The 72,089-nt window shown below is 42.5% G+C and overlaps 1 protein-coding gene across 1 annotated transcript; it reads left to right on the forward strand.

Annotated features, from left to right (window-relative positions):
• The first annotated feature begins 26,179 nt into the window (after positions 1 to 26,179).
• gpr37b (G protein-coupled receptor 37b) lies at positions 26,180 to 43,265 on the forward strand. The gene is made up of 2 exons (XM_076722254.1): positions 26,180 to 28,005; positions 38,836 to 43,265. Exons 1-2 carry the CDS (start codon positions 26,944 to 26,946, stop codon positions 39,652 to 39,654), a joined length of 1,881 nt encoding a protein of 626 aa, XP_076578369.1. The 5' UTR covers positions 26,180 to 26,943; the 3' UTR covers positions 39,655 to 43,265.
• Positions 43,266 to 72,089: the final 28,824 nt, after the last annotated feature.

A 72,089-nucleotide genomic window follows, 5' to 3' on the forward strand; every position in this document is an offset into this window, starting at 1 on the left:
ATCAATTCAATTTGCCTGTTCGTGTTTTTCCATCATGCATTCTTCCGTTATTGCGTTTTGCTTTATGCTCTTCCAGCACACCAGAGAATGAGCGCGTTATCTTTTGAACAGACCTGCAGTGTATCAGTCCTAGTTTTTCTCTTGTGGTCTTATTTTGTCGTCATAGTATTCTCTCTCTGTCTTATTCCTGTTTCTGCATCCAAAACCTTTCCTTGAGACGAATGTGAATGTGACAATACACAAGAGAAAACACACACAAAAGCACATGTACACATGCAAAAACTGTCTGCACATACATGCATCATATTGTGTAATTGACTGATGGAGAAGTGAACAGATGACAGACGTGTGCAAATGCATAAGATGTGTATGTATACATCTAATAACATTGCATACAGTAACAATGTGAAGATACACATATGCTTGCAGGAATGTAATGTGCACACATACACATCAAGTCATGCACACACACGGAAACACTCCAGGGACAGATGCAGCCTGATAATTGGCAACAGGTTTCAGCGGACTTATTTTATCTACAAGTGTATTGAATTTCTCTCCTTCCCTTATTAAGACAGGGGATTGAAACCAGCTCACATATCACGGCTGACACAGACTCTCTGATTGTCTCCGCCACTTAATGGGAGCTTCACTCCCTCTTTCTCCTGAAATGATTTTCTCCTTCAGAGAGAGGCGAGAGGTCTGTGGACCAAGGCTGAGCCGGGAACCGGGAGAGACAGGATTATTAAAAATCTGCTTTGCTCATTTTCGTGTGTGTTTACAACCAAAGATTCAGCTTCTTCTTGTTATGGGTGAAAACCCAAAAAACACTCTAATAGTCTTTCTGGTAGTGGAGGCACTTTTACATGACTCTCTGCCACTTGAGGACGAGTTAATCTCCGAGGGGGCTTTAGTCAACAAAATACTGTGGCTATGTAAACAGTGTCCCTTCAGTTTCATGATAAGGATAATAAGAGATGTTTCCAGCTCAGCAGTTGAGAATTAGGTTCCCTTTAAATAAGATTTTTGTGATGTTATTTAAAGTGTCCTCCTGAGGACACGGCTCAAGTAAACAAAAATAATATACATTTCTGAAACTGAGTTAAGGATTTGAAAGGTTTTTCTTTGGAAATACACACAGTAGAAGTATTTGAGGAAACAATTATGATATTGAAATATCAAACAATTCTGGATCAATCTGGACAACTAGGCCTGCATGTGTGTGGGTGTATGTGTGTGTGTGTGTGTATTTTTGTATGCATGGCCCACAGTCACTAATAATATTTCTTGTTCTTCAAATGTCATATGGTCACGAGACTGCAACGTGATAGGATAACACCTTCCTTTCGTCCCAGTCTCACAGGCACATGCACACACGCACACACACACACACACACACACACACACACACACACACACACAGACGCACAGATTCAACAGACACATTGGAAGGCTTAGAAAATCATAATTGAAAACAGTGTGCCACACAACAGATTGCAGTTTTGATACTAATGTCAACACCTCCAATCTCGAAAATCGTGTAATCCAGCATTCATTAATATGCAGTGAAAAATGATAAATGACTCAGAGCGGCCTTTGAACTCTCTGCTAAGAGCTCGAGGCATAACAGGCAAAACAGGCAAGCTAAGCCAGGAACTCAGGGTGGAGGAGACAAGTGGGAAAAATATGACTGGGTCCACCATCAAACGTGTATCTTATATTGAAATGAATAGTTCAAGATTTTGGAAAATACATTCGCTTTCTCTCCTAGAGTTTGAGACGTCTGGAAACTAACTACGAACAGCAGCTGCAGACATGCTAAGCTAACTGGCAGTTAGTTCACGAGACATGACAGTGGTGTCAATCCCCTGATCCTGAACTGTGGGCAAGACAGTGAATAAACATCGTTCCCTAAATACTGAACTTAATTAAACTTAAACTGTGTATAATTCAGCATCCATACACACTAATTTGTAGACTCATCAGTAAACATAAGCCATCTCTAATATAAACACAACCTGAACCCGACATGAATACCAAAATATTAAAAACACTTTGTGAAAGCTTTCCTGCATCAGTATTAGCAGGAATATGTATTCCTACGCACACAAATACACACATACAGACCAATCCCAGCTATTACACAGTTGCACACAAACAGGCTGAAGGTTGCACAAGCTGTCTGATTTATCTAATATTTTAAAAATGACTAATGCAAACGCACAGTGAACTCGGTGTTCAGGAGGAATGCTTCTGGCGGTCAGGCTCCGGCCTCGCCACGGGGGACACTCATAGCCATAAGCAGTAATTACGGTATGCAGCCCGTCACTCTCCCCTATGATCAGGATTTGTCCTCCTGCTGTATTGTATCAACAAGTCCAACATAAAGTGGTCTAAATAGCCTTTAATGTGCACGAGCGACAACCAACAGCAATATAGAGAAACTGAATCTTTTGATGCTACATGTTGTGCTGAAAATCACTGTAATGGAGGTGCGTGCTGTCCGATACACACAGTGATGTGGAGAAAATGGCACACAGCGTAATTACCACTTAGAATTAAACAGACTTTGGCAGGCACACATCCACGCTGCAAATGAGGTTAATACAGCCAATCACACTGAACCTAACCAGGGGTGTGGGACTCGGGGGTACTGTCTATACAGGACCCTCATGTGAGGACCAACCAAATCCAACCAACGAAGGCGACCAATCAGGTAGAGACAGTGTTTGGAGTTACACATTACAAAAATAATTTGTTAGAGTAATAAATTACTCTTTGGAGTAACAAAGTGACACATTACTAATAAGATTTCAGTAACTTTAGTGCAATTTCACGTAAATTATTACCCCCAGTGTTCAGCAGCCTGAGCGATGTCAACCCTCTGATCATATTCAGCATGGGGACAAGAACTCAAAAGCATTCATTCATTCATTCATTCATTCACGAGGTGAGCATGAAGGAATGATTGCATTGCATTTGAAATGTAGCTTGCCCAACTCATGATATTGTGAATGACACTCTGTGGGAAGTTTTACAGGTAGTCTGGATGAAAGCGAGGCTGCACTCAACATGATAATCACTACTTAATTATCATGCAGCTGCTGTACACACACACACACACACACACACACACACACACACACACACACCACACACACGGTGAATGCGTTTAATTTAGTCAATGGTATCGGCCTCGACACTTGTGATATCTACTTGATGAGCCATTACCAGAAAGGACGCAAATGCCACACACAAAGACGGCCGCGTGTCATTTCAATAATGACTCCTCCTTTTTCAGGTAAGAGGCAGAGCTACAGAGAGAGAGAGAGAGAGAGAGAGAGAGAGAGAGAGAGGAAGAGCATTCAGTGTGATGACTACTTCAACCCAATTTGCATACCTGGAACTCATACACAGCCGTACTCTCCGGAGGATTTGAGTCAGTCACCGCTGGCAACACATCCATTGTGGAGCCTCTGTGAAGGGTGACAAATGGTGATGTGTGATAAAAGTCAGACGCTCATTGCGAAGACATTGTTCCAGAGTGTCTGCGGCAGGCAGGGTTAATTGTGAGATGACAAACACCTCTAATGTGCCTAAAGGCAGCAAAGACCCAAACGAGCAATACCCCACTTATCCCTAAACGCCCGACCACGAATCTGACCTTTTCCAAAACCTTTTTTCACAACCGCGAGCAGATGTTACGAGCCACCCTCACATTTTCTCAATGTCTTGTCTCTGTCATTTTGTTTCTCACTCTAATTCCCCTCGTTTCTTGTCTTTATTACCACCTGTGTCCCGTTTGTTGTCTCTGACTCATTCTCTCACGCACGTCCTTCTTGTGTCGCCTCCCGTTCACCTCGTTCTTTTACTCTTTCCTTGCCTTCTTCTTATTTTTGTGGTTTCTCCCTTTCATTCTGGTGCCTCAAGTGCTTCTGTTCATTTCGCTGACATTCAATTGCCAGATGAGGACTTCTTCAAAACGACCCAATTTGACCTTATTTTGGTGTGAGGAGAAAATCGCTTACCCCGCTCCTCCTCTCTTTCTCTCTCCCTTGTTATTCAAACTTCTCCTCTCTGCCATATCTCTCTCAGTGTATGGTCTCCTCATAGGGCAGAGATCTTTAACTTTTCCCGTATTGTTGTCACGCAGAGGTGGCAGAGGACCTCGTGTCCAATTAATCGCATTGTTTGATGTTGACTTTGTTGATCCAGCAAAGTAAAATTCTCCAGTAGTAGTAATAGTCGAGCACAGATCCGAGCACCAATCATGGTGTTCTGTGACACTTCACCATGCAGATGATGATCACTCCTGCTTTAAGACTCCAGTGTGTTAAGATGTTAGCGGTAAAGATATAATCTTTCTGTGCCGTAGCCAAGAAAATGAGTGATGCTACGCAGCATTTTGCACGTGCCAAACTTACATGGTAAAGGGTCCAGAGGGTCCGACGGTGGACCTTAGTCGTCTCACTGTTAATGTAAAATGTTGTAGTTTGCGTAGCTTTATGCACCAAAACTTCTTGGTTAGATTTAGGCAACAACAGATTGTCTTAAAATAAGTACGTTACTATTAGGTACATGATGTATTAGTGCCCTTAAGTTACCCGACTTCCTGCTTTTCTCCCATCATAATTACTCCAGCCACTAGAGGTCGCCACCTAACATTAACTCTAAATATGGGTTGTAATAACATATTTGCACAGTCGACCTTTACGTCATTTTTCTGTTTGGGACGTGCTCAAAATACTAATTGTTCTGTGGTCACGCTGTGCAACAGACTGCATTTGCGGCTATGCTTTGGTTTAAACAAAAGCCTTTCATGAATTTTTCATCTTTCACTTCATGCCCACACAGTTATGCTCTCCACTAAATGTACTTTACACACCCTCTTCTTTCCTCCTCCTTCTCTTTTAATCGCTCTGTGCAAATGCATGGTCAGATATCTTGAAACCTCTCACCCCTTTGTCTCCCTTTCATTGCTGCTCTATCTTTGGCTTGACACCAAAGCCCGACCTTTGATCCATTTCAGACGATTGTTCTGTTAAAGCTACAAAGCCTCCACCTCGACCCCCTCCCTTTTTCCGTTTTTCATCTCCTGACCCCTCAAGCCTGACCTCTGCGATGTATGAAATATATGTTGTTAACATTCTGTAGCCATGAAAGCTCTGCTCTCTCCTCTCCTTCCTCCTCTTCTTCTCTGGTTTGAAGATGCTCTTTTCGCATTCAGACCTGCAAGCGTGACCTCTACTCCATTTTAAACGTACACTGTATGTTCACAATTTGTCTTAATTAAAGTTTTTGACTTCCCTCTCCCCTCTCTCTCATCCTTTCACTCCATACCTTCGACTCCTCTTCATCTCACACTGTATTTCTTCATGTATCTCTCCCCCTTCTGTCTTTTTTCAGTCCACTTTTTATATTTCCTGGCCTAGAATCTGACCCCGGTATTTTCTGTCTGTCAAGGCTCCACACCTCTGCTTCTACACTGTTTATCTCAAAAAAATAACTTCTCGCTGTGCCGAGATGCACACACACACACACACACACACACACACACACACACACACACACACACACACAAAAATGTTCTTTCTCCAACAGCCTCTGCAATGCAGTAACAGATGTTTCTCAGAGGAGTGAAGGTTACCTCCAGCTGAAGCACATTCATTTATTCAGACGATTGTGTGTGTGTGTGTGTGTGTGTGTGTGTGTGTGTGTGTGTTTGGGCAGGGGGGCATCGGTTGGGGTGGGCATTAACAAAATGACTAAGTGCTCAGTGTCTCGTCTTACTAAATATTTGAACAGCAGCACAGCCTTTTCCTCTATACTGTTTTTTGGGGACATTTTAAGAATGTGACTCATTTCTTCTCTTTTGTTTTTCGTGTTCTCAAAGACTTCTATTCTTACTTTTCTACTTCTTAATCCCTCTTGTCTGTTTGCCTTTTTTGTAGTTTTCTTCCTTGTTATCTCTTCCTATTGGTCTCATTTATTGTGTGTTTCCATATTTTTGGGATGCTAGTGGTATTGCTCAGTGGATGGCAGTGTTGATCTCTCTGTCGGTATTATTTGAACAGATGTTCGTGGTTCCCAGATGATGTATCCTGATGACTTTTGCTATAGTGCCACCAAGAGGTTAACATTTGTACTACTGTATTCAATGCGCTGCCATGAAATTTGGTGCAGACATTCATCACCTCTGGATAATCAAAACTTTCACCCCATTCCAGCTGATGCTGAGCTGAGGGCAGTGTGAAGCCATAGTGACCCAACGTTAGCTAAGCCACAACCGCCAGAGGTTTAATACATTCGTTGAGCTTTATAAAAAAAAAGGTGTTTTTCAGAAATAGTCAAAGATAAAATCAAAGGTTATTATAGCCAGATATCACAAAGCATGTCCAAGGGCTGCACATGCAATAAAAACAGCAATGAGCAACACCAGAAAAACACACAAAAACATAATGAAGGGAGGAAGGTGTGTACTGTAGTATGTCGCAGGCAGTTAGACAAGCGAGATGATCCGGACGATGAAAGAATAATGATTATAACAATACACTTTATATATATAGCACCTTCCATTTAAAAAAATGCAGCTCAAAGTGCAAAGAAATCACACGCACCAAGGGCTTCACATAAAAAAGACATAGAATGGACATAAAAGCAGGGATAGAAACTAAGTAAAATAAGATGGAGAGTAAAACCCACTTGATAATAATATGGGAAAAGGAATGGAAATAAAGACTATGCATAACATAAGATGGAAAATAAAACCACTGAATGATACTCATAAAACCCCTTTTCCAGAAAAGTTGGGACACCGTTTTAACATTATTCTTAAATTGTTGCACTATTGGTCAGTGCAGTGTCACAGAGCAGTGAACTCATTTCAATTCAAAAAACAGTGAAACAGTTTCAGCATTCGATGTGTTGTCTTTGTGCTATTTTGTCATTAAATATGAGGTTTCAGTGTTTTGCAAAGCATCACATTCTGTTTTTATTTCGGTTTTACACAGCGTCTCAACCTTTATGGAAACAGGGTTATCACATAAAGTTAAAAATAGAGAACATAGAATGCATAAAATCAGGGAAAACACAACAATTTAAAAGAAGTGTAGCAATGCAGAAGTGTGAGGAAAACCACAAAAGTCAGGTTTTCAGCTGTCTTTTAAAATTATTTAGCGAGCTGGCTTCCCTGATGTCTGCAGGTACTGGCTTCCAGAACTTTGAGGTGTTATTGACGAAGGCTGTGTCCTTGATTTTCTTTCAGCTGTTGCTGGTTTTCTACATTTTTTTTTCCCACCATTTCAAGTTTGACTGGCACTCATTTCAAATGAAAATGAAAATCTGGCTACTGGCAGCCATGAAAAAGCCCAATTTGACTTAATAGTCACAGGATTTATAAGCCTCGAGATGTAAAATTCTGTTTGGACTTTATTACGAGCATTTTGATGTAAAAGAGGAACCATGACTTATTTCATAGTTCTCCTGTCTGCTGTTATTATACAATGATCTGTAGTTGTTGTTCTGGCTTTAAGATATTGACGCTTGTGTCTTAAAACCCTCCGATGGTTTGATTTTCAAACAATTTTCCTTTTCAAGAAAGAAAAGGTTTTATGACTGAATAAGCAACGAAAGATAGACATGTGCAGCAGACGTTTCTTGGCAGACAGCGTGTGAAATAGTAGAAGATAAAGCAGCAGCAGTGCTGGGATCTGTTTGGATATGGTTGAAAAAAAAAAAAAAAAACGACAGTATTTTGTCTGCGAGTCTCACGAGGCAACATCTCCTCCGTTTCTCCAACTTTGAAAACTGCCAAAAGAGCATAAAATCATCTGGAGGGATGTTGACAGGTTAGAGCTGTGTTTGTGCGAGTTAACAACCTGCAATGAGCATTTTGTTGCAGATAATTGGGCTTTCACCCTGGGAATTTGGATGTCATTATATCTTTTGAATTCTTGTCATCGCCTGTTTGCTTGCGCTGTATGTTTTCGTGTGTGTTTTTAAAAGCGTGCCTTTGTCGGTCTATGCAGATGCTTGTGTACGTCGCGCATTGGCGCTTTTAGGCTTCGTGTGTGTCATCTTAGAATGCTCTTAACGCTTGTGTGAGGTGTTTAATCTCCGCTCTGTTGCCACTTTTGCCCGTGAACAAGAAAAAAATATTTGTTCGCCCATCACATTTATGCTGACGTGTGTGTGTGTGTGCGTGCTTTTATATAATGTTAGCATGTCTGACCTTGTTTATGTGTTTATTCCTGTTTGAAAGACTTTCCTTTTTCACTTGTTTGTGAATGTTTCTGTGCATTTGTGTACATCAAGAATGCCTTCAGTGACTTGCTTGCCCGGCTCTAATGCGTTGACTCCTACGTTGCGTCCTGTCCTCTTTTGTCTGTTTCATGCCAAGCGGAGACGGTGATTTGTCTCTTTCATGTGGCTGTTTTTTCCGCTGTCTTCCTACCTCATTCCATTCAAACACTTTGACAAATTCAATCATTCCTCAGAGCTGTGTGTTGACGTGTCAGACGGCGGCAAAAAAAATTGCTTTCTTACTGTGTCGCTCAGAAGGGCTCTGTTGTGACAGATCTGACAGTCTGACTGAACAGCTGAGTGGTTCGCTGACTGTTTGTCTGTCATTTGACTAGGTGACTGACTGACTGATTTGTGGACAGTTGAATGACTGGCTAGTTTCCAGAGTGGGTGACTGACTGATTGGCTGTCTGCTTTCTTGACTGCATGTAAATCTGACTGTCTGTATGTACGTCATTGACCAGCAGGCAAAGTGACTGGGTACTTTGTTCATTTCTTCAAAGGCTGGCCCGTTGGTTCTGTCACCCTACTGGTTTGACTGGTGCTGGACACTGTGGCCATGTGATGAGGCTGCTGACTTACTATTTTTTTTGTCAGTTTGGTGGTCAGATCACACACTGACTGACTTGAAGTGGCAGACTGATGCCAAGCTGTTAAGGCTCATAGAGGTCATGTTTGGGTCATGTTGCATTCGGAGGCTTTCTGTTATCCAGACAGACGCAGCATTTTCTATCTTCTTATCCCAGCAATAGCTGCTCCTCTCCGGCTTTCGAACTGAGCCTCGCCCACTTCACACCAATGAAAAGAGCACAGAGCAAACCGATCATTTCTGTCAAATAACTAAACTTGTTCCAGCATTGGCAAAAAAAAAAGTGTGTCCATGTATCACCTATCACTTATAATAACAAGCTGACAGAGGAAAAAAAAGTTTTAGTGCCTTTAAATGTGTTGTTCGGGCTGAATCTGCTGTTTGTGGCATGTGTGTTTGCCCAGGTCAAAGCGGAGGAAGCGATAATTTCACTTAAGCCAAAGAAAGATAGAAATCAACTTCATCATCTCCTCTCACCTCTGCAGTCAGAGTCAAGGTGCTTCCCCAGCATCCCATCTCTTTATCCCTCCCCCATCTGCTCCCATTCTCCTCTGCTTTTGCCCTTAAAAGCCCCATCTTCTGGACTCTCTTTCCAGTATTCCCTCTCGCTATCCCCCCATTTATTTTTGGCTTCACTCTGCCTTCTTTTAGCCTGCTGTATCTTTTATTCACACATTAGTCCTCGCTTTTTCTTATTTCGGTCTTTCCTCCTCACTCTCTCGCATTTACACACTCATTTCTTCATCTCTTCCTGTTGGTTTTAGCAGAGAAGTGGGAGAGGTAGAAAAAGGTCACTTTTAGAGATGAATGGAGCTGGTATCAGTCTGGCATCTCCTCCCCTCCAGATTAGTTTCCTCCTGCCCTCCAGTCCCACCGATGCATAATTTATCTCTCCCTCTCTCGTTGTCGTTAATTGTCGATTTTTGTTGTCCCCTTTCCTCTTTCTCCATCCTTTCATCGCTCTCTTTTTGCTGTCTCTGCTTCCTTTTCTTCTCACGGTCCCCTCTCTCCATTTCTGGTTTTCCCTCTTTGTCTTCTTTCCTTTCTTTTCATGTTTTGCTCTCCCATCACTTCCTGTCTCTCTCTTGACTTCCTTTCCCCCATTTTTCATGTTCTGTTTTTCTCTGTTTCTCTGTCAGGTTGTTCAGCGGCAGATAACAAGTGAGGCTCAGAAATGTGTAAGCAAAGCTGTTGGAAAGAGAAGGTGTATGGAGGTTAAAAAGGTAAGTGTGTGTGTGTGTGTGTGTGTGTGTGTGTGTGTGTGTGTGTGTGTTTGTGTGTTCATGTCTGTTGGAATCTTGTGTGGTTCAAAGTGAAATGAATCGATGAATAGAGATGCCCTTAGTTTTCATACAGTGTTACCATCAGGGTGCAACTTTAATCTGTCCAACATTTGGTTTGTCACTTAACATCTGCTGAACTAATGGCTTTGTGTTTAGTGCTAATAAGCAAATATTAGCATGCTAAGATGGTGAACATGGTCAAGTCCGTTTTATTCATGTAACCCAATATCACATCAGCATGTTAGCATTGTCATTCTAGACATGTTTGCATGCTGATGTTAGCATTTGGCTAAAAGTGCTGCTGTGCCTGAGTACAGCACAGGCATGTATTAGCCTTACAGTCTGACCCAGTGGCCAATCCCAGCACTGCAATAAAAAAAATCCCCCACACTCCAAAAAACATTTCCCCCATCGACCACCGTTCTAATAATCATAAAAGAGATGTTTACAGACACCTTGAATGGATCATGGAACCACTGTTGTTCTATTCGATAAAACTTCTGCTGATATTTTTAAGTGTTTGACATCATCCCACTGTGGACCAAGCAGAACTGAGTCTGCGGCATCAGAGAGAGAAATACTAATGTGTGTGTGCAGTGTAGGCCACAAAACATGGAAGCAATCCAGGAAGCTCCAAGCTATACTTTTCATAAGTACACTTTATTACTGTAAAAGTGTTTGTGATTTAGTACCCTTTTTCACAAGTACACTTAAGTACAATTTATAATGCACTTACTAAAGTATTGCAGAATTAGTATATTCATTTTTAATACATTTAAGTAGAACTTAATGACATGTATTTAGAGGTACGCTTTTAAAAGTATATGTCAAAAATACTTTAAATTAAGCACAAAGAGTAGAAGCCCTCACAGAAAAACCACATGAATTTCACATGTGATTTTGCACATGTTAAACATGGGAAACATGTGGTTTTGGAACATTTTTCCTGGTGTATTGTGTGAAACCCATGTGGTACCACATGTTACAACATGGTACCCATGATACCACTTGTGATCACATGGGTTTCACACATTACACCATGAAAAATGTTCCAAAACCACGTTTCCCATGTTTAACATGTGCAAAATCACATGTGAAATTCATGTGGTTTTTCTGTGTGGGAGTGCACTTGAAGTAATGACTTTTCTACACTTAAATTATATTTCTAATACATTAAAATATACTACTTTTTGACCTGGGGTCCAGAATCCACTTCATTGTGTCCAGTTGTTATAATACATCCATGGTACAGGTTCACTAGTGTGGCTATAGACTGTCTTTTTTTCTGCTGTCTGTCCGTGTGTGTGTGTGTGTGTGTGTGTGTGTGTGTGTGTGTCTGTTGGAATCTTTTGTGGTTCAAAGTGAAATGAATCGATGAATAGAGATGCCCTTCATTTTCATACAGTGTTACCATCAGGGTGCAACTTTAATCTGTCCAACATTTGGTTTGTCACTTGACATCTGCTGAACTAATGGCTTTGTGTTTAGTGCTAATAAGCAAATATTAGCATGCTAAGATGGTGAACATGGCAAGTCAGTTTTATTCATGTAGCCCAATATCACATCAGCATGTTAGCATTGTCATTCTGAGCATGTTTGCATGCTGATGTTAGCATTTGGCTAAAAGTGCTGCTGTGCCTGAGTACAGCACAGTCATGTATTAGCCTTACAGTCTGACCCAGTGGCCAATCCCAGCACTGCAATAAAAAAATCCCCCACACTCCAAAAAACATTTCCCCCATCGACCACCATTCTAATAATCATAAAAGAGATGTTTACAGACACCTTGAATGGATCATGGAACCACTGTGGTTCTATTCCAAAAAACTTTAAGTGTTTGACATCATCCCACTGTGGACCAAGCAGAACTGAGTCTGCGGCGTCAGAGAGAGAAATACTAATGTGTGTGTGCAGTGTAGGCCACAAAACATGGAAGCAATCCAGGAAGCTCCAAGCTATACTTTTCATAAGTACACTTTATTACTGTAAAAGTATTTGTGATTTAGTACCCTTTTTCACAAGTACACTTAAGTACAATTTATAATGCACTTACTAAAGTATTGCAGAATTAGTATATTCATTTTTAATACATTTAAGTAGAACTTAATGACATTAGTATTTAGAGGTACACGTTTAAAAGTATATGTCAAAAATACTTTAAATTAAGCACAAAGAGTAGAAGCCCTCACAGAAAAATCACATGAATTTCACATGTGATTTTGCACATGTTAAACATGGGAAACATGTGGTTTTGGAACATTGTTCCTGGTGTATTGTGTGAAACCCATGTGGTACCACATGTTACAACATGGTACCCATGATACCACTTGTGATCACATGGGTTTCACACATTACACCATGAAAAATGTTCCAAAAGCACATGTTTCCCATGTTTAACATGTGCAAAATCACATGTGAAATTCATGTGGTTTTTCTGTATGGGAGTGCACTTGAAATAATGACTTTTCTACACTTAGATTATATTTCTAATACACTAAAATATACTACTTTTTGACCTGGGGTCCAGAATCCAGTTCATTGTGTCCAGTTGTTATACTACATCCATGGTACAGGTTCACTAGTGTGGCTATAGACTGTCTTTTTTTCTGCTGTCTGTCCGTGTGTGTGTGTGTGTGTGTGTGTGTGTGTCTGTTGGAATCTTTTGTGGTTCAAAGTGAAATGAATAGATGAATAGAGATGCCCTTAATTTTCATACAGTGTTACCATCAGGGTGCAACTTTAATCTGTCCAACATTTGGTTTGTCACTTAACATCTGCTGAACTAATGGCTTTGTGTTTAGTGCTAATAAGCAAATATTAGCATGCTAAGATGGTGAACATGGTCAAGTCAGTTTTATTCATATAACCCAATATCACATCAGCATGTTAGCATTGTCATTCTGAGCATGTTTGCATGCTGATGTTAGCATTTGGCTAAAAGTGCTGCTGTGCCTGAGTTCAGCACAGGCATGTATTAGCCTTACAGTCTGACCCAGTGGCCAATCCCAGCACTGCAATAAAAAAATCCCCCACACTCCAAAAAACATTTCCCCCATCGACCACCATTCTATTAATCATAAAAGAGATGTTTACAGACACCTTGAATGGATCATGGAACCACTGTGGTTCTATTCGATAAAACTTCTGCTGATATTTTTAAGTGTTTGACATCATCCCACTGTGGACCAAGCAGAACTGAGTCTGCGGCGTCAGAGAGAGAAATACTAATGTGTGTGTGCAGTGTAGGCCACAAAACATGGAAGCAATCCAGGAAGCTCCAAGCTATACTTTTCATAAGTACACTTTATTACTGTAAAAGTATTTGTGATTTAGTACCCTTTTTCACAAGTACACTTAAGTACAATTTATAATGCACTTACTAAAGTATTGCAGAATTAGTATATTCATTTTTAATACATTTAAGTAGAACTTGATGACATGTATTTAGAGGTACACGTTTAAAAGTATATGTCAAAAATACTTTAAATTAAGCACAAAGAGTAGAAACCCTCACAGAAAAACCACATGAATGTGATTTTGCACGTTAAACATGGGAAACATGTGGTTTTGGAACATTGTTCCTGGTGTAATGTGTGAAACCCATGTGGTACCACATGTTACAACATGGTACCCATGATACCACTTGTGATCACATGGGTTTCACACATTACACCATGAAAAATGTTCCAAAAGCACGTTTCCCATGTTTAACATGTGCAAAATCACATGTGAAATTCATGTGGTTTTTCTGTATGGGAGTGCACTTGAAGTAATGACTTTTCTACACTTAAATTATATTTCTAATACACTAAAATATACTACTTTTTGACCTGGGGTCCAGTATCCACTTCATTGTGTCCAGTTGTTATACTACATCCATGGTATAGGTTCACTAGTGTGGCTATAGACTGTCTTTTTTTCTGCTGTGTGTGTGTGTGTGTGTGTGTGTGTGTGTGTGTGTGTGTGTGTGTGTGTGTGTGTGTGTGTGTGTGTGTGTGTGTGTGTGTGTGTGTGTGGCCTGTCTCCTGATTTATTCCCTGTTGCAGCATCATCATTACTCTCATTCACTGTTAGCGCTCTAATTTGGAGCTGGACCTAATGTTTGGTTTTGTCATAAAAACTGACACATTTTTTATGACAAAACACAACAAAGCACTTTCCCATCTGCAGAGGAAACTGTCCCTGTAGTTGTGCAGCACGCTACACACTTGACACACACACACACACACACATACACACACACACAGAGACTACACAGCTAAGTGTTTCACCTCCTGAATTGCTCCTAACAAATGAGTGTAAATAAGGCCGTTTAGGTGTAAGTGTGGTGCTTCATCATTTTTCTGCAGCAATAATTATTGGACTCTTGTTTTTTTGCTCATTTCCACTCAATGCGGAACCGGCTGGCTGGTTGAATTATGCATGTTTGTTTGTTGGTTTCATTACAGAAGCAGATGTCTCAGCTGGAATAATGGAGGATTTTAGAGTGTTATTATGTTGTTGGGTTTTTTTTTTTCGCCCTCATCCTCTCTGGTTGGAGAGATGATGAACACTTCGGGGTCTTTCGGCTCCGTATGAATGAAATCTTCAGACAACGCTGAGTATATTTGATTATAGTTCTCAAATCTACCAAACAGCAGTGGAGGGGTCAGGAATGGGTTTGTTGTTGTGCTGCCAATATGAATCCAGCCTCATTTCTGTGTGTCTCTGTCATATCATCCATGAGCTTTCAGCCTTAACGTTGTTTCATTCAGAATTTAATATCTGAATTGTGGTCCTCATTTCTCCACGCTAATACATAATTTAACAATGTGATGAAGGCTGAAACACAGATAAAACACAGCCAGTGTACGCCATGCATCTCTGAATCACACAAACTATTTCCTGTCACCCACAGACATTATGAGAACAAACACACGCACCTCTACACTCTGCAGAAATGAACACCAACGCACTCTTTTACAAACCAGTGTTCTAGTAACGTCATTTACATGATGCTTTACGTTCCCTGTGGGCCTTTTTCCCCACTTCTATCAAACTGATGCAACAAGGCCTTTGTGACCTTTTCGACTCTGTTCTTACTCCTTCAATCCCTGTAAAGCTGTAATTGTCATCATACCCATGCTATGAGGTAATTTGTATGGTAAAGTACAAATAATGTAACAAATGGTTGCTACACTGAATGTGCTGAATCTGTCTTGTTTATGTTGGAGCAAAGCATTAAAAAAGTCCTCCTCTAACGTCTCCGTCTGTACTTCCTGTTTCTACTCCTCCTCTAAGTCGCCCCGAGGCTTAAAAGCCCTTTTCCAGCCGTCTCCTTGAGCATCATAACTCCCCTCAGGTCAAGCTGAAGCCTGATGATGTTGCAAGACACGTAAGACATATGCTTAAAGATTACTCCAACAGGGAATGGTTTGCTTTAGGTGGTGCCATTGCAGATACCTGACTGAAGTACAATGTCTGATTTCTGGGAGATACACAAAGTAGGTGCACTTTCACTTTGAATATAAAAGCAAATGATCCTCTAAACTGGACTGAAAGGATGTTTTATGGAAGAAGAATCTCTGACATCTGCTTTGTTGTCTAATCATTACAACCACAAGCAGTTCCTGGCTCAGTCCCAACAGACGAAAATAAGGATCCTAGAACCAGCTCCGGGTTTTTTTTTTTGAAAAGGAAAACAATTACTCAAAATGTCTGCTTTCATATCTGACTCACGTCTCATTTTGAACAAACTCTTGAAAAGTACAGTATCAGAATCTCCGCCTGTGGTCACCTTCTCCTCTCCTCACAGCCGGGTCAGTTCCCATTCCAACACTTGTCATCTTAATAAGTGTCTGCTTTGAAATGACATCTGGCCTGAGGTGAGCGTAATCCTCACAGACAGCACAGATGTTGAATGGGCAGACAGTCCACATAACTTCTGCGAAGTACAAAAACAATGACTTTCAACAGGTTTTGTGTGATGTAGTTTAGTATTAAACTATATTCTGCCACCAGCCATGCTTATATAAAACTTTACCATTAGACAAGGTAGTCAACTGTCTGGGCCTGAGCATTTAATTTCTTCTTATTATGTTTAAATATATGACATATAAATGTATATATATTACAAAATAACTTACAAAATGCTCCCAAAGTGCTTCAATGTCCCTCCCCAGTTACGAGCTACAAGTACTTGAATATTTCTATTTCATGTGCTATACACTTACTCCAGGATGCAGCTGAGGGAGTCAGTCTCAGGAGGGAGTCAGGTTGCTTTGTCGATTCAGACGTAACATTATTATATGAATGTATACCTGTAAATTAAAGTAAAAGTATAGCTCAGATTAGCATCATCCATTTAAGTAGATCTTACTGACGTGTTTAGAAGTACACTTTTTAAAAATATAAGTCAAACATACATTCAATGAAGCACAAAAAGTACACTTATTATTAATTAAATTACATTTCTAATACACTAAAGTATACTACTTTCTGACCTTAGTTTCTACTCAAATGCAAGACTTTTAATGGAGTGTCTTTACAGTGCTGTATTAATAATAGTTTTACTTAAATAAATGACCTGAAAGGGTGAAAATAAGGCACAACAGAGGCCCACTTACTGAATACTTACTCCAGACAAAATCTGCCCATGGTCATATGGGTTTTAATATACTGAATAGTTTATCCTATTTGTTATTTGTATGTATCCTGAAGCTTTATTGTAATGCAAGATGAGGCAGACGACTGCATGAGCAAAATCTAATATCATAAAAGCTATTACTGCTGCTAGTTAAACACGCTGAAAACCTATCGCTGCACTCGCTGTGTCATTCAATAAAGCTGCAGTGTGCGAGTAATATTCAAAATGTACGATAACTAGCCTTTAAAGCCATTCCTACATGAAGACAAAGTGTGGGAGAAATGCAGGGTTAGCTGTTTGCTGCTGTCAGGCAGTAGACAGTGTGCCCAGCGGGACCCTGGCCAGAGTTGGCTTTTCCATCCCAGCGTCTTTATTCATGTCTGGGTCATGGACTTCTCCTCCTGCTCGCTAGTTGGAAGCCGCAGGAATCCCTGGTGGTCTGTAATGAGCTGTGCAGTCAGCACCTACAAAACACAAACACACAGAAAAGCATACAGACATGAATCCATGTCTCGGCACACCTTGCAGAAGCAGAACAAAACGTGTAGGTATTATGCCGAAGAAAGGGACCATACATGGATGTCTTCACCTATAAAAACAGCATGCTGGCGTGCTGTGTGTGCGATTGCTTGCACACACACACTTGTGAAGGAAGAGCAGCCCTTTGGAGGCAGGATTAATGAAGCAGCAAACAAGGCCACGCTGAGCCACAGTCTCCTCAAGCTCCTCTGCTTTCCTTCCTCTGTCTCCTCATTTGTTCGACTATCTACCCTGTGTCCCACCAGCTCTCCTTTTCTCTGCTTCTCTGTCTCTCCAGAGCCTCTAACACTTTTTTTTTTTTTTTTTAATGTCTGCGACTTAGCTTGTTTCACCCTCTGCTAGAGCACTTGTTAAGAAGAGGGACTGTTACAAGCTCATCATACAAAAGCACCTCAGAGTTTACAGTGTTATGGAATCTGTTGTGTGTTTCCAGTAACAGATGTGCCATTTTACATCTCTCTCACTCTCAAAAACTGCTTTAAATAGATCGCCACCTCAATAGATAGCTAACTTGCAAAGCATACTATCTTGGTAGGTAGTTGTGTCTCATTTCTCTCTGCCTTTCTTTCTTTTTCTCACACACATACACAGTACAGTACGGAAGAGTCCTAGTTATGAGTGTGATTAGCAGATCCACTATGGCCAAGCTGAAACTCACAGATATTGCGTTTCCTTCCTCTAACTCTCTGTAGAGAGACACACACAGAGACACACACACACAGTCATTGGAGAATACGGATGAGCACATGCAGAGAAACAGACAAGACTAATATTTAAAAGCCTGCAAATAGCAGAGCCAAATCCAGAGAAGTCGTAACACTTAATTGATTTCCTCTCTGCAGTCATGGCTGCATTTTCTGTCTCTGTGCAGGGAGGGCAGTAAATGGAGCCATCAACAATATCATTAAGAGAATACATGTCAGTGTAGGCTACACATCCTGATCGGCCACATTTAGCAATGATTATGCAGAAAACGGATGACCAAGCTGCTGAAAATATGCACCACGCTGAATGTTTTAAATCCAAAATCCTCCTATCCGCCTCCTCTCTCTCTGCCTCTCTCTTTCTGTGGCACAGTGACACCTGCTGAGCGACAGAGGAACTACATAATGGTAGTTAACAAATATCATCACAGCAGGCAGTAATCCAGCAGGTTCCCACTCACATGGTACACACTCAAGCACAATCTCATGCAAATGTGTTTACACGCACACACACACTAACACTGCACACTTCATTTAAAAGACAAAAACAAATCTTTGCTGTGACTTCCAGGAAAAAAAATATGCTGAAGCTAAAAAATATGGTTGCATTTGGCACTTCTGTTTACCTTCTCCGCCTGAGCAGGAAATGGTATCCCCTCTGTGTTTAAACAGGCAGCGTATGAGATCTCCACCATCTGTGCTTTGTTGATTTATAACAGAAACTGTGCTGTGATCCTTCAGCGTCAGGCAGACCTGCGGGTGACAGAGCAGGGAGGGTGAGAAGACAAAGGAAGAGCGGCAGGTGGGTGGCACGGGGCCCCGGTGACCTGACGTGCACGAAATGTCACCTCGGAAAAACTTCAATGCCTGGAAAAATATTGGAGTTCGTGTAAGGCTGGCATCAGATGGCAGTCAGAGAGACATATGTTTGATCTCTTCAATCATTTTTTCAGCTTCATCGCTGTCATCATGGCAGGAAGAGTCTGAGATCAAAATAACAATATTGTTGGGGCTTTAATTTGAACACTACATACTAACACACACTTACATACACACATGTTGAAAAAGCATTACCATGATCTAACCAACAGGGGGTGCTGTCGCTCTCACATTCTATTATTCTACTGTAGAAAGTAAATCTGTGCTGATGTACCGTCTGGGATACTGTTCATGTCTGTTTCTCTACATTTCTCTTGTGATTGCTTCAATACAGCTATAAAGTGTGTGTGTGTGTGTGTATGTGTATAAACCTCAGGAGGATCTCGTCTCGCCTCTCAGAGCCAACCAAACCACCTCATGCACGTATTGTTTCTGTGTGTGTGTGTATCTGTGTGTGTGTGTGTGTGTGTGTGTGTGTGTGTGTGTGTGTGTGTGCATGGCTTGCTGTCATGCATGCAGCCAAGTGCACTGACAAAGCATTCAGCACACTCAGGATTCTCACGGCGCACTCCAAGCCTTCTAGCTCAAGGCTTTTTACACTCTTTGAATAAAGGTCTGTGTACACACTCGAGCACAGGTGTCCAAATAAATCCTTTTGCACATATCTGTCTGCTCTCATTAAGTAACGATCATCATAAGGCTGCTGAATACCGTACAAATACTCCATAACCACGCAATGAACCCTGAACTGCTCCAGCGACAATGACAAAATACATGACTGTGGATGCTCTGGGTAGCTTCCAGATGTGTACAAAGGATATGCAGAAAGGTACAACTTAATGATTAGATACACAGAACATAGTGCATATCATAAATGTATTAAATAGAGATAATAAAGTGGACATCTGCAAAAACAACTAATCATCTAATTAAAAGTTGTTTTCAGCATAATTTCACCAACTCCTGGAAACCCTCCAGTTCACTCACAAGAGAACAAAAGAGGCATAGATGATGCAGTGTGCTCACTTATACAACATTTTCTATGAAAGACCATTTTTCATTGATTTCTGCTCTGCTTTCAATGCCATCCGGTGCGATCAGATGACTATGAAGCCCCTTTAAAGTAGCACACGTCAAGCAGTGATGATAACACATTAACAACCACCAAAGCCACTCTCATTACCTGGACTGTGTGCTCAGCCCATTTCTTTCTACTCTCTATACAAAAGACTGACAGAACTCATCACCTGTTACACCTAACACTCCGCTCACGCAGTGACGCCGACCGACAGTCAATATCTCACTTCACAAAAGACGAAATTTTAGTGTTTCCAAATCGCCTCCTCCATCGGTGTGGCGCAGATCTATACTTAACGATACAAAGCTCAGCAAAAATTCAATCACAGACAACTTTATTGCTTCTTCTCTCTTCCCCCTGTTATGCACTGAGCTTAAAAAATGCCGTCAACCCAGTCACCACACAACAGAGAGAAAGCTATCACTCCTCACTCTTACCCAGATGGCAGCCAGTCACTAAAAAGCATTCCCCTTATCAACCCAATCAGACGCAGCTTCTGTCCCCTCATGCTGATGCCAGCACCCGTCCTCCACCCTCCTGCTGGCACCAACATCACAACCAGCCAGTGATTTGTTGATTTTTAACAGGGGGATGGCCCTGACCCTGATCTGTTTGTAAAAACTATATCTGCCGTGACGCCTCTACTCTGCAGGTTATATATGCTGCAGCAAAGGATGTTATTAAATATTCCTAGGATATAATTTAGAGAATATTATAGATCCAAGACGAAACTGACAGAAGGCACAATTAATAATCCACCTGCTACTTCAGCACCACGGACAGCGCCATGGATTTATCAATACACAGCACAGCTAGGCTGCTGATATTTCAGAGCCATGGTCGGGAGCACCGATTCGAACTTGAACACAAGCCTCAGTCAGATAAACGATCAATGATGCAGGCAGACGAGACCAACATATTCAACTAAACAAGCCCTCTGCCCCTGCACACTCTGTGCTACCAGGAGATGGAGAGGCAGGTTAACAAGGGGGATGCAAATATGCGTTTTATGCAGAGTCAGACGAGGACATCCACGATCTGTGACTGAACCTGATAACAAAATACATAAAACAGCCCCCAATTTCATAAGAAAGACTGATCTACAGCTAACAAGATGAGCCACATTAGGCTGAACATGCTGTACTTTGACCCTACGTATCGCTTTGCTGGAAACACACAGATGAAATAGAAATTAAAGTTCCTCTCCAGGTATTGATTAAACCCCTAACTACGTATCTCTGTTCATCAAAATTGCACATGTAGAAGTTTTCCATGGCAAAAATCCCTTTGCCTTCATGTAATATGCATTGATCTAAGTACTCCCCCACCTCTGTCTCCACCCACCCCTCCGCAAACCTCATCAGCAGTTTAGCCATCTGAAAAACTTTTTTCATCAACACCCTCAGCCCTGGCTGTCTGGATCCATGTTACCAGCCCACTGCAGTTCCAAGGAGGAAATCCTCAGCCATCACACTGACTGCTTACTTCACTCATGATATGTCTTGTAGCATATTAAAAAAAAAAAAAAAAAAAACATATGGACATGCTAACAAGGTTAAACAGTTGAGTTTCCATGCAGGGGATCATTAGAAAGAGGTTCTTGTCCTTTTCACCTCCAATTTCACAGACCATACTTCAACAGCCGCAGCATGCAAAGCACTTACAATTGCACTTGACCCTGCATGATCTGTCTATCTGTAATCATGTATGCCACCCATTATTACATGTGTGCCTCCTTCAGGATCCTGCTGTAAACGTGTTGTTAGTTAATTAAATGTCAAGTTCAAGAAGTCAAGTGTTTCGGTGTCTCCACTCTCCATGAGACTCATTTGTGCACTTAAAGCATATCAGGATCAGGAGCAGTGAGATGAAACAGTTTGCTGTAATTGTATCTCCATAAGGGTCATTTACTGCGTCGTATAGCAGAGTCTTTAGCTAATGTCATGATCTCTGCAAACACTGGACACCCTGCAGTTACCTGCTGTCTAAAGAAAGCAGTGTCTCCCCCATCTCACCCATTTACCTCTTTAAACTTCTTGTGGCCTCTTTTGTTTTTTAAGTGTGAGGTGTTTCATTTGGGAACATTCAAAGCCATCTCTCCCTCTGCTTCATCTCCTTTTCCTGGCAAAACATCACTGTGAATGCTAAATAAGACCTTTCGACCTTTAATGGAAGAATAATTACGCTCTTAATCATAGGTGGGATGAGATAGAGGCTGCAACAGGAGAGTAATAAAAAAAAAAGGTGAAAGGGAGGATGAAGTGAAAGCCAGTAATAAATAGAAATGACAGACATTTTGGAAAATGGCAGATGACTGAATCTGTGTGCTCTTGCGAAAAGATGTGTGCAGGAGATAAAGAGGCAGAGGCAAAAATAACCAGTGAGGGAGGGAGGCTCTTAGGGAAAGGTGTTGACAAAAAAATCCAAAAAGAGAAAATGAGGAGTATTAAAAAGAAGCCAAAATGAAAATATAGGGAGGCTGAGATAGGACATGACTGATGGTTTGTGAGACCAAGAGAGGAAAAGATGAACAGTAAAAAAAAGGATGGGGGAGGTCAGAAAGTATCAGGAAGCAGCTGTGTTTCTATATTTTCCTAAGTTTAAGTAACTTGCTTTTATTTATTTACATATTAGTGGGTGAAGGTCAGGTGATTATACCTCAAAACATACAGAGCACAGGAGGTTGCAACTTCTTCAAATGCCACTAGATGGCAGCATTGGGCCACACATAGGCCTGTGTTATAATACTTATGGCCTATCATCACAGAGCCTCCTGGAGATGTGCTGACACTATTGGAAGACAATGGCATTCCTCATAAAGGGATGAAGCTTAAAGAAAACAATGACATTGGTGAGAAGCAGCCAGAACAAACAGCTCATTGTGTTCGACTGTAAGCGCCGTGATGAAAGCCGCACAATGCCCCGCAGCAAATGAAATCAATACTGGACAGAGAGAAGAGGAACTACAGCAGGAGCATAAATCTAGAAGTCTGGCTGATACGCCTGCAATGTCAAATGCTGAAAAAAGCAGCTTAGTGGCGATGAAATCAGACCCCGCTCTGACGGCAAGACTCTTAACTCTCTTACTCATACCTGCAGTTTATGAAGACGGCTCTTGGAAACTGCAGCTCCAGGCTAGCTGATTAATAACAATGTCCATCCTTCTGTTGATTTATTCAGATAAATAAATAATTCTGATGAGTAAAAGTAAACAAACTGTTTCCCTCTTGAGCTTCCTGGCGCTGTAATCATATTGAATTATTGAGGCCCCTGTGCGCTGTTGCGTTAGTGTGTGTGTGGGCCTGTTGTCTGTTCTGTTCAGCCTGTGTGAACTGTAATTTATTGCGGCACACATACAGTGAAATCTGTGACATCTTCATGGTTCAAGCATGTTCTTCTTGCAGCCTGCATGCCCTACTAACCTCAAGCCTCTTCAGTGTGTGTGTGCGCGTGCGTGCCCAGCTGCGCATGTGTGTACTTACTCCCTTATTTGTGTTGCATGTGTGTACACGCATGGTGTGTGCCCTTGATGTCCCTCTGTGTCTGAACCGTTGAGTGTTTCCATGCATGAGTACATCTGTGAGAGAACCTCTCCTCTTTATCTCCACCCACACACGCCAACTGGCAGAGTCTCCATGGACCACACACACACACACACACACACACACACACACACACACACACACATACACATACACACACACACACAGAAGACATGATAATTACACGTGAAGCGTTGCCCCGTGCCTTCCAGACGATTAAAATGGTGCCATAAGTTGCTGTGTTGGTATTTTCAAGGTCAGATGCACAGTGTAGTTTGAAGGATTTAACCTGTGAAGCCCAGTGGATGCTGAATATGTCAGGATTGGCTCACACTTAAAGGATTTTGATACGAAAGGGAAAAATCTAATGTTTCCCATTATTTCAAATATAGCCATGTATGACTCATTGGACACGTGCACTCTGCAAAGCACAGTTAATATGCAAAAAGTGAATCAGAACTACTTTCTCCTCCTCCAGCAGCTACAGTAATGTCTTTGAGCAAAGCATGTGACTTCCCATTGCTCTGATACTGCGTATTATTCAACTCACTTTTGCCACAAGGATCATTAAACTTACACTGAATCCAATATGCTCAAGGCACTCTGTGAATTTTCTGGGTGCAACTTTAAATGTGGAACTTCTTTCTTTTAAGTCGATTCCAGGTCAGATGAAGATATTGGCAGGAGCAACGCGAGTCATCTATCTTCAGTACTCACCCCCCTAGTGAAACTTGGCTGTGTGGGAATGTGTGTGTGTATGTGTGTGCGTGTGTATGTGTGTGCGTATGTATGTGTGTGCGTGTGTGCTTCCCTGGTTGGAATTGGCTCCACTCACCTATTTGATGTAGAAGGTCACCAGCTAGATGTCCGCTGTGTCTGCCAATTCACTCTCCCTCCCTCTTTCTCCGTCTCTCAATACCTGCATAGGTTTTATGGAAAAAGTACATACAAATACACAAGTTAATATGACTGCAAATATGGAAGTATTTGCATGTTTCTTACCACATACTTGTGTTTTTACATTACTTGTGCTCATACTTCCATTTCTAAAAATGTCCCAGTGTGCATTTTTGCATACTCAGACGTGTGTGCATGTTGTGTGTGCACACATTCTTCATTCTTATGCGTCTGGATGCATTGTGTAGCTTCTCTTTTCCCCACATGGTTACAATTGCAGTACATGCTCAGACTCCTGCAATGTGAAGGTCCACTGACAGTAGTTTGAGCACTTGAGACATGATGCTCATTTTGTTTACTCCTAAGAGTCTCTTGAATTATTGACTGAGCTACGGTACTTAGTCACAGGTTGTGGGTTGTGTTTGTGTGTACGTAATCACTACAGCCACACATCTTTGAATATTCTATAGCAGTGGTTCCCCACCTTTTTAGTCAGGAAAACACAGACATTTAGCAATTATTAAAAAAAAAAAAAAAAATTTAAAGCAGTTATGTTGAAAATTATCTATTAGCTAATGTAAGCCGTATATTTATCTGTCAATTTCAGCTTAAGCTTCAACTTCTCTACTCACTTACTAAAGTGGTGCTCAGGTGTTAGAGCTGACCCAATATACAGTACATATATACCTATACAGTACATATGTATATACATGTGCATATACATATAATGTTTTACACAGTATGTGTTATTAGATAGATAGATAGATAGATAGATAGATAGATAGATAATTTATTACTAAAATTCAAATCCGAATTTCTATTTTTTTCTAATTAATTGAGCAAACTTCACCTCTGGGGAACAAGTACAGTATCTCTGGTTGGGCATCAGTTTAGTTTAAGTGCAGTATCACACCAAGGGGTCACAACACACTTTACAATGACACTTCAACCCACCTACACATTTTTCCTCTCAGTTACAAAAGTTCAACCTCCAATAAAGCCTACAACGTTTAGGTTACAGTCAAATGTCTGCTGGATTGGCCTATTAAATGACTGCAAGTGATCTTTTTGTGAAAGAGCAAATTTTATGGAGATATGGTGCAGTTATTGATGCATGCAGCTGTAGAACAAGCTGCAATCAATGTCCATATCCCCAACAGTTAGGCTGGATCAATCCAGAAAGCAGATGAAGATCACTTTCAGAAATGGTGGCGCTTCCAGTCAGGCACAGTGAGGATGCTGGGGGTCGAATAAGGAGGATTCAGGGGGCCCATTCATTGATGGGGAAAGCTGGGACATGACAGAGATGATCAATATATCTGTTACTGTTGTTGGTGAGATGTTTTCAGGGGGCCCAAAGATTTCTTGACATAACTTTGTGCTGGTTAAATCCTAAATACCATGAATAATGAATCTATATGAAGTATCTTGGGTCTAGTGATTGGTCTATGGGGAAAATGTGTGCGTTTATGCAGAGTCCCCGTCAGTTAAAGTGGCCAGATCACATTAAGATAAGCCTGATTATCTGAGATGAAAGAGTTTCCTTTCACGAGTTGCTTTTCATTTGAAACAAGTGCAACTACTCCTCCTCCTCCCGGCAAATCCATTCCCATTTGCTTTTAAGCGAGATTAAACGGCATCTGCTTAAATGCTCTCCAAGTGCATCGATATCACAGCGCCGCCTGTGCGTAAAAATTAAAAGCTGGCTAATATATTTATTAGCACGTCCGTCTGTCGGGCGTGGCTGGCTTGTCTGCCGGGGGGGAGCTGCAGCCGTAGTCTGCTCCGGGGCTGCTGGATGCTCCGTGATGGATGAGGAGTGACAGATCGGGGTTAGCCGCCAGGGGAGTCCATTTTCTTCCAGCGCACAGTCTTCCCGAGGAGAAAGCTGAGGTGAGACGCTGGACGCAGAGGAGGAAGGGACGAGAATCAGACCGATTGCTACCCCTCCTTCTTCCCCTCTCTGTCCCCCTCTCCCCTCTCTCTACTCCTGTGCATCACAACCTAGTGGGCTTTACCCGGACTGCACCGCATTGACGCTGCTGCCAGTCGACCCAACCCACTAAACTAACGCACTGACAGAGAGAAACAGAGAATCGGTCTTTTTGGATGCTATTGCCCACAGTTGGAAACTGGACGCTGTGCGGATTGCATGCGAGGACATGCAGCATTCCCCTCTCTCCCCCTCTTTGCTTCTTCCCCTGTGGATCCGGACCCTGATTCGCTGTCCTGCTCGGTAATGTCAAGACTTTGGAAGCGGGAGTGACTAGCGGAGGAGGCGGCGGTTTGGAGATTGCTGCAGAGCGCACGACAAGAAATTGGAATATAACTTGCAAGTTTGCAGAGCTCACATCACCGATGTGGCTGTCCACTTGAAGCCGCGAGCTCCCCCGCGTGCTGTGCCCAACATGGGTGTTGACTGAAGCGAACAGTGTCCCCGCGCTGCCACAGAGGTATGAGGATGCACTTGTGAGGATTTAAACCGCGCTCAAGAATTCCTGGACCATGCAGATTCTGCCGCCTAGGACGTTATTTGTGTTATTAGCCCATGCACATGTATTACTATGTCTCAGAAATAATGGAGAAGTACGAACTAAAGAGGACAGCAACACCAGTGCATACTCTGCCAGGACTTTCCATGGCTCACTCCGGGAGAGTCATCAAAATAAAGCCAGGGACTATGCGCTCTCGCCGGGGTACGCCACAGGTGCGTCCTCGGCGGAACTGCAGGCACAGCGGGCAATTATGAGAGGGACCCTTAACTCCACTCATCCCTGGAAAAGGGTAATTGCAGAAGAAACGTGGCGAATTGGACACAACAAGCGCGACTTCAGCAGGACTGTGACACCCATGGAGGACCCCAACGCTGTCTCACACAGGGGCTCGACGCGCCACCATAATAAGCGGATAAAGTTGAATGGCGGTCTTAGTAGTACGGGGACGCCAGCAGGTGGACACCACAATGCGGCTAAGCCCTCTTCAATGGGCCGGGGAGACGGAGGAGGGGGACCCGAGGAGGGCGACAGGCACAAGAGAGGCACAAAAGACGAGCAGAAGAAAGCGTCGAGGAGGGGGAGAAACCGCCTGAACAAAAGCTCAGTGGCTCTGGCTCAGCCTCACGAGTCGCCGTGGGAACCCATCCCCAAGCCGGTGGCCCTCACCTCCACCGACCTGCCCTTTGACCTCTTCACCAGGAGGCCCGAGTTCTTCACCTTCAGAGAGGAGAACCCCTGGGACGCCACGCCGATCACCCCTCCCAGCTCGCAGGATTTCGGGGATGAGATCAAGAACCCCTTTTACCCGGTCACGAGCGAGACTTACGGCGCTTATGCGATCACGTGCGTCTCCGGGGTCATCTTCCTGGTCGGGATAGCGGGCAACATCGCCATCCTGTGCATCGTGTGCCAGAACTACTACATGAAGAGCATCTCAAACTCACTGCTGGCCAATTTGGCTGTCTGGGACTTTGTGCTCATCTTCTTCTGCCTGCCCATGGTGGTTTTTCATGAGCTGACAAAGTCCTGGCTGCTGGGCGAATTCACCTGCAAAGTGGTGCCCTATGTGGAGGTAAATTTATTCAGTTCTGTCTTGTAGTTTTATCCTGCTCTCAATGTGTCAGGGACAATTACTTGCTATTGTAGGGGACTTATGAAGCCTACAGGCAGCATTGCTTTCTGCAGAGATGGCAGATGGTAAATGGGGCTCATCGCGTGTCATTTACATATCATCCATCCATGTCTGAATGTGATCACACCTCTGGAGTGACAATAGACATAATCTGTTGGATTTTGGGGTGTGAAAATGAAGTTTCACACTCTCCTCTCAGAGTAAATAGACTTAAAGGGGGCGAGTTTCAGTTTTTTAAGCCCTGACTGGCCAGAAAGTGCTCAGACAGGGCTATAGGATGTCACTTCAGCCAATAACAAGGAGGCTCTGTTTGTCTCTTGTACACCTGCTACTGGAGAGAGAGGGAGCCTCACCTAGCCCTCAAGGCATGTAGACAGGACACACACACACACACACACACACACACACACACACACACACACACACACACACAAATACACATCAGGATGTAAGATAATCGCTCACTATCTCCCATTCACTGACTTACACATAACACGCGTTCTTCTGTTGCTGTCAGGACACGTACAGCTGATAAACACATTTACAGGTGATCTGCCCAAACACAGTCAGCTGCCTTGCTTTCCTGTTTGTCTACCTGTGTTCATGTGCAGTAGATGGATGCTTGACAGGTTGTTGACACCATGCTGATACCTTCCCTTTGTATGCTCACTGCAATTACACCAGTGTCAGATTCACCCACAAGGTGGATGTCTTTTGTGTAAAAACAGGGGTTTCCAGCTCAGGGGTCTTAAGCTTTTTCTGAATGGCCATTGTCACCACCTGGCTTAAGGAAGGACAAAGAGGGGAGGGAGCACTTATGGTTTTAAAGGTCTATCTTGACCCAAATACATCACAATGTCAACATCTAGCCAAATTGGTAGCAGTGGACTGAGGGGTGATGCCTGAGGCGCCTGAGTAAAGTTAGAGATGTGCTGTGTGGTGCAGCAAAGACTGACTCTCTTCAGCTTCTGTAGCCAGAACAGGTGAGCAGAATTCCACTCAGAATCTCCACCCTCCAGACCCTGCAGACTGCGAGGGCTGTCAAACCGTCAAGTGATAATATGAGCAGGTGAACAGTGTGTTATTATCCTCCCATTACCCTCATGAATGACAATCAACTTGGATGTCGGGATTTCCGTACCTGAGAAGACATTTTAGACATCTAATTGCAGATTTGAGGCCCAGTTTCTGGAGCTGCGTCATGTGAGTTAATATTTACAGTGTCAAATAGACTTTGATGGGTCTTTTCATAAAGCTTTTCTCTGGTCTTTTGAAAGGCAGGTGTTTTGTGTTGCCTTTCAGTTGAAAAATGATGCCACAAATAGCTCTGCAAGGATCACAACTAAAGATATTTGAATATACAAGCCTGATGAAATCAGAGCATATTCACCTAAAATCGCAGGACAGTTTGAGCAGATCCAGGTTGCACATGCATACATTCATTTGCATCAGACTATATGATTCCAGATGACTTGACAGGTGGGGATTGCTTGCATCATCTCCTCTTTTCTGCTATCTTACTTGCCAGCCTTTGTCCTCACTGACCACATACTGTAATATATGTACTCTATCTCATTTGATTTGCAAACACCTTGTGAGTGCACATGGTATTAATTATGGGGGGATCAGAGGGAGACAGAGCCCCTCCCTATGTTATGGCATATGAGCTGCCCAAGAACCACAGGATATTGTTTAATAACTTTAATAACATGCATCGACCAAATGGCTATTGTGTGTGTGTGTGTGTGTGTGTGTGTGTGTGTGTGTGTGTGTGAGAGAGAGAGATATTTATTTGTCTCTGTGCATTTATTATTGCACGTGAATATGCGTTTTATAGTGCATATCTATCAGGACGTGTATTTGGGCTTTCACTGTGTAGCAGTGCCCTCAATGGGTGTGTGTGTGTGCGTGCATTTGTCAAAACAGGCTGTGAGTAAGTTAGCCTGGGGCCCACTCTCTCCCTGTGGAACATTCAATGAAACACACACACACACACACACACACACACACACACACACACACACACACACAGCTTCACCCTATAGAGTAACTTTATTCTTCACTTAACCCAAATTCAGTCACAGGGGATGTCAGCATTTGGCCTGAAATAAAGACACATATACTCACTCACACATGCTTGAATCTGCACACAGCTCTCACACACATGGGAACGTTCACGCAAACATGAAACCCAACTTCACGTGTGCATGCATGCATAATCAGAAGGTGGTATAGATAATGTATCACAGTCCCCTGAGCTAGACGCCTCCCGTGGTGCCGCCTTCAGTAAACCTTGTTTTACCCAGTGTTTTGTAGAGCGTGGAATTTTCCAAACCTCAAAGAGAAAGCAATTTTAGGTGTGAGATGTGAGAAAACACGACAGGAAAATTGCAAGAATGCTGCACAAAATAAAGACGTGGGTTGCAGCCAGCCTGCATTATTTCAGACACGCTCCTGTTTCATGCTGCTGTCGCTGCAGACGACCGCTCCAGGTCGCTGCACAGAGCAGCAAATTCAGGCAAAACTAATGGGCAGTAATTGGGTGTTTGCACCTTGCAGTTGATTAGGATAAGACCTGAAAGTAGGGTAAAATAACAAATACGCAATACAGTGAGCATTTTATAAGCCTGGGGGGGTAATGAGACAAAATTTTTTGTCTCATTACCCCTAAATACAGAGACTATATTTATCGAGAAAGGATGGAATGGTGAAATCTAAGAGTAATAAGAACACCGTTTTCATGCAACCTTGCTTTCTATTGGTGGATATCAATTGGCTGAGTTTGTTGTTTAGCAGTTGTTCACAAGATTATAATAATGATGATAGCGAGACAGATAGCGCACATCGTTTTGTTGAATATTTTGCTCCAGAAAACATCTAAACTTAAGTCCTTAAGTCTTTAGGCTATATGTAAGCCAACTTTATAATGCAGTATATGGATGCAAATGGGGATGAATTTATGCTTTAGTCTGACTTGTAAAATCCTGTATCAGGCATCTCTCACATGTGCAACAGCCTAATGACCAGTCCCAGTGGTTGACGGAAATTACTGCATTCACACATTCTTTTGAAACCTGATTTGCAGTTAATAGCCAGGAAATCTAGCAACTCCCTAAAGACTCATTCTCTCCTTTGTGGTACATTGGCAGTTCCACTAACAGTCCTGCTACATCACTGTTACCATATGCTATAGTTTGGCCCATAATGGCTTGTAATGATGGATAGTACATGTCCAAAAATGTGTTTTTCTAATTTTGAAATAGAATTTGGTGATAATACATGTCCCTGTATATGTGATCACATACATCTGTCATTGAGTCCTTAAAGCCTACAAGAATGCACTGAAGCTCCAAGTAACATTTCACTCAATTCCCTCTTTTGCACTGTTCTCCTCTGTAATATTTTGCCCTCAACTGTGTGGTGAATCCTTTAGCTTGTGTGCCTCATCTCTGCATCTGGCTTCTACTGTGCTGCACAATACCCTGTAGTCAGTAACTGTAGGCTGTCTTTGCTATGGTACAGTGGGCTTCAGCAGACACAGAGAGAGAGAAACAGACTATTGATGGCGAGCAAGCAAGAGGCCGAGGGAAGGGAGAGAGCGATAGATTGGGAAAGAGGGAGAGAGGGCCAGAGGTAGACCCATGCATTGTTCTGAAATTGGCGGTAATGGCGGGACATACATCAGCTTGACACATTCACATTAACTGTTCCAACTCACACATGCACAGGCACACTTTCAACTGCCTAAATCAGACTTACAAATTCGGTTTCTCTGCACAGCTGTGTGATGTACAAGAACATGTGGCCATTACGCAGGACCAGGGGAGCCCACGTCCGAACACCTTTCCTTCGAGATTTCCTCCACCTTTCCAGAAAGCCAATGATTTTCATCCATCTCTATGTCTATCTGTCTGTCTATCTAGCCTGCACACACACACACACACACACACACACACACACACACACACACACACACACACACACACACACAGAGTCAGTAGGGTGTGCTGATCCTCCAGATGGGTGGGATGGCCTTCTCTCCACTGATCACTGCCCACGGCTGTTCTCCCTCTCTCTACCCCTCTCTCTCTCTGCATCAGCTATCTGTGATTAGAAACAAGCCTCAGGGGGGAAGTCACACGCACACGCACACGCACACACACACACACACACACACACACACTTACATAAAGTATGAAAGCATTTGGTCACACACACACACACACACACACACACACACTTGTGCCTATATGCTGAATGCACATACAGTTGCAGTAGACACTGTAGCAACACACAAACATAAATTAAGAACACAAACACACACCACAGCTCCTGCCCTCTCCGTCTCTCACCCCTGTCTATTAGGCACGCGAATGATGGTTAATTGGAAGATGTGTAAATTATTCAGGGTATATAATTAGTCGCACTACATAATGCATGATGGTGAGTCCACTCAGTCAGCTTTTTGTCCGTGGATGACTAGATATTGTGTTTTTTGTATGATGAGACAAGACCACACAACAGCATGAAGCACAGATTAGACTTGCTGCTGGATGCAATTAAACAAATTGATAATTATCCATGTAAAAATGAAATATTCATCGGATTGCTAACACGCAGAATGTTGGTGAAAACAGCGTATCAGTTTCAGATCAGCATAGAACAGGCCGGCGTGGAGCCAGACTTCATAGAACAGAGGAGAAGAGAATATTGCATTTTGTATGTCCTCCAACACTCTTAGACAGAGATCAGTGATCTGGAACTGGACTCCTTCAGCAGCGACTGTACACTGAGAGCAGAATAATTTTTTTTAATGTCCAGGGGAAATCTGCCACAAGTCAGGATGTAATTTAATGGAGGAGAAGTTTATTGTGCAGAAGAAACCCCCTCAGACACACTGTAAAAACGCAGAAAGCAACAGCATAGACAGCAATACTGTATTGGTCTGTTGCTACTGAAAGAAAGCAGCAAGAAAGATGAAAACTTGTGAGTGCTCATCATCCTACTTATTCATGGATTCTATGGATCTCTGCTCTGGCTGGTAGAGACTGTTCCTTTTGTTCATTGAACAGAATAGAATAGAAAAGGCTGGAAGTTCCTTCAGCAGACAATCTTAGCACAAGGTCCATTCTGGATCTTTCGATCACATTAATCTCCCTCAGCTGGTAGCCTGGCAACCTCACAGTGACGACAAGCCTCCAGGAAGTTAATGCACCGGGCCAAGAACGGTCTGCCACATAACCCCCCCGTAAAACCACAGCTTGCCATTTTTTTTGTACAAATTAAGCTGATAGAACTTGTTAATTGGTGGGTTTAAGAGGTTCTAGTAGGTGGATTTTGGGACCTCTGGACAGAACCAGGCTAACTGTTTCCCCCTGTTTTCAGTCTTTGTGCTCAGCTAAGCTAACTGGCTGCAATATCCAACATGTCCAACATGTGCAATTCCATGACAACTCCATCTGCTGAGGAAGATCACGTGATGTGATTGAAAGCTCCAGAACAGCTACCGAATAGAAAAGTTGAGCCTTGGAAACATGAGCTGAGAATGTATTTATCAAGCTAGAATACAACAGAATGCAGCATCATACAACGCATGCTGTAACAAAGAGATATGGAGCTATGGCCTGTTAAAGTTGTGTGCTCTCACTTGTGAAGAAAATGTGTCAGCCCACAAGGCTGGATTTAGCTATGTATGTCTGTCTGCCATAATCCCACACACACACACACACACACACACACACACACACACACACACACACACTGTATGTATGCACCATCCACACCTACAGTGAGCTAAAAATTTAAAGAATTCTGCATAAATGCGGACGTGCACACTCACACACATACGCATAAATGGACCTGCATGCTCACACGCCTCAGTTTTCTGTCTCCCAGACACACAGCCCAGCTGTCAGACGGATGGTGGCTGTCAGTGGCAGGATCTCTGTGGTTAGAGTTATGGTCTGCTGCAGCCTGCACTGGGTCACGCACTCAGCCTGGAAGAAGGACTGCAGCTGGAATAACCCTTTGTGTCCCTGGCTCATTACTACAAGACAGTATGTGTGTGTGTTGTTGTTATGTCTCCACATCAGCCCATTCATCACCTGATAACACCCATTACCCCTGACAGTGGCTGTAGTCACAGTATGGCTGCACAGGCTCCACCAGTTCTTGTCAAGACCCAATTAATAACACAAGGCCTTTGTGCCACCAGCTTGCAGGACCTTTAATCAGGAAGTTAATGGGCCGTTATTAAAAACAGCACCGGGGGAAAATGTCTTTCTCACCTGCTGCGCGAATAGATGGCCAGAACCTGAAAAACATGTGTTGAGGATGAAAGGCCTTTTAATGTGCTTTTTTTTTCTTTGAGTCCTATCTTATCTCAGCATGTAGACAGGAGGAAAACGTTAGCCTAGCTCTGTCCAAAGCACTTTATGGTTTTACGAGGGACGATGTGACAGACTATTTCTCAGCCGGGCACCTAAGGACCCATAAAACTGCCAGATTGCTCTGAAGTATAGTTAGTTAACTGAACGTCGTGGCAATTTTGGTAATTAGCAATGTAATGTATTGGATTACAAAAATTATGATATAATCTGAATACTTTTGAATTAATTCAAAATCACACATTGAAACTATTGCACCTTTTTGTTAAAAAAAAAATAAATCTTCAATGCAAATTCAGCATAATGTTGTATTTTCATCATGATTCAGCGTGATCATGAGTTAACAGCATTTGGTTATCATGAAAAACAGTGGTAGCATTTTATGTTTGCCCCATTTTATAAATAAAGTGAAAAATGCAGTTAAACTATCGTTGAAAATCTTACCATAATCTAGTTGTGCATTTTTTCAAGTGTAATCTGGACTCTTACACACTTTATAGTTACTCCCTTTTTGTAATGTGATTCCATAATCCAATCCATTACTATCCAACCCTGAAAATCCCAATTCGAAAACAAGATAGCATGCTAATAGGTTAGCTCCTGCTAAGATAAGATAAAGTGGTATCTATCTTCTCATCTAAGCCTCGCCAGGAAAGCATATTTCCCAAAATGTCAAACAAAAGAGAGTTCAGGTGCATAGAAAACACACACACACACACACACACACACACACACACACACAAAGAAAAAAAAAAAAACCACAGTCATTCAGACATCACTGTTACAATCAAATGATAGTATTTCAGGAGCACCATTTCCAGCCCTGAGGCGAGCAGGCCTGTCATCTTGCCAACAGCTAAACTGAACATGACAGGGTCAAGGCTGTTCCTCTGGAAGCAATGCTGTATTAACATTATTAATCATTCCGAAGATGTCGTGGCTTATTTCTCCCTTCCTGTCACTTTGGACTCTCTCCAGCTCACTGATGTGTCCGCCTGCTATTGTCTCCTGTTCACGCTCTCATTTCTTTCTTAGTTTCTCCCACTCTTTCTCCCTTTTCCATTCTTCTGCCCCTGATTCTCACTGTCTCATTTGCATAACCCCCTTCCACAAACACACACAGCTTCATCACCCCACCAGGCCTGACTCTTGGACTCTCTCTTTCTCATCTCCTCTCTTGCACAAAGCTATGCTTGTTCATCCTGCCCTTGCTCTCCACCCCAACACGCTGATCAAAGCTGGGTTTCCTGGTCCTCCATGACAGCCTTTAAAGCCGCTCCAGCCCTGTTGTTCCAGCCATGAAATATTCACCATGTGCATGCACCTGTCCATGTGTACTGGATGGGTTTGCGTCTGCTTAAAGCCACCACATATGGGAATACAGATGTGCTTGGTGTGCATGTTGATGGAGGAAGAAGTGGGTCATAAGTAGCTCTATTATAATAAAGAGAAAAAACAGCTTATGTTCGAGGGATGTAGGGCCAATCTACAGGGGCCATTTTTAACCGTTTATACTGCTGAGATAAGACCTGAACTAGCAGCTGTCAAAAACACTTCATTGTTCTCCATTGACACGCTAAAATATATTCCTACCACGCAGCATTATAGCGTGTAAACTGTGGAGTGGGATGGAGAATTAAATAGCACGGAGCAATTTCACTGACTGTTATCCACACTGACGGGTGAGTCAGAGAATGAGGTGAGCAGAGTTGCTGTGTGTCTGTATCAGCAACCTGTTGCATGTGAAATGCTCCATTTCTTCTTTTTTTTAAATTTGTATTTTGTTCAAAGTGAGGAGAAGCTGTCAAGATCCTGTTCACACTTTAGCATCATAACAGCTCCAGACTGATCTTTTGATGGATATTACACAAAAACATGCCTGGACACAATAAAACATTGTTTTCTAAAGTATTGGATTAGATCTGTCTCCCCTGCTGCCATCAGTTTAAAGGGCCATTTTAAACTCTCTCTGCAGCACGTTGTAAACAATTCACTTTGTTTACGACATGTCAGCTAGTGTTAAAAAAAAGTGTTTAATATAATCCCGACATGCATTAATGCTTGCATTAAAATATGATTTGCTGCTCAGTTACAGTACAAGTGATCAAATACACATTTTAACTGAGCATTAAGCTGTTTTTTTGGACAGTTTTCACAACCTGTCTTCCTGCAATGCAAGATTTTTGTATCCAGCACACAAAACAAATGCAAATCATGTCCCTGCAACTTTACGTGAGCATGACTGACTTTCCTGAGCTCTTTATAGTTTACCTTTCCTGTTGTTTATACCAGTTAGCATCACCTGTAGTCACAGACGAAAATAAGCTTAGCTCGAGAGTGCTGCGCGGTCTCCTGCATTTATATGAGTTTTGGTGCCTGGCTTTCCAGGCACGGGTAATTAACTTACAAGATGACAACATCTGCCAAGTGCACTCCAATCCTGACACCTGCCCAAATCATCTAAAGGATTAATCTGTCCAGAGGGTGAAGAAACCACTCACATCAACAGGCTTAACTCTAGTCCAAGTTAAATACACTTAAATACCTAATGACTAATTATTGTTCTGCTTTGGCTACATTTCAGAACAGTTCACTACAATTACAGTTACAAGATTGTGGCGTCCCTGCAGGTGATAAACTGTCCAAAACGCAGTCACACTGATCGCACTTAGTGTTCAGAGGGCTGATGCTTTGTCTGCCCCACTTACCCCTCGCTGTTTCATATGGTCACCCTTCATTAGTCTGGTTGGGACGTCTATGTGTGTTAGAGGGTCAGTGTGTGTGTAGATGTGTATTACTCACATTGTGGGGACTCATCTTCCTTAAGGGGACAAAATGCAAGTCCACGTAACAATCTTTAAATTTTAGGGTGAAGACATGGGTTAGGGTTAGGCAAGTAGTGGTTATGGTTAGTCTGGTTAGGAAATAAATACAAGTTTATGTATTGTCCCAAAACGTGTGTGTGTGTGTGTGTGTGTGTGTGTGTGTGTGTGTGTGTGTGTGTCTCAGGGCAAGACACGCAGAACATCTTGCAGTGTGTGTACATCTATATCTGTCCAAGAAGTATGTGTTTAGAGCACTAAAGCCATGGCTCACTGGGGCCATCTGGGAAGCTGGCTGTTGTAATTAAATTTGATATGAGGGGAGGAATGGAGAGAGGAAAGGAAGGAGGTGTTTAAAGGGGAACAGAGGCTGAGGAGAGTCAAAAAAAAAAGGGGGGGGGGGATAAGTGAAAGTCGGGGAGAAAAGGTAGGCAAGGTGAGACAGGATGGAGGATGGGGAGGATCAGTGGCTGCACTGGCAGCTTTGGTGCTGGAGGCGAAATCGTGGAGGGAACTGGTTCATGTAGGGATAGAAGTGCAGACACACACATACACACGCACACACTCCAGCTGCAGAGGGATGTTTTGCAGGGTGCCCACTCTGCCAAAATGACTGTTAATCCAACAGATGCTTTCACATGCTGGGGAAATTTGTGAACTCTCTGACAATTTAGATCAAGAAGGTGGAGCCGATGCCAGGCAATTAGCTGCTACAAGAAGGTTTCGAGTTAAACATCAGCGGGAAAACAGTGGAACAGTTTCTTAATGAGCACGGGTATCATTGAACAGGCAGCGTGAAAACACATTTGAACGAATGAATGCAGTGACGACAGCTTTGGATCCACCTCGTCGCTTGCTAGCTGTTTTGTGTGCTTGTGTGTCACTCTATTTTAGTCTGTGACTTCTCTCTTACACACACACACACACATTCAGGGATGCTACACAGCGTTGAGAGCAGTTTACAGCCTTCTTTTGTGCTACTGTCGGTCCTCTGCTTGTAATTGCACCCATGTCAGGCCAATAGCATTACTGTGTCCTGCTGTTTATTTATGTGGTGGTGGCCGACTTGTCAACCGGTAGCAAGGCCTCTGTTTGTGAAGCAAGGGAATCTACATGTTGACTTTCCAGGCAGCCCTTCTTTAAGTTTCTGCAGGATATGTCTGCAAGACGTTTTCTGCACTGGATATGATTTTGTCAGCTCTTTGTTGGTCTTTTATTCATTAAAGAGTGCGAACCTGACAAGCTTGACTACAACTTGCACAAGTGTCAGTGTTGTATTGTACGCAGCTCAGCCCAGCTGTCATCTGAAATGACTGTAGATTATCACTAGCGCAAAGCTACTGTTAGCATAGCTCTGAGGCTCACTTTTCTCTCTATTATTCTCCCCTACAGTCATGTGCTGTTTTAAGTTTTAAGATGTAAATAGCATTCTTGAGGCACCATTATTGAAGCAAGTGAAGCCTCTGCAAGCCCGATTCCTGCATGTTGATTGTACATAACGACTGAAAAGAGTTTGATTGTGATGAACGACGTTGTAAGGATTTCTCTGTCTGTTTCCTCAGGTGGCGTCTCTCGGTGTGACCACCTTCACCCTGTGCGCTCTCTGCATTGACCGCTTCCGTGCGGCCACCAATGTCCAGATGTACTACGAGATGATCGAGAACTGCACCTCCACTACTGCTAAGCTAGCTGTCATCTGGATCGGTGCGCTCCTATTGGCCCTCCCAGAGCTCCTCATCAGACAGCTGGTGTCAGAGGACACAGGAATGCCGGACGAGCCTCCTGTCGAACGCTGCATTATCAGGATATCCACCTCACTTCCTGACATGCTCTACGTGCTGGGCTTGACCTATGAGGGCGCTCGGCTGTGGTGGTGCTTCGGCTGCTACTTTTGCCTCCCCACACTCTTCACCATTGGTTGCTCATTGGTTACGGCGCGCAAGATCCGGCGTGCAGAGCAGGCCAGCGTGCGCAGCAACAAGAAGCAGATCCGGCTGGAGAGTCAGATGAACTGCACTGTCGTGGCGCTGGCAATCGTCTACGGTGCATGCGTGGTGCCCGAGAACATCTGCAACATCGTTTCTGCGTACATGGCGGCCGGCGTGCCTGAGCACACCATGTCTGTCCTCCATCTTCTCTCCCAGCTGCTGCTCTTCTGTCGGGCCGCCGTGACGCCGGCGCTGCTGCTTCTCCTGTGTCGCCCTCTGGGCAGGGCCTTCCTGGACTGCTGCTGTTGCTGCTGCTGCTGTAACCACGCTCCGTCCTCGGCCACGGCCAGTGACGATAACGAACACGAGTGCACCACCGAGCTTGAGCTGTCGCCGTTCAGCACCATCCGCAGGGAGCTGAGTAACTACACACCTGCCGGCTCCAACTGCTAAGCTGACATTCCTCATCAGGGATGTAGATTTCACTAGCCTGCTACTGTTTCAGCCTTTGGCTAGTGTTTCTCACACGCGGCTAGGAGACAGTTGCCTTACCTAGCCTAGTCACATTTTTAAATGAACGCATGAATAAAGTCGGACACTGAATAATCACATTCTGCCGGTGCCCTACATCCTCAACTTTCATTTCTTCCAATAATAATGTACATTTACAGTAACTGTATAACCCTAATTTTCCAGGAAAATTAACGAAAGGCTAAATCTTCTTTTAACTCACTCCTGCGGTGCTCTTTAAACAGGGTCAGTACATATTTTTAGCAGTCCTGCCTAAAACCTTTAAAACTTACAAACCTCCCTGTTGTAGACCTTGTATGCCTAAATATCTTTGGACAGTTGGCCTCTTCATCTGTCTGACTGATGTCTGGTTTGAATCAGGTTCACTTCTTTAAACTACACCACAGAAAAACCTTCCCACAGGCCATGTGCTATCAGTGACAGGGAAAGGTAATAATATTTATACTGTACAATGTACATAGGGAAATGATTGTACAGAATATGTCACAATGTGTTCTGTTAAAATGAAAAAACAGCTTAGGATGATAAATGTATTTGGCCTCAGTAAATAATATCTATGTATGGGAAACTGTATATCTTAAGGGAGAAATAATCATTTCCAGTCACCTTCCAAATGTGTCACTATTGAAATTATAGGACTAATCAATCATAGAGTGCCACCTTGTATAGTAACTGAAATACAGCATCCAGCTAAACATATGGGCTGACACTGCCTATAGAAATACAGGACTCAGTTTACAGGAGACATCAGCTGTAAATGTACCGTTCATGCAGTGCTGCACACACGGGAACAAGGCTTATGATAATTAAACTAGTGCAGGGCGTCTCTGCAGTAATGACAGTTTGCAAGAGGAAAACACAGAGAGGAGAGTGGACTGGAAAATCCAAATGTACACAAGATTTACACCGTCTGTTGAAAAATATCCAGTTGACTCAAACATAACTGGGCTGGTCTCAGAGATACACAAACACGGACGTGAGCGGAATGAAAATGTCTGGAATGGACTAATTGGGATCTAATCGGCGTCGAATGAAGTGGAATGGAATTGAATTAAACACTACAGATTCAATTGAATGGAGTGAATATGAATAGAGTGGAAATAATGGAACATAACACCATGGAATATATTGAAAGGGATGGACTCCGCGTGGACCGGACTGAAAACAAATATCTGCACTACACTGTTGTATCATGTTACGCCTTACACTTTGGGCTGTATATATACTGTACACTTTCTTTGGTGCTCTTATGATGAATGCGCTGTAAACAACAAATCCATCGGTTCAACTTAGAATCGCAAGTAATTGAGCTGCGCACTATGTTTGTGGTCAAGAAGACAGATTGCAGTTATATGTGACTGTGGAACACATGAACAATAGTGAGGGAGGACAAAAAATCAATGTAGAGTTTCATTGACCTGAAATCACCTAAATGTTGAATAGAAATGCTTATTCTGTTAAGTGACACCAGTATAGCACTTTATTTTACAGTACAGTAATTACTCACTGTTTACTAGGTCACTGGTAAAGACTGATAAGTGAAAGCTAATTTCTTGTAATTAACATTGTAGAGACTTCAATAGATGCAATAATGAACTGCATATTTTTATTGTCGCATTGGTACAGAAATACTGTATAACTACTGGTAGTTAGTTCTGTGAAAAACAGGTAATTTAGAACAAACAAAGTGCCATAATGCATTGCATAACTACATTGTAAATACAATGGTGTCCTGTAATTACAAGGGAAAAGGTATATTTGTACCAATAATCATTGCAAAGTTTATAGTAAATGCAAAGTAGCCGTTTCATTTTGTACAAGTTATTTATGATTGTAATTCCTGAACTTTAAAATGAAGTGCTACCACAAGTGTGTAAATTAGCTTGAAGGCAAGACAACAATTGACCGTTTGCTAAACCCCTCCCCTGAAAAGTGTCCCTCCAACCGTAACTAGGCAGGTCTGTCAAGCTTGTCAAGCCATGAGCGGGCTCAAGCAAGAGTGATACTTGGCATTTAAGTAGTGTGGAGGGTGGTGTCTTTTTCTCTGGCCCTCCCACCTCCAGGGAGTGTTGGGTAATGTTGGAAAGTTTTCACTCCAGCAACCCCAGTTATAGGTTGTTTGAACATGACATCACAATGGTCGCCAGCTAAAAATGGGACTGTTTGAGTGTACTAGAAAGGTTGACGAGTGTAGCTACAGTGACTCAATAAGCTATGAGTGACCACCTGCAGATTCATTACTTGAGTTTTTAAGGAGAACCAATGAAATGTTTTTCAGTGTAGAAATTTACAAGTGTAGGCTATTGTACTGTAAATCTGTTTTCTTAATCCTACCAATCAAACCTGGGTCAAAACAAGGTTCAAACCACCATTACAAATTATAATGCAGGTAATCTGAAACTGAACAGCCCAAACATTTGGTACATATAGTACTATAGTGGAGGTGTGTAGAGGGGCGTCTGCAGGTGACCAAAATTACTCTTGAAAGTCTTAGTTTGTTAGATTTAATTTAAAAAATCAAATATTTCTAAGATTAGTGGTGGTGAGCTCTGTCATGACCCAGGTGTGATGTTCATTGGTATACTGTATATTGCAATGAATCTTTTGCATATGATTCTGCACTGCCAAACACCTTCTCTCTTGTCTGTCTCTTGTGCTCTTGTGGTAGTAGCACACTATCTCTGGGTGTCTCTCTTAGCGTGGAGGTCAGTTTGTCCTCAGCTCCATCAATACAGGAAGAAGAAAACAGAAATCACAAAAGCTTTGACAGCACCTAAGGCCAGTCATAGTCAGAATATACTCATTCAGCGTGGTGAGAATCTGTGGATAAAGGGTGGGGTTTTTCCTTTTTCCTACCCTTTGGCTGTAATGAACTCAAGTTTATGAGCTCCAAGAGATCCAGGTGGATGTAGCCTCTGGTTCGCACTGCGTGCACTTCTTCAAGTTAATAGAGGAAATGGGCAGCTGCGTAGCAGCACTGCAACACAATGCCCTGCAGACTGTTTGACAACTCTTTTTATTACCACCACTATCAGGGTATTGTGGGCCAGTGTGTAAGGCTGTCCAGGGAGTTAATGCACCCTTGCACCAGCCCATTTTCTACCATTAAATCACTTCAAGAACTTGGGAAGGGGTTTTTGTATTTAGCTCAGTGACTCTGGATTTAACGCCTGTTTTTTGATGGGATTTAAGCGTAAACTGACCTCCTGAATGATTCTCTTTTTCTGCATATTTCTGGGAGTATAGCTCATTCTAAATGGCTCAGTGTGTAGTAACGTGGTTCAAACTATTGATGAAGTGATTCTTGTAAATCAGTCAGTGAGACGTTTATTCTGGGTTTTGTGAGTTTCCTCTTCACTCTGAGCAAATTGTGTCTGTATTTGATACCTGAAAATGTAAGCACACGACCACTATTGTCTCTAAGTCTAGTCACTGGTTTCTAAATAGCTTTTTATATAGCCAAAAAAACTGTCCCTTTGTTTATCAAAGAACTTTATCTTGAAAACTGTATATTAAAAGCCTAAATGTATGAATACTGTTGACTTGATTTACTGTGGGTATTAAGGTCATTTGCTGCTCATGTGTGATGGGAGCATTGAGTTTTAGAGTGCCATCATCTTTAATCTTTTGATTGTTTCCCTTGACTAAGAGAACTCTTTCTAATCCGAAGATCTCCTCCAGCATATTCAAACCAAAGAAATAATCCAACATCTTGCCTCCTGTTATCATGGAGATAATTGATGCTACAGGGCTACTCCATCAATTTAATATAGCTGTTCCATAAAGTTGGGGGACTTGGGAGAGACAGATTAAAAAAAGAATGTTCAAAATCAATCAATCAATCAAAATACAGCCAGCCAACTGGAATATGAAGCCAAAACTAACTGGATCAAATGTAGCAGTGTGACAAAAACATGAACCTTGGTTTGGACTTCCAGGTGTGAAAGCACTTTTAAAGACATGTATGTATAATCATTCTGATTCTGACATCATTTTGTGGTTCATCATGCATCTTAGACCAGATAGCAAAGCAACGGCCAACTCACATGAGGTCACCCACCACCGGGAGCGCTGTGTTTCTCTGGTCATGTAGCACCAATTTCAAAGATATTTGAGTCTTGCCTCTGCACACAGAGCCCAGTTTTCCATGTTTCCAGCAGTGGAGTACCCCTTTAAGTGCAGGCTCAAATATGTAAAACAGAATGCGATCACTCTATAATGTATGAAAGGCGTGTGCCGTTTCATCGTGCAATAAATGCACAAGCTTAATAACAGGAATTAAAGTGAAATTTTCTTCTGCAACACGGGGAACAACATACTAGACTGTGTTGTGTTCCTCCTTGGGAATAAGTCTGAGAGCGTGTCCTCATGTCCTGATTTCCTTAACATCCTCCTGTGTCTTCATTTTTCTTCCTCTCCACATAACAGAGGACCCTTTAAAATATTCATCAGCAATGTATCACTGTGCTCTGTTCTCCCAACACATCCTACACACACCCTCTCTCTCTCTGTTGGCTTTTCTTTGTCTGTTGCATCCAAAGTGTTATACAACGATGACGATAGCAGCCGACGTCCTGGGTCTGTGTTCGCGATAAGAACGCTGAGCAGAACTGTTTATACCTCCCGTAACGGAATTAGCTGTCGTGCTGGAACACTGAGCAGACGCCAGAAAGCTTCCGCAACCACCAAAGACGTCTTGCTCGGTTCCCCGGAGGACGCCGCTCACTCCCACTGTTGTGAGGAGGTGGTCTCTTTCATTTTCCCTCTGTTTCTACTAAGTCAAGACAGAAAATTGACGGTAGGAGAGATGTGGGGAAAGACGAGGGACAGAAACAGAGTGGGGGGGGGGGGGGGATCTTAGAGTCTTAGTCTGTCTCTAAAAACATCACTTTCTTTGTTGTGACTTTAAATGACATTCAGAGGAAAGGCTGCAGAGAAAAGCATCACTCACCCTCACAGATCTGATTACAGTATTTCAAAACACAGATGCTCTACTTGAGGTGAACATCGCGTCTTTAACAGCCTGAGAGCTTCAACTGGGCGTACACAAATTTGCAAAGTCTCATTTTTAGTCCATTATTGTCAAATCAAATGCTCATTTTGCACTCTGAATCAAATCCTCCAACTATCTGTCATCTATCTCTCAGATGGAAAATGAGGAAGCCCAATCATGAAACGTCTAATGAAAACTGAGGAATTGTTCACTTTGAAATGCACCACAATCCAGGCTTTTATCTGTTCTTTCCCCTATCTCCTCCCTCCTGTCACAGAAGAAGCACGCCGCGTGTGTGTTTGTGCGTGCACGTGTGTGTGTGTCTGTGTGTGTGTGTGTGTGTTATGGGGCATCTCGTCCCAAAAGAAGCTGACAGGCAATGTGCCACTCATCTTCGCAATTTCCCCAAAACAGCTGGCCTCCTGCCAGTGCACTCGCTTACGCTCAATCAGCCTCAATCAGCAACATACTTGCTAAAGTGTCTGCAGCCACAACTGTGTATGTGTGTGTGCGCAGCTGTTTATCTGCTTTTTTGTTGTTTCATTATGTGATTGTCTTCAAAAGCCTTTTTCCCCCGATTCGGCTTCCCGTCGTAGCAAAATTTTTTCATGATCAAACGCTGAGAAGTTCTGATCCACTTTTTTCCACTGTCACTTTTTAATCTCTTTCATTGCGCTTCTATTTTTGGCCTCTGAAGGACCAGTTGTAGTTCTACAACAATGCACAGCAGTGCGGTTGCATTGTTCTCAATGCTGGGACAGATGTGGCACATAGAAATGTTTGATGGACACCTGCTTTCTATGAGAGGTCAAACTCTTGAAGATCAACTGTATTGTTTTACTGATTCCTTTGTGGTTAGATTATGAAGAAAATGCAAACTTATTTAGATAATGGGAAAGTACGTTTCCCTTTTTCTTTGTTGTTTTCTGTCTTTCTTGCCAGCGCACATACATCAATCGATTGTTGTCTTATCTAACAGTGATGAAAGTCGTCGGCAGATAAGGTTTAAGTAACGTCAGCTCCTCCCGAGCAAAGCGGGGATGAAGAGCGGATAGAGTTACTTCAATGACGTGGCAGGTGACGACATGTCTTTTTTCTCTAACTGACCACTTTTCTTCCAGTCAGTGAAACACGCAGTTTAATTTTGGCTGTGGAAATCACCTGATCTGAGTATTGAACCCATCAAGCTACACTGTGGATACACTGGGATAAACTGTGCTGAGAAAAACAGACTGAGGATGGAGAGATGGCTTCAGCTGTTGCTGTTCAAAGGTGCATATAGTATTTTTGGTTGTACACAATATCAAAACAGAACCATTTTGTTTTCCCCTAGTCCCATCGAACATCTCTATCTATCATGTGTAATCTGGTACATGTTTGTTGTTGTCTTTCAATCCATGGAGGGAGAAGCACATAAAGGCGATTTTGATGTTGCTGTTCAGAGATTCTTCCTCTCGCTGCAGGTTTTAGTGTTTGTTCAGACACGCTCCCACCTTTCTGTTTTTCCCAAGCGTATCTGGGCATTCATTAAAAATAGGAAGTTCCAGCCAAGCAATCTGGCCGGGCGAAGGTTTTTCTGGCTGTGCTTTATGAATGGTTGCTAGGTAACCAGCGAGTTAAGTTACCATCTCTCTAACTTTCTCCTATTTTCCCTTTTCTGTTGTCCATCTCGCATTGAAAAAGAGCAGCCAGTCAGGAACCATGCATTAGTAAGCCGTGTGTAAAAGGAATGCTAGCTTTTAGAATATGAGAGGTGCAAGCTCCCAGTCGCAGTGACACTGCTCAGCGGTCTTCTAATATTAAAGCTGCACCAATCAACACTTTCACATCAACAGCAGGATGAATGAATATGTGCCGTGTTGCTCCCAGTGACAAACCCACAGAAAATGATCGGCCAATTCTGCAGTTTCCCTCACCTCTAAGGAGTGTTTTAGCCTCTTTCAGCTCATTGTTTTGGTTTTTGTTAGCTGTCAGCCCTCGAACTTAGTGGAACATTTAGCTGCTAAAGAGTGGGCTACTTCCCTCTGGAGTTGGTGGTGACAAAAGCAGAGCTAAAAGGAGATTGATTATTGGATTTACATCTGTAAGGGGGCAGAAATATGACTGCGGATGAATGCTGATGTTGCACTGAGTCTGCTGGATGTGTAAATAGTTAACTGACGTGATCAGATCAGATCAGATGAGGTGAAACATTATTGATCCCACACTGGGGAAATTAAGTTGTTAGAGCAGTTCAGGAGTCAAAAAGCAAAGGAAAAAAGTGATTGAGTGATGAAAAATGAATGAAAGAAGAGAAAAACAAGAGTAAATAAAATGAAATAAATATAATAAAAATATATATACATCTTGCACTGATGCAGATATGGTGGATAAGTGCAAAGGTTAATTGGACTCATAAATGTAGTACAGTGCAGCATTATACTAGAAAGTCTAAAAAGATATAAATCCATTGGAAAAATTAGATTAGGTTGTGCAGGATACAAGCAGGAATTGCACAGGACAGTTGCACAATAAAAATCTAGAAGATATATACAAGGATATGTTTGCAGATAACTGGTGGTGGGCGTTGGGAACAGAGACAACTGTGCACTTGCACTGTGTTTGTCACAGTCTGCTACTGAAGGAGCTGCTAGGGGCCTCACAGTGTCATGCAGGGGGTGAGAGGTGTTGTCCATGATTGACGTCAGCTTTTCTAACGCCTCCAATGCCTCTATGGAATCTAGAGGGCAGTCGTTGGCTAACATCTACGCCATAACAACTTTCCAAGATGATAATGCGTCAGGGTCATGTAGCAAGGCTACAGGGTGGCAGCGTCCTCCTTTCATGTCAACCACTCGCTCAACAAAGCACTTGCAGACATGCATTCAAATGACAAGCAGATAAAACACATGCCAACACATGTAGACAGTTAACCAGAGCACATATCCAGTGCACATATGTGTGCACACGGACACACACGCACAAACCAATATCACATTTTGGTATTTACTTTGTGAGACTTTCATTTTGAAGACTGCATTATATTGCACAGATATATTGAGAATGTCTCTGGGGAACTGCTCAATAGCATCCTTCATTCCCTGTTTCTGTCTCATCCTCGCTCTCTTTCTATACCTTTCTCTGTCCTGTCTCTCCATCAATTCATGTCTCCTCTTCTCTTAGCTCCATCCTGCCCTCTCATACATTTTAATGGCAGCGGTTTGATCCGGCTGGTCAAAAAAAAAAAAAAAAAACATTCAAATGCGTCCGCTTGTGTTGAATAAATGCATAATTTAGCAACACAAGTCAACTGCTGTTCAGTGTTGTGGAAAAGACGAGATAAATATTTCACTTTCTGAAGAGTGGGAAGAATGGGATTTACAGCAGTCAGAGATGAGATGCTGAGTTGTGTGTGGCTGCCGACTCTAATAACTGTTTCTGTTAGACTCTTTATTGAGTCTTGGCCTTTCTAAAAGACCAGTGTTGGGTGGCAGTTCATCATGGGTGTCATGCTTACAATTCTAACTGGCAGATGCAAGAAAAACGTTTTGAAAAGTAAAAAATGTAGGATGGTATGGTGAATGAAAATGATGCCATTCCGTCAGTAACTGTGCCATCAAGATGTCTCCCGATCAGATAACCAAGTTCTTGTCCAAGTTCTTTCGAGGTATCAGATAAGATAAGGGAGGACTTTATTGATCCCACACTGGGGAAATTTAGTCGTTACAGCCAGCAGGTTACAAAAAGCAAGCACAGTGGCATAAAGAGGTCAAAGTAAAAATATAAAAGTATGCAAAGATACAGAATAGAAAAGACAACTATGTATATGTACATTTGTACAGATTATTAAAAAAAATAGTAAATGCCAAAGAATCCTACTGCCATAAAAGAGCACTGTTGCTCATAGTCCTATGAGAAAACTACTAACATGACATGTATTGAATTGCACTTGAGCAATACTAGGTCTATGTATATGCACAATATATAGAGTTTATCAGCTCCTCACCTTCAACTGAAGATGGACCCAGCGCATAAAATGCACATAACAATACAGCAAACATGGCGATTGTGAGCATGTTAATGTGCTGATATTAGCGTTTAGCTCCAAGCACACAAAGCCTAAGCATAGCCTGACAGACCTGATGGCACTGCTCTACAAATGTAGAGATCCATCATGTTTCCTAACATGCTTGGTCTAAAGCAGGTTGCTATAACTCTGCTCAGTAGAAAAGCACTGTGTGTGTGTGTGTGTGTGTGTGTGTGTTCACGCTAAAGTTGATTAGTTTTATGTGCAATGACAACACTGCATTTCAAATATGGATACTGTATATTTGCTGGACATCTCACATTGCAAAAAAAAAAGTCACAGCATTAACTTGCACATCCGCGCATTAATTCTCAATTTATGAAACACGTCATGCAAAAACAAGCATTCAAGACACCTTGAAGACCTTCATTCTTAAGTGTGCAGCGCGGCAGCACCCTTACACAGATGAGCACACGCACAAAGGCACAAGGGATTAGGTCACACACGCTTGCTGCTGATCATGTTTATGTAGAAGACAGGACCAGTCGAGATGTGACTCAGTGGGTCGAAACCTCATCTCCTGCTCATTTCCAGTCTCTGTGAGTCGACATGTCAGCTGGATGTAAGTTAACGCAGGCGAGAGCGAGGGCGCGCCGTGTCACTCTGCGCAGGGTGTCTTTTGATTGTCTCCTTTGTTCCGCCAAAGACAATCTTCCTGTGCTTCCAAAATGGTCCTGAACTGAAAAATGCACTTCAAAGTGTGATATTAGACCCTCTTCTTTACATTTGTTGTGTTAGTCATTTGCCATTTAAAACTGCTAAAGCATTTCTTATCACTTTTATGTGCATTTTCAGATGGATGGTTTTTAGAGGGGGAGGAAAAATGTTGTATTTTGAACCTTTAAGATATTCATAGTTCATTTTTATGAATTTTAGCCTTGATCCGTGAATGCTTTGGCAGTGAATAGACTCAGACTGTCATGTCAGAAGAGCACCAGCTGAAAAGCCTCTGCTACAGTCATTAATACAAAATAGCATAGATGGTCAAAATCACCACACTTTCTTGTGCACAGCCACCTACTCTCCCAGCGCACCTGATTACTCTTGTTGCTATGGATACCATTCAGCACTATAACTACCTCATCTCATGACAATTAAGGATATATTCAAGTTACCTTGAGTCAAAGCAGGCTGCATGGCGATTCAATATCTGCTGTGGTGCTTTTCAAAGGTTCCCAAGAGGCGAAGGTACAAAAACCTAACGCTGTAGGTGGGTAGGTTACGTTTGATTGTTTATTCCTCTTTGTTTGATATATGTACGGAAGAAAAACTTTGATATGGATGAAAATGTCCATTCAATCCTTGTTGTTTGCTGAGCTACATGGCATTTTTTTTTCCAAGGATTCAAAGTTTATCCGTCACATACACAAGTAATATCTGCATGTGTGCAAAAGGTAAGACATACATAGGCCACACACGTCAGGTCGTGCAAAGGTTTGCTGAAGACAATGTGCTGGAGCAGGTCAGGGGACAGAAATCATCATCTGATGCCTGAGGAGAGAAGCTTTTTCTTCGTCTCTCTGTGTGGGACTTGTGGATATACAGAAAGTGTTTGTCTGGGCATGGAAGCTGGAGAGTCTACTGCTGGATGGTATGCATGCTCTATAATCCTACTAGCTCTGGCTCTGTGCCTTCCGGTGTGTGTCCAGCACAGTGGGACCTACAGATCCGTCAGTAAGCTCAGCCAAGCGACCCACTCGCTGTTGGGCTCTATGGTCCTGAGGAGAGCGGTTCCCATACTATTACATGGTGACGCCTCCTCTCAGGATGCTTTCCACAGCACCAGAGTAAAAGGTCTTTGGCACCCCCAGAGAAACTCTGAGTCCCTTAAACTGTCCGACTCCTTGGCTTTCCTGACATTTAGTAAGCAGTTGTTGGCTGCACACCTGGATGACAGGTGCATCAGAGTGCAGTAGAACAGGTAAAAAATAACAATAAGACGAATAAGAAACAGCTCCTGTGCACTTTCTTGCTCACTGGTTGTTTATTTCACATTTTTTTCAGGCATGCAGTATCATCTGCTGACCCTCAGTGGAGGTTATTTCGACCAAAACACTGAATAAAATGTATATGAAATAACCCAGTGTGCAGGGTTAGAATGAGGTTACATCATTCAGCATACTTTTGCCCTCCTCAGGAAGCACACACTGCAGCTTTTAACCTCTATAAACAGATATCTGTATATGAATGCAGAATCTGTCAGCAAGGGACAAGAGTTTGAATTTTCTGGTTTCTGTTTGCAGTCCCAGTCGTTTTGACCAATCACATTTGAGCAAGCTTTCGTTGCATGCAGGTTAACAGTCCATATGGAGAGCTAAGAAGGTGGACCACGCTGGCTGAAAGCCCCTATCATATGATGACAATTAAGCTTTTTATGAGCTTTTTTAAATAATCTCTGTTTATAGAGATTAGCCAAAAGGTCAAGTTGTTGTTGAGTTTGACAGTCAAGTTGCTAATTGGACTCTAAACAATTAATGGTGCACTAAGGAGGAAGACTTGGCCCGGATGTGCGTTATCCAGATATCAGCTGGCTACACCAGGAACCTGCAAAAATTGGTCATGGCCACTGGGTCCCAAGATAGCAAAGCTTTAAACTCTTCCATGTTCAAGCACCAGAGGATTTTAAATAGAACCGAAATCACTGCATTGCTAATGTTTTCTTTTCGACCGACATGTCCTCAATGGCTTCCATGAGACATGCAGCCTTTTCGCTGTTGTCAGTGTGAAAATACTATTGCTGACTATTTTTCTCAGACTACAAAGACTCATTGCTTGATGACAGAATTCGTGAACCTTAGGGAAAGCAGTGGGTTATTGTAGCTTCTGCTTGCCTTGTCATTCATTTCTAGGTCACTGGGAGAACTGAATGCTTGGCTGAGCTTGAGACGTGCTCAATGAAGGATCTCCGCATCACCATTCCCGTGTGTGTGCGTGTGTGTGGATGTATGTGCATGCATGTGTGAGCGCAGTGAAGCAAAGCACCTCCACCCCAAACCCAAAAGGCACATACAAAAATCTCTCCAACACACATTTGACTCGTCAGCTTTCGTGTCTCAGGCTCAATGCACACATGCCCACACACACCGCCTATCAGCCTTCAGTGCAACAAAACGTGGTCTTTCTTTGCCTGCCATCTCTTTCTATTGCAGAGCTTAGAGCTTAACTTTGTTTAAGCACTGAGGCTGACAGGGATCTGTTTCACTTCAAAGGTCTTTTCCCTCCTCCACCTGGGCCGAGGCTGAACTGCAGGTCAGCACATCAGGTGGGGCCTGTTAGAGAAAGAGCATGATGGACGGTGACTGAGAGTCAAATGAAATCTAAGGATTGACTTGCATCATTTGTCACTGCTTATACACTGAAAAGATACATGTTCATCTTGGCTGGTGTAAATCATCTCTATTCATTGCTGTGGTTTTCACGGTCTGATCATTTTCTGTCAACACAACTGGATCCATGATAGAGAGGCAGCTAATGCTAGCTAGCCCCCTTCCTGTGTGTAATACAGGAAGAGTGCAGCACTGAGTGTGTACTATAGTGACAGGTTCCTATTCCAGGGAGTCATTCTTATCATTGCTGGTGGTCCGGCACCGCTGTGTCATCAGCAAACTTGCCAATTCATTATTGCATCCTTTTCTGCTGAGTTTCTGTGTCGTCATACATTCATTATGTATGCAGTAGATTGCACCAACTTTACTCATGTGAATCTCAAAATCCTATTTTCCTGAAGCAAGAAAGTGCTTAAGACTTTCAAACAAGTAAAAACATAATTTTACAAAATGTTGTGATTCATTATTTATAGAATGAACATTTGCCTACTTCAGTTTAAGATGTCTAAACATGCCTCAGTCCTCCAGCAAGGCACAATAGCACATTTAAATTCCAATGATGGAGGGCCAGTAAGTAAGCAAGTTAAGCATGCAACCCTTCAGCATACAATAATGACTTGGCTCACAGTAAAGACACTTTGAGATATTTGAATTCCTGCTCAGCCGAGATTTGATTGATTGTGTGACTTGTATATTTATGTTTAAGGCTTGTTGCTTTTGGTTAAACACCCAGAGAATCTGGATTACATCGGATTATAACTGATTTTCACCTTCATTTTACGTCTTTCCAAATAAAATAGCATCTCCTCCTGCCAGAGCACAATGTTCACTTCACGATGTTTAAATAAGATCCTCCTGTGACAAGAGCAGTTCAGAAAATTCTTCCAATTATAGAAAGTGAAGAGGAAAATGCAAATGAGCTGCTGATTATTCACCAGAGTTGCTCAAAATAAGTCAAAGTATAAAAATGAGTGAAAGTTGTACTGCCAATATTTAAACACCTGCAATTTTGACTATCAGTTTGTTCCCTGTTCCGCTTTTTTTCCACAGGATTTAAAAAAATCATTAATTAAAAACAATAATTTTGTGCAAGCAGAATTAAAAAAAAAACTGCCTTGAAATCTTCATTCCTTCAGCAGATTATCCTTGTTTGGCTCAGAGGGTATGCACTATGAGAGCTTTGTCTGGTTTAGCTCCAATTAGGTTGTCCTATTTGAGATTAAGAGATCAGAGGAGAAACTCCTCCCAGTATCCCCAGGTTTTATGTTACAGGCTCACCAGGTTGTGCACGAAGCCTCTCAAGACAAAAGTGGAAGATTCTCAAAAGCCTCTTACGTAAGTGTCAGTCAAGACTGCAGAAACCCTGAATCAACAATTTCTGCTCATGTCTGTTGGTCTCAATATATGCTAATGTTAGCAACTGCTGCAGTTAAGTTCGGGTCCTACATGTTGCTCCAGTGGCATGGTTTAATGACACACCTGAGTGGAGCTGAGCCATCCTTAATGTTACGAGTTACACCTGTGCTTTCCCTGCTATGACATCTCCAGGTGCTGTGAAGCAGGCCTTTTGGCAGCATGGCTGCACCTGATGAGACATCAGCACACCACCTGCCACTGTTTGATAATCTTATTACTTATGAGCCAGTAACCACTTCATCTTTAACATAAAACTGATTACTGTAATCAGCTACAATCTTTTTTTTTTTAAACAGCATCAGTAGACAAGAAGAACAGCCTCTGCGAGTGGAAATTAAATAGGCAGCTTGGCCTAACTGTGTCAATGTACCACTGCAAGCTATAGTATCATGTCAGCAAAAGATATGATGTGGCTATAAAGAGCGTTTTGAACAAGCTACAGTGTGGCTCTGAGAAGTTCAAAAAAAGTTGTTTACCTCATTATCTCTACATTTAACTACTTCACACCAACAGGCGCATTAGCAGCTAGCAGATGTTGCCTTCCAGTGCTGTCAGACACCATTAGAGGAAACTCCACGGGGAAATCAATGACTGCATTAACCATACTTAAAGATAAATAAAATGCACTGTGTGGAGGGGATCGTATAGAGCGTGTGGGAGGAATGCTGCGTCAGAATGTGCACCCTATCAGTCACCGCCACAAGCATCTGGTTAAGATCAGCATATCAGACACTGACAGTATCATACTTGCTTGCACAGAATACCAAGCTCAGCACTTTGAGATTAAAAGATATACTGAGATACAGATATGTCATTGCTGACTTGGAGTGTTTTTCAGTGTCTGGAGAGCAGTACTGATGTTTGCTCCAGCTGTTTTCTGACACACTGATTATTTTCTGCAGCATCCACTGTGCATCATAACTGCATTGCTGGCAAGGAGGGGAACTCGCAGGCATGCGCAGTAATAAAGTAAACACGCACGCATACAAGCAGGTGATTACAAAGCACAATGCACACACACACACACATTCACACACACACTAAATCATGAAGAGTCCCAGGAGTTTCACTGTCAGACTGCACATACTCATCTCTGAAAGGTAATTACTTTACTCACCACAGTCATCTTAGCCTTTGAGCCTTAATATAAAACTTCACATGGTGACAAACTACTGTATTTATTGTTTCAGGCACCCCAGCTAAGTCAGATAGAGAGCTATATGTGGGAGGCTTAAAATTGTGCTCCATCTGTGTAATCATACTGTGTTGCAAATAATAAATCGCCTTAATGTTCTAATGTGGAGATGCTCTATCATCCTCCATGCATGTGAAACATTCTGCTATTCTGTCACTATTAAATCAATGCAGTGTCTTTCAGAGAAAACATCAGTTCTACTGTTTTGACTACGGCTGGAGAAGAAAAACCCTTTAGCGTTAACAGTAAAGATGAACATAGAAAGCTCAGAACGCATCTGATTCACTTCAATTCAGTGCATTTGAGGAATATAAGGACTGCTGTGAAAGCAATGTGTGACAGTGTGTGAGTCTATAAGGTCTTGTAGCAGCTTTAATTGCTCGTGTAGTGTGTACAGAAGCTGCTCATACACACAGTGGGGTACTGCTTGTTTTAACAATTCTCCCCAGGAAGTGTCCATTGCTGTTCAAATCTAGAGTTTAACATGGTTAGATCAAATAAAAATAAGGCTGCTGCTGCTGCTTCGGATGATAGGCATTATTGCAAGAAAAAGAGAACTCTTGTTTTAATAGAAAAACAACATGGGAGGTATTTCTCATTTGTTTTGACTGTCGAGTGGAGTCAAATAACAAGGTTGGTCTGATCTCGTCTGATAAGGGCAGTTCAGAGCAAATAACTGCTCCTCCAAGATAATAGGATGCAAAGAGAGAAGAAAAATGAAAGAGGTATTTGAATGTCAGTCTGACTTTTTTGTCTGCAAGCTTTGTTTCAAATGAAGTGAGCAGTGTAGACCTCGTGCACGAACACTACAAAATAGACTCTTCAACTATGATTTAGAGTCCAGAAAAACTGCAGGCGTGATTGCATGTTTGACTTTAAACTTCACTGAGTCTTGCAACAGTGTATTTCTGCAACAGTGGTTAATGTACAAAAACTAGAGTGTGGCATTGGCAAACAAATTAAGGTCAGGGTCAGGCTTTGGTCCAGGGTCAGGGTTAGGTGGTGAAGGTTTGGTAACTACAACACTTGGGTAAAGGGTGAAGAAAGACTGTGGTTATGGGTAAAAACACAAACTGGCCTTATAGTCAGACAACTATATGTCCATCTAATATAGCAAGCTCTGGCTTCTGTGCTGATACTCAGACTAATGATACATGATGGGGGAACTTTTCACCTCTTTTGGTGACCTGCCTGTGCACACTGCAGCAACAGCTGGGACTCTATTTGGTTATGAGAACACAGCAACACTGAGTTGCCTAACCCTAACCCTTACCCGGTATTATACTTGTGAGGACCCTCCTTTCCGTTGCCCCTTACCCTAACCTGTACTATCATAACCCAATCCATAACTCTTACCTAAACCTAATACTAAGCCTTAAGACTAAGTCTGAAGCTTCAAACACCCATCTGAAGGTCTGAAAGTGAGGACCAACAAAAATGTTGTCACTCCCAAGGTCTAAAACTCAAATTGGTTCTCACAAAGATGGCTGCACGCACACACACACACACACACACACACACACACACACACACACACACACACACACACACACACACACACCTATATGCTTGCTCCTGTTCTGGCTCAGTTGTTCCTGCCTGCCATGACAGAGGGGATTTAGGGAGAGTGTGCATTGATGTCTCTCATACACTTACGCACACACGCGCACGCACACGCACACACAGGCACACACACACACACACCAATGCAGTGGATTCAAACTGTGCACCCAGATGATTGAGAAGGAGTGTGTGCTTCCTGATGCTTTTCATTTTTCATTTCTTTTTCCAGCCTTTATTGCTTTACCTTCATTGGTTTAGAGGAAACAGACCGGAACAGGTAACGTTCATAACACTCATGTGTCAGATTGCAAGTTGATTAACAGATATTTGTGTGTGCAGGACGGCCACAGACGGACACCTGCTGCTGCCTACTTGATGGACCCTCTCTAACGAGCTCCACTTATCGCCATGGCAACCCCACTACACACACACACAGTGAACCCTGCAGACTGATCATTAGAGTCTAGTGATCTTTCTCCTCTGTGTCCTCTTCTACCCCCATCGCCCTTCCTTTGAGATCCAAGCAAATTGCATCCCTCCCTCTGTCGTGCCCCTCCTCTCTACCTCCCCCTCCATTCTTCCTTTCCTTCATCAGCCCTCCTCCATTTGTTTATAATGGCCCCTCTGTCGCCTCCCTTCCGTTTTTCATTTTATCCACATTCGTATCGTTCACAGCCCCTTTCCTCATATCCTTTTTAACTACCTTTCCCTTTCATCTGTCTATCACCTCCTCATTTTCTAGCACTACCTCAATCCATCCATCCGCCTCCTCTCATCCCCTGCTTCCTCTTGTAATCTATCCATCCATCCCTTTCTGTGCCTGTCGTTCCCCTTCCACCCCTCCACCGATCCATCTCCACCAATGATTACCCAGTTGGAGGCTTTAATTAGAGAGAGAGGAGGAGGAGTGGTCTGGTGCAGCAGAGCCCTAATTGAAACCCCAATTAGTCTCCTCTGGTTGTCAGTATGCCGAGGGAGTCACCACCACTCTGCCGAAAATCTGATTTTCATCAAGAGGTGAATTTTCTGAAGTGATTACTTTGAATTTTAATAAAATGTGTTACGGCGGTAAATCAAAAATGCATGCAAGAAACACTCTCACTCATTGCTAACGTTTATAATTGTCTCAAGCAATCTGCCTCAGTCTGCTCTGGAGATTAACGTCAGGAAGCTGTGGCAATCGGGTGAGGCGAACAAAACAACAAAAAAGTCACTAAGGTAACTTGTTGCCTTGGTGATTACCATAGTGATAGCAAAGTCGCAGGAGAAGCAGCCGCTTTAGTTTTGGGGAGGAGGGAAGCGTGGTGCGACTGAGGGACTGAAAACTGTTGTTTGTGCATCTGTGTTTGTTAATGTGTGTGAAACGACCCTAACCCTAATGCACTCACTATGGTTTAGATTTACAATCAGCGGTTGGTGGAATAATTACACACGCATTGATTCTCCTCTTCCTCCAATCGCACAATAATCACAGCATCCCCTTTTTTATGAACGTGCACGCCCAGATGACCATTCACTACGCCCCTCCCTTCAACAGTGATTGTCACTGTCAGAGCTAAGCAACCACAACCAGGCACAGCGACGAGGAGTATAAAGAGTCTGGAGGGTGGTGTCTTTTTCAGCCTCTTGTAAGCCACAAACAGCAACAGCAGAAGTGTAAAGAATGGATTAAACAATGTGGAAGACGGTCTGGGATGTCTCTATCCTGCTCTTTTACACTCAAGCAGCCAAACCTGTTATCCGATACAGCGCTATGTTCGCAAAATACGTAGGTTAATTCTCAACTTTCTCCTCACCTTCAACCTTTTCTTATCATACTTATATACCTAGACGTTGGCAAAAGATCAATGCTGTGACTGTTTTTGTCAATGTCTGTCTGCAATCAAGGATCTCTTGCTTCAAAAACTATTTTTTTTGTGTTAATTCTGGGACCCTTGTCATTTAAAACTGTATGTCCCATATGAGACAGATTAGTCGATATTCTGACTGATCAAATAATTGTCATTTTTCAGTTCCAGCCTCTTAAATGTGACACTGTAGTTGCTTTTCCTTGTCTTACATTATAGTAAACTGAATATATTTGGGTTTCAGACCGACAGTCTGTCCTGATCTCACCTGAGGAGCATTTTTCACAATGGCATGACGTTTTATACAGCAAACATCTGGCTGATTATTTGGAGAAAATAATCAGTAGATTAATCGATAATGAAAATAATGTGTTGCTGCAGCCCTATCTGACAAACGCACCATCTATCTCAGACACACATACAGAAGATCATCAAATGCTCCACACACACACGTTCTGCCTGACTGAACAAAAAGACAAACACACTCTTCCTCTATCTTTCTTTGTGACATCCAGCTACACACATTTGCTTGAATACTCCACACACACACACACACACACACACACACACACACTTGTGAAGCTTTCCCTTTTCCACCCCCTGTTGAGTCGAGCCCAGACAGACCCAGCTCAGTCCTATCTGCCTCTGGATGTGGCTGCAGACAGCCACAGAGCACAGCAAAGCACATCCTGATAAGCTCCCATTGATTGGCTTCAGACTGGCTCAACGGCTGAACACATTGTCGCCCCTTTCCCTCTGTGTCTCTCTCTCTCTCTCTCTCACACTCTCTCTCACACACACGCACACACACACACACACACACACTAACATAGACATATACTTGCTGGGGGTAAGAGAAGAGAGGGAGCAGGGAGCAAGAGACGAGGGGAGAAGGGTGATGGAAAAGAAACCAAATTCACAATGACAAAAGCGAGACAAATCAAGAATAAGGGGGAGGCTGACTCGTTTGGGCAGATTGTGCTGCTGGAGAGACAGAAAAAGAGAGGGGGGGGGAAGAAAGGGACAGGACAGCAAATCTGCAGGTAGAAGAATATTCAAAAGGAGCTGAGGATAAGGCGATAAGCATTTTAGAGCAACAGAGACAGAAAGACAGGAAGGGAAGGGAACAAAAAAGCTGATGGACGGCTAATCGGGCAGGCAGACAGTCAAAGAATAGCAGCTGAAGAACGTTTAAACAGACAGAATCAAATGAAACCAACATGTCAAGACTCACTCATAATGCAGGTAAACCTTGGGCCAATTAATGATGTGCCTTCAATCCAAATTCAACATGTGACAGGTCGATCAAGCTTTTATGGCATTTAAAATTTGTAGTTTTGACCAGCAATTATAGCTCCTCTTTCAGACAAATTGCTGTAACACAAGAAACTGTCATCCCCGTCTCCACTGGACTGTTAATGTCTGCAATATCACTGTGAAAAAGAGCACCAATTAACATTTCTCTATCAGCCAAGTGTCTTTCTTTTAAAACACATGAACCAAAATGAAAAGTCTCTTTTGGATTCCACAAACGTGGAATATGATCTTTCGGTGTGAGAGCAGAGGGAAATCAAACAAGACAAGGCCAGATTCAAATCTTCAACCTTGCGAATATGCATTTGGTGCTGCAACCCGCTGCGCCACAAGGACGCCTCCAAATGGAAAGATGGTTGGTAACAGAGGGAGTGGGCCCCTTCTGTTCCTGAGGTGTGACTGCATGATTGTTCCACCCGGCTGCAAGCTGTGGCGAACAGAGTCCTCCTGGGGAGACGGCAGATGATGGAGGGACTAACTGCATTGTTGTGCCGGTGGGAGAGGACAAGGGTTGGACTGTAGAAAGGGGGTAGAGTTCTGCGAGTCTCTGCACTTTAATTTTTGGAGCTCTGATTGACGTATTTCCTTCACATCTAATGATCCAGTGTCTGCTCGTTGTTTAAATAAGCCTCTGTCTCCCACATGTTAGCCATATGAACTTTAAAAAGAGATTACTAGATGTCAATGCTGTTGCCTAAGTGGCCATAATAAATCTACTGACCAGGTTTAGGTGCTGCAGGTTTTGTCTGAGGATTGATCATATTTGGGATATGACATTTACGTAAAAAATTAAATGCCACAGTGCCTCTGCTTCTATTGCTTTACTCTGGCTAGCACATTGGGGTTTTCTCACTTTACAGAAACCTGGATCCAATGTTTACCCACAAACATTAACTGGCATGCTCTAAAAACATGGCGTATCCATGCAGCCATGAGTGCGCACTCACTCTTTTCTATCCTAACTGTAACCTTCACTTCAGTTACAGCATGAAACCTCTGTCATATTTCTCCATTGTGTACATTTACAGTCAATAATACAGGTAACTGTAGCTTCCAGGGAACCACTGTTCAAAGTCTGTGTGTGTGTGTGTGTGTGTGTGTGTGTGATAAAAAGACAGAGAGGAAATGCTGTGCCCTCTAGTCAGAGAGAAAACAGCAGGGTACCTTGGCATCACCTCGCTTCCTTGCTTTCTCTCTCCTCCCCATAAGACTTCCTCTCTTCTTCTTCCATATCATTCTACCATTCTTTTCTCTTGCCACTCTTGCTCTTTCTCTCTGACACACACACACACACAAACACACACACACACACATGTTCTTGTTGTTTTTCTTGGCACACAGTATCTCTTAAAGAAAGGCTAACCTGCCAAAAGGTATGAAGGAAAAAAATCCCCAAACACTGTCGATACAGCTCAGAGACTCACTGTGTTTCAGTACTGCAATGCAATACTCTGCTGCACTGTACTGGGTTGTCGCTGGGTTTTTTTTTTTTTTCACCATCACTTTATGTAGCAGTCATGGTTGGGGGGTTACATTGGATTGTCCTTGACTGTCCTGCTCGACTGTCCCTGTTTTGGTTCCAGCACAGCCTACAGGGTTTTGACAGCTTTCTGTTCCTATATTCATCGTTTTCTCATATTAGCAGTTATATCGTCACTATTCCCATACATTAGAGATGGCACTCAAACACACAAAACAATACATTTTGTCAGGTTATACTAACTCTTTACCTTGAGGCTTTTCATATTGCAGGTGATGAGAAAAAACCTGCCTGTTTTTTTTTTTTTTGCAGGCACATCCCAGAATGCCTGGCGGGGCCCCTGCAGCACTATACTGTATTGTAATGTGCTATATGCAGTGCCATGCATCATAGGACATGAAGTAATGCTCAACCTCAATTTGGGAAAGTGCTTTTTAATCCACTAAAACATATAAATGCATCATAAAATTCGATATTTTGAGTCGTTCCTGTGACTGGACCGCGTCTATGCATCATTTGTCCGCATGTAATTTCTATAAGAAGGTGATTGTGACGTGCTCTTGTTAAGGTGATCCTGACCCTCTTCTCTCTTGTTGGGGGTGTTTGCATTTGTCTGTCCCTCAGAGGGTGACTCGTCTGAGGCGATATCGATGTCCTCTGTCTTGCATTGTCGCAATTTCCAGACATGATAATCTTTATAGACATCTGCTGGCGTCATTACAGAAGTGATGGTGCATTGATAATGATAATGACAGTGATTTTCATTGGTCAGGCTGAATGGCTGTCAATATTACAAGTAGTGCCCAGAGACCGGATTTCTATTTTTATTCACAACAGCCTTAGTTAAAATCAATGGTGGAATCAGGAGTCTAATGAAAAGCAACTGGGTTTCCATCTAAATGTATAGCAAATTTTAACAGAATTTTGAGATAACTGGCAAAAGAAAATGCAAAAGAATGCTTCCTGCCTTTCACCACCAGTATGCGATCACCAGGAGCAGGTTCAAGATAAGCAGTAAATGAGCAAAAGGTGCTTTAGTTGAAATGTATTTACTATGCATGTACTTTTCTACAATTATAAATATAAAAAACTTATAAATTCTTGAATATTTCCATAAAACAATAGATGAGGGAAAACTCCAAGGCCATAAGCCTGTGATGAAGGCTCACAAGCACACGCTGTATATTCAGGGGTTATAAGTCAAACAGGTTGGGGACCACTGCTTCAACCAAATACACATCATATTATTTAGTGCCATGCTACTGATCTATCTTGCATTGCAGTGTAGACACACTCCAATGTTGTCTGGGTTTCAAAACAGTCAGTGGACCATGAAGATGTCAAGTAAGCTCTTAATTGTCCAGTACAAGCGTGTAAAATGGGACGACGGCTGCATCTCTCAGACAGCAGCATGTTTATGCCTCAAATCTAGTCTGCCGTATCTTCCCCCTCCTCGCTCTTTCTTCCTCATCGCTCCCAGGCTCGTGTCTCGCACAACTGTCTTCGCATGCACACAGCCACAAGGAGACACACACACACTCCCCTTGCACAAATGCCAGCCAATATTTCACATTCTCTAACCCAAAATGTCAGTGCCTCGGACAAAGCGTGTCTGCCTTCCTGCCTTGTTGGCTGTCAGCCTGCCTGCATCCCACCTAAATCTGTTGTCACTGCCTGACATTTCACATGCTCGGGGGTCACAGGACGAACTCACCGGCTGAGTATTCCTAAGGTGAGTCACGAAAGGTTAGGCGGAGTTGGGCAGACTATGAAAGTCAAATACACTGCATGTGTAAAACACACAGAGTGCTTACTGGTTTCATGATGTGAACCTCTGTGATGGATCCTTGATCCTTCACTGATATCCCTTTACTAAATCCACAGCATGCACAGATGTGGAAAGGCAGATAATAACAAGCAGAGGTGTAAGAAGATTTTTTTTTTAACTGAGGATTGTGTAAAATGGTTGCACTTTTTTCCACTATGTTTCAAGACTTGCCTCAACCCGACAGAAAACATGCTGACAACATGCTGATCTGAGCCAGAATCTACCTGCGAGGACAGAAAATTACAGTTGGCTCCAGGCTTATTGGATGTTTTAGTACCATTGTTACAGCCCAGTTTCTCTGGGGATAATGTTCAAACTGGATGAATCTGCAGTGCACTATTTAAGCAGTGCCAACACTCAGTGCATACCCAGGATGTACAGTGTTATTTACATAGCATGGCATAGCAAGGCAGCATTTTCAACTTTCACTTCAGAGGCTCGGTGGAGAATTCACGCTCAGTGTTGTGTTAATGTTCAGGTTACTCACCAAAACTCATCATGAATATCCTTGAAGCCTGACAATCGTGTTTCATGCATTTCCTCCTCCGTTAAAACATCTGCAATACTTCAAATTCTGAATTGTTTGGCTCCATGTTTGCTTGGTGCCAGTCTTCTTCTTCATTAGTTTTGTTGGCCCATTACTACATTTCTTTTTGTGATACCGCCACCAACTGTCGAGCAGTGGAATAGCAAGGCACCAGCAGCAGGAATGAGCTGTATGCATATCTCATGGCCAGCATGTGTTCAAGTTTGTGTGCACAATACAAGCAAAATAGTGATCCATTCATACACTCATCGCTGCAAAGCACTGCTACTTGTCAAAAACTCATATTTAATCATCACAACTAAGCTAACATACAGCATCTGCAGTGTGTGTTGGACAAACAAAGTGGGTATGCTCTAAAGTTTCATTATTTCTGGGATGAAATTCCCTCTTTGTGCGTCCACTGTATCCTTGCTGAGCTGTGGCAGAATGACAGCGACACACAGCAGGAATTTGATGCTGATATGAGAATAGCTTTGTTTGTCAGAGTGATAAAGCCTCATGTTAGCTCTGGTTGAAGTCTGGAATGAATTTTGAATGAGGACTGCAGAGTTTGTTCCCTCCATCATTTAGATTGAAGAGGAAGGGATTTCTTCACTGCCAGCATGGACAGGAGGAACGCACACCAAGGGTACATACCATATCAGTTTAAAAAAAAAAAAAAACATGACAAATTGTGAACCCTTTAAGACAACAGACCCTTTTCACAGAGAGAGTTTGACTGACATGTCCCTAATAAGATTAATTATGGCTGCATTTCATTCATGAGCCTGGATTTTGTGCCGGGCGGGTTTAATGTATAACTCAACAGCTAACCTATAAATGGAACTGGGCTGTCATTAATGTTATTAGTAACACCTCAAAATCTGTGCTTTTCATGCAATGACAAGTCAAAATATCTTGGCTTGGAAAGCTTGGAAGATGCAGGTTTTTAGTGCGTCTGCTTGGTGTTGTTTCTCTTTCTGTCACAGTGCGTTCAGTCTCTTACCTGCTGCCATTTCCTCTCATCTGTTCACCTGAGCAGCCAGTACTTTTCCACCCACACTCCCCTTGCCAGCCACGCCCACCTGCCCGGTCACATGATCCTCACCTGATTCTCATTACCAATCAGTGCAGTATTTAAGCTGCTCTCCCACACTCACTCTTTGCCAGGTTGTTCTTTGTTTCAATGCAAGACTCTCCAGCATTTAGGATTGGACTGGTCTCTTTTTCCTGATAAAAACCTCAGTCTTCTGTCCCTGACTAAGAGTTTTTGCCCTGCGCTTCCTGCTTTTGTCTGCCTGTGTTTGTTCGGTGTGTGCTTCACCAAACACTGAAAGAGACCTGCTCATGATACTTACTAAACTCCAAACGTACAGGGTTAGAACAACATATTGGCATTGAAAATAAATTTTGGCATCAGTTGAACATGATGTACAGGAGGGTTATACATAAAATGAAGAAGTTATCTTTTTTTGCAATTATCCTCATGATGCCACATAATTTCACCTGCTAGACTGGAACCAGGTTAAATATCTTTAAAACAGGTGGCAGTCAATACGCTGATTCATTTTTGGCTAACAAAAAAAAAAGTGTAAAAAAGACAAAAAACACATCAAAATACAAAAAAATATTCAAAATTAAATGAAATAATTCTTAATGTCTGGTTTCTCTTCTGTTTTTTTCCCCCCGATGGAACTTTTTCAGCGCCAGTGCAACTTCTTTTCCAAAGCAAGTGTTTCAGTGCCAATGTTTACTTCTTCAGTTCAGCTTTTGTTCTCAACGCCAAATTTTATTTTTGATGCCAACATTTAAGTCCCTGTTCTAGCCCCATACGAACTTTGCTCTGTCATGTTTTCTCAGCTGTATGTCTACAGCATATATAGGGTCAGACTTTTCTTTAGCTGTTTAATGAATGATAGCAACAGTGCTTCCCATAAGCCTGTATTTTTTTTTTTGAGTGATTGTATCATCATCCGCTTGATTGATTTTTCCCTCAGATCATGATGATGAATGGTTATTTTTGTTCCGAGCGCACTCATCAGATTTCATCGGTCTCTATGCATCAAAATTGTTATGACAGAGGAAAAAATTCTATCCTTCTTCCTTTTTCTCTCCCTTGCTCTTTTCTGTCTGTTTTTTTGTCCACTTCAGTCTCTCGATTCCTCTCCCCCACTTCCTTTTCTGTGCATCGTGTGTGCTGCAGTTGCTCATCCTGATCTGGACACTGATTTCTACTCGAATACATCCCTGTTTGATTTAAATTTAGCTGAGAGATGCACGACCCTGCTGCTGCCTGCAGACACTGTTTGGCCTCGGCTGGGATTTCACCAGCTTCTTGTTTTCGCCGCCTGTCTCTCTGCTGGCATCTTGCTCATTTTATTTCTCCTCACTTCTGCCTGCTAGTTTGTTTTTAAGATATTTTTTGTTCTTTTATGCAGCAGGAAAGACGACAGGACGTGGGATAATAGTGTGAGCGAGATTTGTTTTTGATTTGGTGTTTTTCTTGGTGTGTCTGTGCTGTCCACCACCATAATGCTACTTTAACAGCTAAAAACTGTTTTAAACCCTGAGCCTTAGCATCAGGGAGAGTACATGCTGCATAAACCATCATAGCTCAAAATAAAAGTGTATTTATTTCTGAGATAAACACTGTTTTTTAGTCCTGTGGGCAAAAATGAATGATTGTGGCAGGAAATACAAACAGCGCACATTAAAAAACACCATGGAGGTCCAATTAAAACACTGATCATAATTTTCATGCTAATTACAAAATCATGGATTTTTTTATGCATAGTCACAGTCCATACTGAAATAATTTGCTTAATCAGAAAGATTAAAAGCCACTTAAAGAAAGAAAGCACCCCCTCTGCTCAGTGCCAGACGCACTGAGGGGAAATGGCAGCTATAGCCTGAGCACGGGAACAACATGCACGGCTGGCACCAGAACAAATTAAACTCCGGGGGAAATAGGAGGGCAAATGTGAGTACAATACAAACAAAATCCACCCATTTACAGCAGGTACATGTAAGGGTGCTGAGCACACATGTAAACTATCTACATCTTTGAATTGATTTTCTGATGATCACAATGCCTGTCATCTATGTGGAAAATGCAGTATATGTAGAATCTTGTTCCGATCATTGCATCGCAGCAATAAAACCAGCCTCTATTTCTTACACATTGTACTTTTTTTCTCCCTCATCTGGAAAAACTCCATTAAGATGATGGTTACAGTCCCTGCTCATCCTCCATCTCTGCTAAATTCTCAGGCTTCCTTCCACCTCTACCTTTAACTCACACCGTTTGAACAGATTAGTCTAATCCAAACACACTCACACACACACACAGTAACACCTCCAACACCCACTCACTAACCCACCACCGCCACACACACACACACTTCAAAGCATCATCGTGCGCACACACAGACACACATGTTCACTCACACCCATGCATTAGTCTAATCTCGTGTTCATACCTGCCAATGACTCACCCAAAATGGATCAGGGAATGAGGGACTTTCTTATTTCCTCAGTGGCAGGCCAATAAAAAACACTTTATAGCAACACACACACACACACACACACACACACACACCAGCTCAGCAAGTCAAACGGTTATCCATTTTTAATGACGCACAGACAGTTTGACCTAGTATGCTGGGCTCTGTGTGTAGTTTGTGCATGTGTGTGTGTGTGTGGTGTTTTGTGGCAGTTTGAGGATGCACATGTGAATGTGTGTGTTCATTTGTGTGTGTGTGTGTGCATCCTAAACTTTGTGGTTTGCAAAAGCCTCACTAAAATGAGTCATTTCCTGTCAGCCAATATTTATCAAACACGCACAAGTGGACAAAAGCACGCGCTAATAACTCCACCTGAGCAGATTTTCATGTTTGGTATCATCTCCACCTTCATATCTGTCTGTCTAACCAGGCTGCAGTGGTGGGAAGTTGTTACTTTCACCAACAGTACATAAAGCAGTTAAATTAGCTCAACATGAGGTGTAACAGACACTGACAGGAACCATTCTACTGCACAATGAGTACTTTTACTTTCTGCATTGCACTGATAATAATTACATACTTTCACTCAAGTAAGGCTTCGAATGCAGTACTTTCACTTGAAGTGGAGTATTTTCACTGTGCTTTTGCTGAAGTAAAGGATCTGAATACTTCTTTACCACTGCTAACTTGTTAGTCTGGCAGCTAGCTATTTTACCATCTGCAACATGTCCAGATAGAGGTCATACTGTCACTCCGTGTCTCACTTTCATAACATTATGCATTCATCCATGCACTCACATACACATAACACACTTTTCTGTCTGTGCCCTCTGTGTAACCTCAAAGTCTGTCCTCCCTCTGGGCCAGAATTCATCTTTTTCTGTAGTCCACAACCGTGCCAGCTGTGACAGTAGCAGAAGAGGTCCGTCATCAGAGTTGTTTCAAAATTCTAATTTACTATGATTATTGATAACATGTAGGATGTATAAAGTCAGCAGTGTAGTCTAAGTTCACACACAATATTGTCCTCTAATCTTTTTCAGGCATTTCCTCGCAAACCACAGACAGTGTGGCGTTAAAGAACGGCTCACCTGTTGTCCATCATGCACCTGGCTTGATCAGTGCTGGTCACAACTACTGCAATGTGCATATTATGCATGGAACCAACATTGTGGTTTGCCGTTGCATCACTGAATCATGATGCCAGGGTTTAAAGGAAACATTCTCATTAAGGACTCAGTATGTTTAAAACAAAGTTCTTGTTGGATTGTGTAACAGCGAAACCTGCATTTCAACAGTGGGATTCGTGGCCTGCATCTGACAATATTTGTAACTTTCTGAAAAAGGGACAGATATGAAGACATGTGAAAGTAAAGTACAGTTTGAACTTCTTTCAGGCTCTCTTTTTTCATTCTTCACACAACTACATCCTTTATTTTAACACCATCAATGCCTGCAAGGACAGACTGAAAATGTGCACCATTATCCTGCAATATGATAACAGCACCGACAAAAATATAATACAACAAAGACAAGCAAAACAATTGTGCAGCGAGATCAGGGAGGCAGTGTGATGCAGCCAGTGGGTACCACGTCATAGGTCGTACTGTCCACACACGCCTTCACATTTAGCTGCCCCACATGACCAGTGTACCTCTTGCATTGCATACAGTGTTGCCTCAGGGTCGACAGTGGTCTCTGTGGTACTGCTGATCTCTCCACAAAATTTGGATTTCATTTTAACTAACTACTGTATCACTGTACCAGCTTTAGATAGAGGCGGGAATTCTCAACTTTTGTGCAGAAATGATGTGTGTGTGTGTGTGTGTGTGCCGTTTGAGCAAACTGAAGCCTTCACATAAAATCACTGCAAAATTAAAAAGTAAAGCTCACTGCAGGCTCCGACAGTAGCTCGCTGTGATTAGTCATGAAACTATTATTCGCAGCAGTGTTAAGCTTTTGAAATTAGAGTGCTGTGGATGATGAACACAGCAATATTGGAAATTAAGGCTATTCTGACAAGGTCGCTAGATTTTACTGACTGGATTCATATGTTCTCAGCAGGTAAGAAAAATCAACGAATTAAAATATTCTTTGGAACGACACTCCTTTCAGGATGAGATTGGAATATACTCACATATCCTGACACACACACACAACTTTGTAAAACCCATCTAGATCTGAGATGCATGTACTGGGAGAAAAATGCTGCATTTAAATTTTGTGTCAGAGTACAAGGTTATTTGGTTGTTCAGCCTCCTACAATATGCACATAAAAAGACTTTTATTTACGCAAGGATTGTGGGCGTGTGTGTGTGTGTGTGTGTGCGCGCGCGTGTGTGTGTGTGTGTGTCCCTATAAGCCACAGGAAAAATGACTCACTGTTGTCATGGGGAAAGCAGACCAGTGAGACTGGAGGGATTTACTGAACACACAGTCAGACACATGTGTGCACAATCACACAACTTACTTACGAGTATATGGGTCCATTAATTGAACTACATTACCAGTAATAAAGTCCTGCTATACTGCTGTAGAGAGGCACATGTGCAATCCGCAAACATGTGCAGATGCACAAATGAGAGCCAGTGAGTTTACACCAAGGAATATTCAGACCTGTAAATAACACACACACACACACACACACATACGCACACACTGAGCATCTGTGCCAGGTTGTTTGGAGCAGCGCTGTGTAGATCACAGACGCAGATGCACTCACCACAAACTCAACACACAAAGACAACACAAGCACACACACACACACACACACACACACACACACACACACACACACAAACACGAGCATTCAGACACCCAGAAAGCCATTTTCTCTTCTGCCTCTTGCTTTCTGTCTGTCCCCCATGCATGAACACAGACGCAGTGATTTCCAAAAATCCCTTCACATGGCGTTTTATAAAAACTCACATGCAGCATTGGAGGAACTGGATACCTCATTAGCCAGGGCTGCCAGTCATAGACACTGCAGAAAATCCCCACTAATACCAGTTTAGTGGTGCTTTTTCCATGTCCTACAGGAACTGAAAAGTCTGTAATATTATATTTTCTGTAGGTGGTGAGTCCATTTAATCACCCTATATTTTATGAAAAACCATGTTTTTGTCAAAAACAGCTGTATTTATTAACACAAATGATATTGTGGAGATATTCCCAGATGCATTTTTTGCCAAATTCTTCCAGTTTCCCCTCAGTTATGCTACATGGAGACAGACAGGTGGATGGAGACAGACAGTGGAGGCGGCAGAGAGCATGTGTGGTCACATGGTTTGATGTGAACATTGATTCAGAGTGGTAGATCACACACAGCGAAGAAAGAGAGTGAAGATGGAGGGAAAGAAAGAGTTCATTGTCAGCCATCTTGATGTGAACATAGATATCAGAAAGAAAGGTGGGAGACAAAGGAAAGAGAGGAATGACGCCAAGAGGGCCGCTCTGAACACAGATAACTCAGCACAACCAAACACAAATTTTGTACAAGCTGGAACATTTGTTGGAATGATTTCACAAAATAAGAGCTTCCTTAATTCTGTCATCAACCAGCAGAAATAACTGCCCACTGCCTCAGCCTCACTTTTTTTTTGTCTAATTTCAGAACATCTTTTGCGTTTCACTGTTGTAACTCTCCAGATTTACAGGACTCTGGGGACTGAGACACTCCTCGCCTGGAGCCTACAGTGTGGCAGGAAGGATGGAGCCACACAGAGAGATGGAGAGAAGGAAAGATGTGTGATGACGGTCAAAGACAAAGCACCGCAGTACAATGCAAACATCGGCTTTCCTCCATCACAGAGTGCTCATTGTGCAACTCTGTGTGAAGTGTTTGTGCTGGAAGACTAACTGAGGAAAGAGAAAGGGATGAAGAGGAAAGAGAGAATGTGTGTGCGTGTGGCAGAGGGAGAGAATGGGAGGGTCACTAGTCACTGTCATCTCCCTGCTGTTTGTGTTAAGCCGTTTTGGGTGGGTTTGTGTGTGTGTGTGTGTGTGTGTGCACTACTGTACGTGGTTCAGCAGCATGTCTGAATGGGTTGCTGGATGAAAGAAGAAAGGGTGTGGCCATGTTCAGTGTGTGTGGGAGGAGAGTGAAGAGGATGGGTCACTCCGGGTGTCATCATTCATGTGCTGAGAGATGTTAAGTACTCTAATTCAGTGTACCAGGCTGCTATTCTGCTGCAAACACGTCTCTGCAGAAATCATGACAATGTGGCTTTTCCCTTCTTGTCCTGCGTCTTCACGCAGAAGCTAAAACTGACTCTGAAGGGTACAGAAGCTAACAGGCACAGAGAGATTAAATAGTTGGTTCTGAATCGAACCTGAGGTAGAAAATTAGATTTAAAAAAAATCAAATAGCACCCAGACAAAAAAATAACAGACACATAATGAATGGAATAGAAGGTGTGATGGAAAACCAAGAAAAATAATTCCGCAGCTGGTGATAAAAACAGATGAAAAATGGAATGTGAATTGAATGAAAGAACTGTGTGAGTGACTGACATTTTCACATAGTTTTATGAGACTGCAGCACAACAATTCCAAACAAAGTAAAAATAATAGGATAAAAAAAAAGATATGAAGTCTAATTTATATTTTCATCTTTCACAACACTAAAAGGTTACAGCTCGCACCTCAGTGACGCTGTGGTGTGTTCCATTTATCTCGGAAGTTGAGCTGGGAATGACGTCGCTAAGTTCACTGTGATCTATTAAAAGTCTGTACACAGGTAGAAGCTGGACAGTACGGTGTGCACAACTGATTTACTGAGACACAAATATGACAGAAGTGCTAATAAACAGTAGTTGGAAATTCAACTTGCAATTACCATTTGACATTGGACAGCTCTGGGCTATATGCTCAACAGTTAGCATGCTAAAATGCTCACAATGACAATGCTAACATGCTGATGTTAAGCAGGTAATGTTATCCATGTTCACTCACTTTAGTATGTTAGCATGCTAACTTTTGCTAATTAGCACTAAACTCAAAATACAGCTGTGGCTGATGGGAATGTCTGCAGTTTTGTAGGTATTTGCATATGAAGTGAAGTATAAATTAAAAATTTGACCTGATAATGGCACTGAAAAGTTAAGGGATCACCAATGTCATTCAAATTAATTTTCTGAGGAAGATGAATGTCAGTGTCAAATTTCATGGCTGTCCACACAATAGTCACAGAGATCGTTCAAATGGACAGCAACCAAAGTCAATGGGATTTATCATCTGGGAACGAATGCAGGCGTGCACAATCCAACCCTTAGATGCTACAATATGTCACTGGATGGAGG

This window comes from Chaetodon auriga, chromosome 22 (assembly GCF_051107435.1).
Source record: "Chaetodon auriga isolate fChaAug3 chromosome 22, fChaAug3.hap1, whole genome shotgun sequence".
NCBI lineage: Eukaryota > Metazoa > Chordata > Actinopteri > Chaetodontiformes > Chaetodontidae > Chaetodon > Chaetodon auriga.

Bases quoted from the DNA above. Each gene is read 5' to 3' on its own strand.
- gpr37b (XM_076722254.1), top strand. From the start codon at position 26,944: ATGCAGATTCTGCCGCCTAGGACGTTATTTGTGTTATTAGCCCATGCA. The intron at 28,006-38,835 runs GTAAATTTATTC...CTGTTTCCTCAG, and splicing joins AAGTGGTGCCCTATGTGGAG to GTGGCGTCTCTCGGTGTGAC.